Here is a 72,089-nt window from a genome sequence, read left to right as displayed (position 1 = left end):
AGTACCAGAGCCTGACAGACAGGTGGTTGGAGGTGTGAACTCAGGGTTGGATGGTTTGTATTAAAAAGCATTCCCATGAAAGGAAGACTTCTCACCAGGAGGTGAGATGAGGAGGCAGGTGACTCATTGGGTGACTTACCAGATTTTCCAGAATAAAGGGTTCAGCATATGCATCCCGGGCAGATAATAAAACATCAAGTGTTTGGAGCACCTGGGTGGTTCAGTCGGTTGAGCATCCGGCTTCGGCTCCGGTCATGATCTTGCAGCTTGTGAGTTTGAGCCCTGCATTGGGCTCTGTGCCCAGACAGCTCAGAGCCTGGAGTCTGTTTCGGATTCTGTGTCTCCCTCTATCTCTGCTCCTCCCCTGCTTGTGCTCTGTCTGTCTGTCTCTCTCTCTCTCTCTCTCTCTCTCAAAAAATAAAAATAAACATTAAAACAAATTTAAAAAAAATAAAAAAATAAAAATAAAACATCAAGTGTACAGAAGTTAGAAACATGGTTAATAAAGCCTATAATGTAGAAGGCTTTGTGCAATAAGATGGACCACTTACAACCAGATAGTGATAGCATTATAGCCCCATTCAAGCTCTGAAAGACAGTGGTAATGGGAAATGCTTTGCATATCTGTGAACAGTACACTTTGTTGTTTACTTTGCCTGGAAAGAGAGATGGCCAAACGTACAGATGTATGTTGACTTACTGGCTAATACATTTTTCTGAATGGTCAGGTACTTGGCACAGATAATAATTATATAGCTAGATGGCCAAGGCTTGGAAAGAACAGCATTATAAAACGGATGAAAATAAAGTCTGGAAAATATATGTGGATGGACCTCTTGTAAGGGTCAGAAAATATGAGAATGATCATGTCCCACGTGAATGTTCATCAAAGGGGATCAGAGAGTTTTCAATAATCTGCTAGACTAGTTAAGCTGTTCTGTGGATGTTGTTCTTTCTCCAATGGGCTTATGAACAAAAATGCCCTTGTGATAGTGATGGAAGTTATGTATAGGTTAAGCAATATGGGTTTCCTCTCACCAGTCCTGATCTGGCTCTAGTTACTTCTAAATGCCCTCATTAGTTATCAATTACTATAAAATTAAACCACCTCAAAACTTAGTGGATCAAAACAACCATCATTTAAATTTACCTTATAAATCTGTATATATTGGCCAGTATTTCCTCTTCTCTGAGCTGGCTTGTCTAATCTTTACTTGTTTCATTGATGAATGTCCAGTGATTTGATTGGTCAGCTGGTGTTGGAAGATCTCAGATGGTCTCACTCACATGTCTCATAGTTGGTTGGCTATTGGTTGGACTGCCAGGGACAAAGGTTTTATGTCACTCAACATTCTACACGGTAGCCATTGTTTCTTTACAATGAGGTAGACATGTTCCAAAAGTCGAAAGTGAGAATTTCCCAATTTCTTAACATCCCTTCCATCAAAGCAAGTCATAGCTTAGTCCAGATTTAAGAGAAGGAAAAAGAGTCCATTTGAGAGATCCATCTTCCAAAGTCACGTTGCAAAGGAAAATTTACATGGGGCTTAGAAAACCTTCTGGTCATTTTTTTTTTTTTTCGCAGTTATTCACAGTTCTCAAACTTTAGTTTATCTCTGTGCCCCACCTGCAACATAGTTTCAGACATAGAAATGCTCACTGAAGGAAAAAATGAGCCACCTAGTGGCAGGTTGATTACATTGGACGGATTCTACTAAGGACCTAGACAGCAAATTTTTACTTCCCCAAAAGATACTCTGGGTATGGACTTACCTCATCGCCCACAATGTTTTTGTTAAAGCCATATCTTTGAACTTACAGAATGACTTATTTTTCTGGCTGAGAAACATATTTTACAGAAAATTAACAGCATTAATGGGCTGGTGTTCATGGAATTCACTGAAACCTGAACTGTATTGAAGCTTCAGTGGCTTCTTGTCAGCAACCACTTGCATGTTGCATTCAAAAGCAGTCTGTGGATGTTTCATACACTTGCAAATCACAGAGTATTTCTTGTGAGCTTTTGAGAATTACCTATTATAGTGCTTTAGGCTTTTATTCAGACTGGCTCTATGACGATAGAGTGACCCAGTTAAATGAACATGGTAGGTTATAAAATAGATGAGGCCCTCAATAAACCGATGGAAAATGTTGCTATTCACTCCTTTCCCCAGTCGTACTGGTGATCGCTCAGTGGGCATATACACGGTGGCCATGATGACAAAGATGGAAGCTATGCAAGGGCTCAACTATATGATATTTTTGCACTGAGACTGATCTGATTATTGTCACTGCTGAGTGCCAATCTGTGCATGACAGAGGCCAATGACAAAATCTACATGGCATAATTTGCAGAGTGTCAGCCACGCGTCCCGACAGATTGATTGTTTTGGACTCTTCTCACCATGGAAAGAGCAATGATTTGGAATATGTGTCCACAGAAGTACAGAATTTCCTTATTGCCCACAGTGTTTCTGCCAGCACCACCATTTATAAACTTACAGAAAGGTGTATCCAATGCCACAGTATCTCACACAGCATCTCTACCTATAAAGGGGCATGTTTTATGATAAAGGAATTGGAGAAATTGACTCACAACCAAAAACTCACTGGTGCAACCACATGTTTCATTAATCAGAGGCAGCTATTTGAAAAAAAAAAAAAATGTGAGATGTACTGCTGTAGTGTTAGTTAAGAGACCATCTTGGAGGGGAAAAAATCCTCAGGTTTATGATGTACTTCTATGGTGCTATATATGTCTTAAATTAATACGAGTATATACTGTTTTTTCTCCCATGATTAGTAGGCATAGCTCCAGCAATCAAGGGAGGGGAATGTGGCGCTCTCACTATGAAGCCAAATAATATGCTGAAGTAAAATTTCCCCCTGTTCCTATAATACTGGATTCAGTGAGTTCTATTCCCAAGAGAGAAAAGCTTCCACCAAGAAACATAGTCATGGTTCCATTAAATTAGATGCCAAGACTGCCACTGGCCATTTTTGTCTCCTACACTGCTAAATCATCAGGGAGTAAAGTGGGTTACTATAAAAGCTAGGGTGATTGATCAATCACTTTCAGAGAATTCATCGATTCAATCTAGTAGCTGACCAAATTGCCCATCAGCTGTGTTGATTCTACTATTCAGCTCATTTATTCAGTTTTCTCTTTCAACAGACAGACTGCCATCTTGGGCCAATGTAGGCCATAAATTTTTTGCTGCTTTGAACAGATGTTAGTAAGTCCATTCTTGCTTGCTAGATAACATTTCAAACAAAACGATAAGCACAAATCTCCCATTTGTAGTTGGAATGTCATGCATAGGAAGAATGAATTCTAGTTAGAAAAATCAACATATAGTTTTTGACCTGATGGATCTATATAAAATAGAAGATGCAATTTTAAAATATAAGCAGCATGAGCTTCCATTTAAAAAAGACAATATTTCTCATGATCTTTGTATATTTAGCAGCACTCTGGCAATGTAATGTCAAGCATGTTTTTAAATTGCAGACTCTTCTTTCATTGAAATAGTATTTAAATCATTTGAGGAGATGGCTATTTTTCTTTTCATGCCAATGAAGAGTGACAAAAATATATATTTAGAACCCCAAAAGCTTCCATTGCTGATGAAATAAACATGAACATTAACAATATTACTTCTAAAACAGATGAGTACACCTTCCTCCTCCTTTTGTAGCTATGAAATGCAAAATTCTCACAATGTAAATTGAATTGTTATTGTGGTTGGATCTATCAAAGTAGTAGTATATGCAGCCATTTATTCAATATATTTTTTAGTGCCTACTATATAAGAGTCAGGTACTCTTCTAGGTATGTGTGATGAATCATTAAACCAACAATAGCATACAAAGTATTTGTAGCCTAGTGGGGAGATAGCAGACAATAAATATAAAAGAACATGATAAATAAGTAAATTATATAGTATGAAGAATTTTCTCCTTACCCAATAGGTGCAAGAGAATTAGACTGATATCAGATTACTGATTTTTTTTTATTTATTTAAGGTAAAGGTGCCAATCAAAAATATTTTACCTATTATATCTCCAATCCTTCAGGTGTTATGGCCACGGAAAAAGGCTTTGATGGGCAGAACTCAGGGAGTGCTAAGCATGGTGGCCTTCCCAAGGCATCAAAAAGAAGATGGTATTAATCCCCCCCAAAGTAGAAAAATCTATATTGAACATTTCATATATTTAATTGCAGGGCTAAAACTGATACATGGTGGTATCATCTTCCATTCTTTGCCTGTTTTTAATCCCTCTATACTACTTTCAATTTTTCTTCTTAGGTATAATTTCTTGATTTCATCATTGCTATCTTGGAATGATAAATATGACAAAGGTACTTCTCCATTATCAGGAACCAGAAACTCCTGATTATAATTAATTCAACTTTAATTAAAAGCTAAAGGTGCACTCACCAACATAAGTACAAGTGTTATAACATATTTGCTCATTCTGTTAACTTTAAAAGCTAATAACTTAAAGAGAAGTCACATTTACAAGCAGAGAAATTAAAAACAAATTCAGGATGCATCAGTCAGAATAGGATGGATTATGCTATAGTAACCAACCATCTTAAATCTCAGTGGTTGAAACATTTTATTTCTCACTCTTATTACATTTCTAAAGTAGGTTGTCAGGGAAGCTCTGGTCAGGAACTCATGTAGAAGAATACATGTAGTCACTCAATTCCATAGTCAACAGGACAAATGTTAGGGTGGAAATAAGTTGGTGTTGTCAATCCAGATGGGGTTCTCCAATGAAAATCTAAGGAACAGGGTTAAAAGTCCCCTCCCAACATCTGTTATTCTTTTTATTTTTTCAAGCATAGATTATTTTATTTTGCCTCTACTCCTAGACTATAAATTTTTTGAAGACTGTAGAAATTTTAAGTTTTGTTACCTCTTATTTCACAAGTCATTTTATACATAATATGATCAAGAAATGTTTGTTGAAGTGTGGAAGGGAGGAAAAGGTTAAAACAGATTATGGAAGAAAAGAATAGAAAGAAGGCATTAAAATTACTCAATATATAAATGTTTGTCGATGCTTAAGATAGGCTGTTGAGCAACACAAGAAAAAAAAAACTTTGTCTTTATATAGCTCACTCTAACTTATTCTAATATGGATATGGAAAAGAAATGAGGAAACATTTTATAATCTTTCTTGAGATTTTTTGCTATCGCAAACTGTATACTTTTCCTCTCTGATTCTATTAATACTGTTAATAAGGCCATTGTTTTTTGTTGAATTTGAGTTCTTAAATTGTAGTTTTTTTGTTTAAGTTTTTTGGTAGATATTTTTGGTGGCAAGGAACAAGTAAGAATGCACTATTTTTTATTAACCTAATGCCACATAGCAGAAGCTTTGGTGTTAATGATTGGATGTTTTGATCTATTTCTCTCTCTCTCTCTCTCTCTCTCTCTCTCTCTCTCTCCCCCCTTCATTGGGCCTGCTCATCATTTTGTCAGGCGACATCACAGGTCACCAGAAAGCTCTGCTTAGGTCTAATTAGACCAGAGATTACAAGGGATTGCATTATTGTGACATCACTAATGTCCAAATCTTCAAGATATTTTTTTTTCAAATGAATGGGATTAAGACCTGAGCATTTATTAGATAACAGATAATTTGTTCTTTTAAGTTAAAAAGCATAGAGAAAAATATCGATTAATAATACAATTCAATAAAAATTTAAATAGCTCTTAGGAATGAAAATGTAAATGTAGCAAGAATCCTGAGAATGTTTTTTTTTTATTTGAACCTGCATAATAGAAAAGTCAATAAAATATTAGCATAGTTTTAGAGAAAGTAAGTTGCTTTAAATAGCGAACCATCGATGAAAAAGGTTTGAGGGATCTTTCCAAATACACTGATTAGTAAAATTAAAATTGAAATATACTATACCAAATAGATAATAAACTTAAGGGTAAAGTTATTTTTAATTGAAAAACTTAGCCTTAAGAGAAATGTAACACCAAATTAAGGAGAATAAAAACAGCACAAAATCCTTAAGATTTTCAGAAAACTATGAAGAAAGCTTAATATGCTTAAAAATGCAACTAAAGGGAAAAAAAATTAACCATAAAGCTACTAGGCTCATATTTTAAAGATGTGATAAAAACAGCAGAAGTTTAGAATGAGAGATCTAAACATTGATAAATTTCAAAATAGCTTTTTGGTTGGTTTGTTTTTTACTTATGAATGATCATTTAAGCATACAACCATCTGATTTTGCTATGTAAGTTATTTCTGGTGATTCTGAAATGTAATCAATACTTATTAAGATAAATTTGCAATTCTATTGAATTTTATTTTATTTTATTTTTATATGTTTTATGTACATCATACAAAGTGTTCAAATGAAGTAAATGAAGGCAAAAAAGTGATCATAGATCTTTATTAGGTAAAAAAAAAAACTGAGAACAAAAATAACAAAACATAGAGATCATCTTATAAATGCAACCTAGATAATCAATTTTTGAAATATCCTATACCTGAGTTTATATTCTTTATTACAAATAAGTGTCTTTAAATTTGAAACCAGTTCATAGCAGTAGCCAGAGATCAGTTCTTAACATTGTGTGAGATTTTTACCTGAAAAATTCAAGGACAGGAATAAATTTTCACCATGCATGACGATAATGCCCGACAGCACACAGAAGACAAAATAATTTTATTAGTCAACATTTTTAATACTTTTTAATTTGGAAGTTTCTTAGTATTTATGTAGAGAATGTAATTACAAATTACTAAAATGTAATTACAAATTACTGATAATACTACCTTTGATGAAAACTCTTCATAATTTATAAAAGCTGTTCTGTCAAAATGGTAAATATCATATCCTCTAAATAATTACTCTCAGACACTAATATGCATAAAATATGTCATCAATGTTATGAACAGAGGCATTTAACAAATTAAAAACTTGAGAGAGTACAATTTGGTATTTTACTTTTAATTTCTTTATACTTATTTGGTACCTAATCATGCTCTCATTTCTTTTGAAGTTGATAATATGTATCTTATTTCTCTGGATTCCTTACAAAATTTGTACCAGCTTGCATGAGGTGTCAGTCTTAGAAGAAAGACAAAAATTAACTTAAAAAATTCCGGCATAAAAATTTAAAGGGCATGTTCTTTAAGTCTAGGGAGCCCAAATGATAGAATCAAGCAGCTTATATTTTACTTGAAAAATTTCTTATTTGCTTGAAATTTAATACATGTTATTTTACCCAATCTTTCAAAAGTATATCAGAGTCTAGATCCTGATAGGAGAACATGAGGTTTTGACTTGTTAACAAAAATTCAAGGTGCTATGTGTTTCTTTGCTTAAGATCTATAAATATTCATAAGCTATTGGACATAGATCCTTTAAACAAGAATGTTCACATTTGACTAGGCTAGGAGAAGCTTGTTTCTTTGTACTCAAAATATGAATGATCTTTTACACAAAGTATTTTTACATTAATAATATTAGAAAAAAGTGCTGGTCTCCAGGGTAAATTCTATTCTTTTATTTCAGTTAAAATTTTGACTTGAGGAAAGGTTGCTTAACTCAGAGAAAATATTTTATAGTTTTGTGTACTTTAACAAATTATATTTATTCTAACTATACTACAGAGTTGATTTTCTTTTTTCTTTTTCTTTTTCTTCTTATTGGAGGGGAAAGAAATAAGCATTAAGAAGAAAATTCCTGGGGTACCTGGGTGGCTTAGTTGGTTAAGTGTCTGATTCTTGATTTCAGCTCAGGTCATGATCTCACGGTTCGTGAGTTCATGCCCCATGTTGGGCTCTGTGCTGACAGTAGGAAGCCTGCTTGGGATTCTCTCTCTCTGTCCCTCCCCTGCTTGTGATCTCTCTCAAAAATAAAGAAATAAACATTTAGACAGAATAAGAAGAAATTTCCTTCATGAACTACAAAAGTCATACAACTATAAATTTTCGCTCTTCTTTTTTAATAACATTGTTTTGCTATAATATGCATTATTTAAAAATATGAGCAACTAAGATTTAATTTAATTTAAATTGTAGGAATGATTTTAATTCACAGGACAGAACTGGTCTCTCATAACGTTGTGGTGGTAAGTATATCCATGTCGCCATGGTCAGATTCCAGTAAATTTATAAAGAATGCACTAGAATGAAAGTTTTGACACATAAATTATAGGGGGAAAATACAAAATGTGACATAATACAACCTATTTTTATACAGAAATGAAATGTATTACAATGTGTTTTATAATGTCTCACAGTAATATTTTCCTTAATGGAATATACTTATAACCTGCTCACAAAAAGTTTAGACTCAATTATATTACAGTGCACATTCTGGAATTCAGTTACTAGTAGAAATTCTGGAATTCAGATGTTGACAGAAAAGTTGTGTTTCTCATTTAAAAAAAAAAAACCTTACCTGGATATTTACTGTTGCACACAGGTAGTATAACAGCATCATTACTTCCTACTGATCCAATTACCTGTGAGCCTCCATTTCCCAGACACAAATCTGTATGCATCATAAACATTGGACTATTATATGAATGGATAGACACAGATTGATTTCTCAGAATGGATTTGGGTGTAATAAGTAAAGTTAACAAAATTTAAGTTAAACAAGTATTGCTTTTATTTTTTTTTAATTTTTTTTAACGTTTATTTATTTTTGAGACAGAGAGAGACAGAGCATGAACAGGGGAGGGGCAGAGAGAGGGAGACACAGAATCAGAAGCAGGCTCCAGGCTCTGAGCTGTCAGCACAGAGCCCGACATGGGGCTTGAACTCACGGACGGTGAGATCATGACCTGAGCCGAAGTCGGACACTTAACCGACCAAGCCACCCAGGCGCCCCCAAGTATTGCTTTTAAAGAAATGTTGATTGTAGTTACATTTTATTGTTAAGGCACTGTATTTTTGAGACTTATTTTTCTATAGAAATATTGATAATTATATGTTTCCCATATAAACATAGTTATATGTTTATTCTCATTATTCATTCCCATATTCTTTACCAGATTCTCAGTGTTAGGAACTGCCTACGTGGGTATGCAACCTAAAATTAGGGACTTGTTCAAACTAAAAAAGGCATTTCATGTTATCTTTCTCACACGTTGAAAAGACAAAATATAATTGTTACATTTGGCAATACAAGTTCTGCCATCTTGGCAGTATCTGAAGATAGTTTTGGAAACATTCCAACTTCATGTGCAGTGATTGCACAGCAATTTTGATGACCTTCATCAGACTTGATCTGGGATTCCCAGCCTTTTGGTGGTCACTGATGCCATTGACATAAGGACGTAAGGAATCTGGTTAGAAATTCAAGCAAAATATAAATAAATTATATTGAAGCTAGCTGTGAAATATCCTAGTAACTCACATAAATAAATGCAGGATGTTGTTGGAAGTTCTATTTCTCCCCAGGGACTGCTCAATTAGACTTTTTGCTCTTAAATGGTGACCTTAATAATTACTTAATATTTATTTAATAATTACTTAATTACTTAATAATTATTAGTTGCTTAATAATTGCTAGTTGCTATTTCCATGTAATTTACTTCATAAATGACTTATTACGTCGACTCTGTGACAGCTATCATTCACTGGCAGTATGTTATAGTCTAGTTTGTTCATTTTATATCTCTCCGACTAGAATATATACCTCCCCAAGGCAATGATAATCACTGAGGTGATTATCCTTAGTGAATACAACATTGCCTGACATGTAATAGGTTTTCAGTATTGTAAGTCAGATAAATGAGTACATGAATGAATGAAGTAATGTGTAACACAAACCATGTCTCCCTTACTGTGATTTTCACAACCCCACATCTCTATCCTATACATAAAGAGTTAATTTTGGGGGCCCCTGGGCGGCTCAGTTGGTTAAGCATCCAACTTTGGTTCAGGTCATGATCTTGCTGTGTGTGGGTTCAAACCCCACATCAGGCTCTCTGCCGACAGCTCAGGGCCTGCACCTTCCTGCTCATGCTCCGTCTCTCTGTCTCTCCCTCAAAAATAAACATTAAAAAAATAGCTAAATTCGATATTGCATTAATAAGGAATCCATGAGTATATGATGCATTTCTAAAAATATCTCCTGATAATAAAACAGTAGTAGTAGCAGCAGTATTGTGCTAGTATTAATTTTAGAAGTATGACTGAAGGTGCGACAAATAAATGCTGACATTCTTATTATTAGTTAGGGTTTCAGATAAAAAGTTATAGTGAAGTTACTTCCCAGTGGTCCTATGTGTTCCGATGCTACCAAAACCTAATTTACTGAGCATTTTTTTTGTAATGAGAATCTTCCAAACATACAAATTAAAATATAATTTTTAGCAGCCTTACAACTTTACCCAGGAGCCCCTCCCATTCAACAAGATAAGGACACCAAGGGGAATAAGAAATTAGGAGTCACAACAAGCCAGAAGTTCCACGTGTGTAATTTATCATTATTATTTTTTAACCGCTTTATTGAGGTTTAAATATATACTGAAAAATTACACATTTTTAATGTACGATTTTGTGATTTGGGACACCTGTATACACCCATGGTAACATCACCATAATCAAAGTAATAGAAATATTTACCACCTCCAAAGTTTCCTTATGCCTCCCTTTTTTTGTGGTAAGAACACTTAATATGAGATCTACCCTCTTAACAAATGCAGGTTTTTTTCCTATTTTTTATTATTTATTTGTTTGGTATTTATTTATTCATTTTGTATTTTGGATCTTCTGTCCCCCTCTCCCTCTACCCCTTCCCTGCTTGTGCTGTCTCGCAAACACAAATAAATATATATATTTTTTTAATGGTAGAATATCTATACCTGTTTTAACAAATGTTTTTAAGTTCATGATACAGTATTGTTAACTATAGGCACAACGTAATGCAGAAAACGTCTAGAAGTTATTCATCTTGCATAACTAAAATTTCATGGCTTAGAAGACTTGATATTGTTAAAATGTCCATACTACCCAGAGTGATTTATAGTTTCAAGGCAGTCCTTATCAAAATATTAGTGACACTTTTCAAAAAAGTTTCAAAAATCTTAAAATTCATATGGGACCAAGTATTTAAAATTGGTAATAAATACTAAAGATATTTTTAAGAAGTCCCAAAAGAGTCTACATTTAAAACCATGTCAGTGCAGAAAGAGAAGGTGCTAGGGGCACCTGGGTGGCTCAATTGGTTAAGTATCTGACTTCGGCTGAGGTCATGATCTCACGGTTTATGAGTTCATGCCCCGTGTGGGCTCTGCGCTGACAGGTCAGAGCCTGGAGCCTGCTTCGGATTCTGCATTTTCCTCCTTCTCTGTCCCTCTCTCACTTGCACTATGTCTCTCATAAATAAGTAAGTAAGTAAGTAAGTAAATAAATAAATAAATAAATAAATAAATAAATAAATAAAAACTTAAAAAATTTTTTGAAAGATAGAAAAGGTGCTATTTATGACTCTTAGTTTCTAAGCTATGTTTTTTAATGACAGCATTGGAGTAAAAGAAATTTCCTAACTAATTTATTAACTAATTAGGTCCAAACAGTTTTATAAATATTTATGTCCTAGGGGCACCTGGGTGGCTCATCAGACTCTTGATTTCAGCTCAGGTCATGATCTCACTGTTCAAAAGATCGAGCCCAGCCCAGCATTGGGCACTGCACTGACAGCACGGAGCCTGGTTGCAATTCTTTCTCTCCCTCTCTCTCTATCCCCCTCCCCTGCTTGGGTGTGCTCTCTCTCACTTGCACACACTCACTCACTCTCTCTCTCTCTCTCAAAATAAATAAATAAATAAATAAATAAATAAATAAATAAATATTTAAATTTTTATGTCCTAATGATGTGGTATCTGTTTGAACATAGACTTAAAGACGTGAATTGAAATTAAAAGTAATTCTTAAATTACCAAAATTACTTACTACTTGGATGTGTACATTGTTGAATATATCACAAACCTTAGAATCACATGGTACATGATTACCGTCTTTTTTCATTCACAGTGATTTTTGCACAATTATTTTATTTTGTCACAGCAACTGCCAAAAACTCAACTTTGCGTTGGTATTAAATGATTGAAAATCATGGCTTAATCTCATAACGAAATTATAAACTCTCTCAAGCTAGTACTTTGCATTGTGTCTGACAGATATCAAGTATCACTGTATTTATCTCAAATAGTTAAAATATCCCATAGCACCCTTTAATCTTCTGTGGCTTTGCCAGACGCCTAAGCATAGAATTTTTTTTTTTTTAATTAATTTATTTATTTTTTAATATATGAAATTTACTGTCAAATTGGTTTCCATACAACACCCAGTGCTCATCCCAAAAGGTGCCCTCCTCAATACCCATCACCCACCCTGCACTCCCTCCCACCCCCCATCAACCCTCAGTTTGTTCTCAGTTTTTGAACCCACAGTATGGAAAAGTAAACACTGTGTAAGAGTAAGTCATCATATTGGTGAAATTTGAATTCAGGCTTTAAGGAGAATAGTTCAGGGAATCATGGAAAAAGGCATTCTAGGGAAAGAACCTGGTAACATGAGAAAAGACACAGAGCAGATACTGCCAGTAGTTATTAGTGGGTATTCTTATGTGACTGGAGGTCTAGCCCACTCTTCCAGTCTTGACACACATAGTGTTTCTTTCAATCTTTGAATTAATTGCTAACATGAAGAGCTAGTAGATTTCACAGTATAATGGATTTCTGATTTCTCTTGAAAACGAAAATTTGGAAAGCCTTGATTCCCTATTGTACATGACAAATATCTGTGTGCTGAGCAACAGCCCCCTATATTGTCTGTTTCACTCCAACCAGTTACCCGCTTGGTCTCTGTAGGGACTCACTTGCACCATCCTTAGACTGCAGTGTAAGTTATGTGTAGAAGAATAGTAAACAAACGCAGAAAGGAAAATTATGGTCTAATTTGATTTGAAGAGTTTGTTTGTTTGTTTGTTTGTTTGTTTTGCTTCATTGTGTTTTTCTTTTGCAATCCGGCCACAGGACTTATAAGTGTTTTGAAATGACAAGTGGCACAAAGTGATGCTCTGAAATGAAGATAAGGAGTATGTCCTTTAGAGAGAGTAGTGACAGAGCAAGGGAGACATGGAAAGTCATAAGCTTTGGGTTTTGTCCTGCACAAGGGCACTTGGCCGAGAGGATAAGGGGGGCTTTTGCCAAGCTGAGGACTTAGGGAGGGCTGTGACCACACAAGTGGGATTCCTTTTCTAATTCACACAAAGTACTATGTGGACTGAGGCATCTCTAGGTATAGCAGACTAAGTAAGAGGAAAAATAGCTTTGAATTGAATGAGGGTTATAAAGTGAAGTGGATAAGATACATAACATGGTGCTCACCTAACAATACTATGCAAAATATTTGATGTAAGAAGATAGTGGTAGGCGAATTAATTATGAGACAGGTTCCCCCCCCCAAAAAAAAGCTAATATGCCTCTAAGGTAAATACAAAAGGTAGGAGCACAAGACATTGGCAGAAAGTGAGGCAGTAAGTTAGCTACAGGCTTTGAATTTCATCTATCGAACGCTTATTTTGAAGAAAGAGTAAAGAAAATAAAGATTTTTTGACAAGAGTTAGTGTTCATGAGGAAAGAAGTAACACAATTTTATATGGTTGTTATGAGGTAATGGATCATCAACGTATTTTAATTTAACAAAATAAATTTTTCTTAGAATTAATGCATATTATGTAATGCATCACAGAGAAATGAAGAAAAATAATTATTTTTTCTGCTAAATTAAATGTAAACCATTAGATCTTATTTAGATTTCTTTTCACCAAAAACTAGCATTTTTCATTAATCTTAAGGATTTTTGGCATCATAGTATCATTAATTTCTTTTAGTTTACCGACGTACAGCTGACATTTTCATCACAAATTGAAATATTTTACTCTAAAATAAAGACAAATTGTTTGTCAATCATCTTAAATTTCTAAGCTTCATAGCATTCTCTGTAAAGGTATTTTTCAGAACATTCTTTAATTTTTGATTTTAGGTATTTGCTAGTCATGTTTAGTATCTTTGAACATATGAATTAATATGTCTTCCTTATCTATCATATTTATCGTCTCCAAATGTAAGTACCTTTTATTAGATTATTGTTTACTTATATACTTTTTTCTCATAATTAAATTCCTAAGGATTCCATAATCAATTTTTCTTCTCTGCTACTCTTCTAATCAAAAACTGAAAATAAATTTATATGAAAGACAGAATATCCATAACTTGATTCTCCAAGACTATTTAAATACTCTATGTTAAAGTTTTATTGAGAATTACTCAGAAATGTGTCTGGCTCCAATTATGAAATATATAATGATTTAGTTGGCAAAAAAATCACAGAGTTGTTCATTAATTCAGCAGCATACATGCATACGGACAAATTTTGTCAGAAAACATGGTTATTTCCAAAAACCAAATTTTTGAGTATATATTATTATTTTATTAAAAGATCATTCATCATATTTGTTTGATATAATCAAAGCTTTTTAATACATCCTATAAAGCAGGGAAGTTGTCAGAAAACACAAGGAAAAAGCAGTAAAACACTCAACTCTCCCAAATGGATTTTGCAGATAAACTTCTTCATTCTACAATTTATATTATCTCATGGAAAAAATTGTGAAAAGTTAATCATGTATTAAGGCAAAAAAAGTCCTTTGTAAAAGAGGAAATGTGAAGACCTTAATAAACATATTGAAATGAAGCAAGATTTGGATAGCAAAAATATTAATAACCACACAAACAATAAAAATTCATCTGTGTGAAAATTGTAATATGTATTCTTCTAAAGAACTTAAACCAAAGAGTAATCACATCTAAAATGATAAATTCATACTTGCTTAACATTCATAATGTGTGGGATCATCCCTGACTCCCAATATAAATATGCTGATTAATATCACATATTTATGTTCATATATATGTTTTTATATCTAAATATGTATTCAAAGATAAAGTTTAACACAGATGGAATGAATATATATGTTCTCATACATACACAGCAGTGGGAATGTGAAATAGCATAACCAGTTTTGAAAGCAGGTGATTTCCTAAAAATGTCAATATCTGTACACCAAGTCACTCAGACAATCTACTCCGAGGCATTTATCCCACAGAAGTGAAAGTATTTCTATACAAATGCTTATACATGAAAGGTTCCTAGAAGTTTTATTTGTGATAGTCAAAAACTGGAATTAGCTCAATCATCGACAGATGAGTAGATAAACAAAATGTAGTATATTCACGCCATTGATTATTCCTGAGCAACAAAAAGCATTAAACTATTGATGTACACAACAACATGGGTGAATCTTAACATAATTGTAGTTAGGAAAAGAAGTCAGAAGAAAGGCAATGCATTCTATGCTTATTCTATATGGTCACATATACATAGGACATAAAAATTTTTACAGAAAATACAAACTATTAATAAGAGGAAACAGGTAAACTTGGTTTGAAGCTACAGAAGTGATTGGGAAACAAAGGGCACTAGAAAACTTTTGGGGTGATTTGCACTGACTTAGTGCTATTACAGGGGCTTATACATATTTTACTTTTGATTAAATTATGCATTCTAAATACGTGCAGGTATTATATGTCACTTATATATCAATGACAGTTTAAAAAGTAGTATATATTTTTAAGAAAATACACATGTCAACAACAAAATTTTATGTATATATAACACTTTATGGACACCAATACTGAATAACCCATTCTAGTTTGTAATAATGAGTGGTGTTATATGTGCATAATTAAGTATAGAACATAATGCTGAAAGAGATGCCCTTCTGATTTTTGGTTTATTTTTGCTATATACCATGTCTCTCATATTTAAAAGAGAATTAGACATTATTGAAAACATTCAACTTCAGTAATATTTAGCTATTTATTTTAATAGTGTGGCAGTTTTAAAAGAGGCTTCCCATTTTTTTTAATCCTACATTTAAGAGGTGAGGGTCTACATCCCCTACTCTTGGGTCTGAGTGGACTTCTACATATTTCAACCATTAGTGTATGATGAACTGACACTGAGTGACTTCTGAATTTTGGTCATAAAAAGCAATGCAGTTTCTGTCTTATTCACAGAAATACTTGGACCCGAAGCCCTGAGACACTGTGTATGAATTTTGACCAGCTTGAGTCTGCCATGCTGTGAGGGAGCCACGCCATTCACAGGGGCCAGTATAGGTATTTCTGGTGGCAATCTTAACTGTCCGATCATTCAACCCAGGAGCTTGCTCTGCAAGTGAAGGAGCCAACCAATGATTCCAAACCCAGTTCTTAAGTCACTGCCCACCTTCTCGTTTTCTAAGTTGAGTTTCCAGACATCATGGTGCATAGAACAATCATTGCTATGTCTTGTCAGAATTCCTGATCCACAAAATTTGTGAGCGTAACAAAATGTTTTAAGCTGAGTTTTTTGGTAGCTTGCATTCAGTAACAGTAACTGGTTTCTAATGTAATGGCCATTTTAATAGCAGCATTTCAAACGGGTTTTCTTTTCAAGATCTACAGTATTAAAAAAAAAAAAAAAAAAGGTCAGTGGGGCTCCTGGGTGGTTCAGTCAGTTAAGCGTCCGACTTCAGCTCAGGTCATGGTCTCGTGGTTCATGGGTTCGAGCCCCGCTTCAGGCTCTGTGCTGACAGCCCAGAGCCTACAGTTTGCTTCCTGGCTTCTGTCTCCCTCTCTCTCTGACCCTCCCCTGGCTCATACTGTGTCTGTCTCTCTCTCAAAGATAAATAAAACATTTTTTAAATTTTAAAAAATAGTCAACATTTAGATTTAACTATAGGCAGAAACCTTTGGATTCCCAGATGTTTGCAGCTCTCTAAGCATGTGGATAAGCCTGAATTAGAAATGGTAGGAATTATTTTTATAAAGTCTGGCAACAGTTTCACTATATGAGAACAGCTGCTGGCTCTAAAGAGTAAGGGTTGCCATATTTAATAGCAAAACTAATATTGGTTTATTAAAAGTGCATTACTGATTTGTTCATTCTGTCAAATGACAGGTGCAAAACACATATGTCTTTATTTAAAATTCAGAGAAAAAAGATATTGAACATACTGTCTTGAGCTGTTTTAGACAACTGTGCTACACATTCATGCACAACAAATAACAAAATAAAAATAGAAACTTCAAGGATGTATACAGGGCAAGATGCAATCCCACAAAATAGTTTTCTTTTTATCTTCCTGCAGTCAAGAATGTACTTCACGACATTTACTCCCAGAAGCTGAGGCAGAGCATCCTTGGCAGGCTATGTTCCTGGTTCCCATCAGTTATGGTGGCATAATGGTGGCTTCGTTAATGATTGATTATATTGCAAAATTGAATACATTTGGTACAATATGAATCCATTAGGTAGCATCTGCCATGCACTTTCATCAATAATCTTATAGGACATGGGTAGATCAGACGATTCTTGGAACTAATAAAAACATGGCTCATAACTAATTCCTTTAATTCTGCTGGAGATCAAAATATGGAATTGCCTTCAGCTTCTGTTTACACAGCCACGAGAAAACATCTTTCTCTCTTTGTGCTATCATGTTTCATTTCTACTGAGGCTTGATTACTTATTTTGTTCATCAGAATTTTCCCCAAATATTTTTGACTCTTTACCAGAATTAGAATTCAATTTCAGCAGATAAGGCTTGAAAACACTGACAACTATTGAACATAATTTTAAAACCATTTTATTTTTTAAATTTCAAATTTATCTTTATCATTCACGGGAACATTTACATAAGGACATCTCAATGAAACAATTTTGAAGAGGAAGAATTACTGTACTTTATTTATTTTTTAAGAGTTACTGTACTTTTAAATAAAAGCAGTTATAATTTACACTAAAACCTTGTTCATAGTTTCTGTGTCCCAGTTTACATTTCTATATTGCAAACATTGAAAAAATTGAGGTAATGATCAAATGATGGTGACCTTTGCAATTTTCTTTGCTTTACCTTGATTTCAACAAAGATCAATGAGCTAAATCGCATCAAATATGGCACATGGCTCAGCCTTCCAGGAAGAGAATTAGGATTAATATAGGACTATGGGTGTGGGCAGAGATGGCCCCTGCATCACTGCTGATAACTATAACAGTCTCATCAATATCATTAGGTCAACAGCTATTTATCTTACCCAGAGCTCTCTACTGTACTAAGAGACATATAATTTGCAATATTATTAGATGTCCAGAGAGGGAAGTTCATAAAGTCGTTTTTAAAATTTATGAGATTTTGATAGTAGAGTTGTTTTTTGAAGGCTTATCTTTTGAATTAAATGCAAAGAATATAAAAGAAGAGTTTGGCATCATTATGGCCATATTAATTGTATTTTTTTATTTATATTTCTTTTTAGTACAAATCACAAAGGAATTTTCTAAAAGGAGTTTTTTTTTCTTGCTATTACGTTTCAGAAAGCAATACAGACGGAGAAGGCAAATAATACCTTCAAACTGAGGTTTATTTGATGTTTCAATCCCTGAAACACCTTTAGAATTATACCTATAATAGTGGCTTGGTATTTAATGTTATTCTACTTCTCCTTTCTTTTCTCATCTGTTTTTATGTAGTTTGATAGACTAGAATTCAAAGCCAATTGAACTGGGAGATTAAAGCTTCTAGAGATAGAGAAAGAAAGAAAGGCTTTGTTGATAGAAGTTATAGAAAAGAATAGATTGAAAGCAGTCAAACAGGACTAAAGGAAGGAGAAACAACTAATAGTTGAAGGGAAAGATAGCAATCTTGAGAAAATACTGGTACCACTATAAGGACTCAATTTTTTTTTTTTTTTACTGGAAAGTGTTTAAAATGAATTTAATATTGGCATGTTAGGAAGTTTTAGGACAGGAGAAAGAGGGTTTTTAAAAAATTGTTTTTGATAATATAGTGTATTCTCAAATATTCAGAGGGACAGGGCTCTCTCCTCCTTTTTGCTCCTGCTGTTTGCCTTCAGGCTATTTCACTGCTCATTAGCACCTTCACCAGAGAGTGGGCAGGAGGGAAAAAGAGCTGAAACATGAGTCAGTCAATTACAGTTCTCATTAGGGACTCTGGCAAAAAATGTATGGGTGGGCGGAGTCTGAAACTGACAGCTAAAGAGAGATGTGGAATTATCCATGGTATTCTCTTGTCCAAATCATTCTGCTCCCTGAATATCAGAGATAATTGCATGTTGACTGTATTATAATACATTTCCATAGCAATTACTGACATGTTTGCAGAAGGGAAACAAAGCAAAAGGGTGAAGTAATTATCTAGGTCAGTGGTTCTCAAATTTGAGCTTGCATTAGAATTACCTGCAGTGCTTTTTTAAAAAAGGCAGATTGTGGGGCTCTACCCTAGAATTTCTGATTAAATAGATGTGTGGTAGTGCCCCAAAATATGAATTTCCAGCAAGTTCCTAAGTGATGCTTTTATTGCTGGTCCACAGATTATACTTCAAAGATCATTGACCTAGATAATTCAGAAAACATTGCATAGTTGCTAACAAGAAATATAATTGACAGATTTTAATTTTTCTCTTTTATAGGGCTTATGAATCATTATATGATTTTTTATAAGAATTGTGGCAGCCATGCCATCCTTTTTGGCCTTATCCTAATTTGATATACAAAAAAAAAGAAGAAAAAAAGAAGAAAAAAAGGAACACTGAGTTGCTATTCATCTTCTTCAATAACATCTGTAAGTATAATGGCAAAAATGAATGTATTATTCAGATATTTTCTCTCAAGTTCATTTTTATTTCATTGACTTACAGTTTGTCCATCTCAAACTATTAATTTACCAATTAAATGTCTTGAAACTATAGTTTTTCTGTTTTTTTTTAAATTTTTTAATGTTTATTCATTTTTGAGAGATAGAGAGAGACAGAGTATGAGCAGGGAAGGGGCAGAGAGAGGGAGACAGAATCCGAAGCGGGCTCCAGGCTCCAAGCGGTCAGCACAGAGCACGAAGTGGGGCTCGAACTCACGAACTGCGAGATCATGACGGCAGCTAAAGTTGGATGCTCAACCAACTGAGCCACCCAGGCGCCCCTTTCTTTTTCTGTTTTAAACTGTGAAAGCAGCATGTGATCTTTGAAAAAGAAATGTAAGGAAGTCTGAAGTAAAAATGCAGAAATCTTCACTTTCTACTTCCGCTCACCCCATAATCTAAGCGTAGAGACATGTGGATATGTACAGCTACCCATATGGATACACAAAAACTACAAACGTAATAGCATTTATCAATATTTTTAATATATCTTACATGATTATAAGATACGACCATTGTATATATAAAGTTGTAAAGATATATTACGTAAAGATATGTATAAAAGTCATAGAGAAGAACAGTTTGTATATATATAGTTGTACTACTAGATACAATTATTATATATTTCTTCTGTAACTTGTTTTACATTTTTTAAATTGAAAATCTATTGTGGACATAGCAGAAACTGTTCATTACCTCTTCTATTCAGTCTCCCTTTGTTCTATGTTAATAGAACTGTAAGACTTTGGCTTTTCTTTTTTTTTTTTTTTTTTTTTTTTTTTAATTTATTTTTGGGACAGAGAGAGACAGAGCATGAACGGGGGAGGGGCAGAGAGAGAGGGAGACACAGAATCGGAAACAGGCTCCAGGCTCCGAGCCATCAGCCCAGAGCCTGACGCGGGGCTCGAACTCACGGACCGCGAGATCGTGACCTGGCTGAAGTCGGACGCTTAACCGACTGCGCCACCCAGGCGCCCCAAGACTTTGGCTTTTCTTATGGACACCTAGATTAGATTTTATTTGATACATCCTGATTTGCAGTTTGTTGTGATCAAATTGAATGACTAGAAAGTGGCATAAATGTTGTATAAAACTTCCCAGAATATCTTTAAAACATTGGGAAATAAGCTGTATCAGAATCACCTGGGAGCCTTGTTAAAATACTGGGTCCCAACCCTAGTTTCAGACACAATAAATCTGAGATTAGGCCTGAAAATTTGCATTTCAGATAAATATCTAGGTGATGCTGATGCTGCTGGTTCAAAGACCACACTTTGAGAACCAGCACCTTTGTATACTTCTCTTTCCCTTATTCTTCCTGCTGGCTTAATGTGGACAGATTTTCCTGCTTAATCACAAACAGCCATTTTGACATTATGGTAAAAACCACACGCAAGATGGCAGAACAGTAAGATTAAAACTACAAGGACCTCTGATGGTTTATGAGACTTCAGTACCATCTCTGTACTCCCTACCTTTAGGTGAGAGAAGTACATTTCTGCTTTTTTTATTTTTTATGTTATTTGTTTTTAAATTTTGACTTCTTTAGACTATTTTTTTGTGTCCTCTCTCATTTGCAGTCAAATTGACATGGATTTCATAGGCATATTTTCACGTAAAATACATATAAATTCAATGTAACGGTTTTAACTGCTGCATAATATATTCTTTTATAGATAAATGAGTTTTCTTTTGTTACAATTAAATACAGAATGAAGACCAGATTTGAGAATTCCCTGAGCAGACAAAACTATTTAAACCACATAAGCAAAACTAACTCTATCTTATTTCATGAGCATCAGGAAATTTCTTAGGTTATTTCTTGTAAATGCTTCTGACAACCACAAAAGAAACTTGTCATCTTCCTAAAACTGGCATGTGATGACCACTTTTAGCCAATCCTCTGCCATCTAGGAGCCCTCATTGTAATAACTAACAGTTGGAAAGGGTAAACACCTTCCTCATTTTTTACTTTGTGAGCCATCATCTGACTTCATGCCACGGTGCTTCCTATCAGTCTTTGGATTTGAAGGCTTCCAGCTTGTGAACTGTTCTTATAAATACTCTTTCTAATACTTTCTGAATACTCTTTCTAAATACTATTTATTGATTTGGTAGTTTTAATTGTGCTATTTCTGGATGTTTGACAGTTTCTGAAATAAGAAGTGAGAAGCAAAGAAGACCCCTCAATGATGCTGCAGCTGATCAGCAAGCGGATGCTGGACCCACAGACCCATTGGGGTCTTTCTGCTCTCTTGCCCACCCTGGAATTTGGAGGTGAGTCTCTCCTGGAGCCAAGCTCTGCTATCATTGTGTTTTACACTCTCCAACCTGATTGTACATATCTATGTTTTGAGTTTGAAGCTTCTTGTTAAGTTACCCTGTGTTGTTCAAAGTGGAGGGTGCATGTAATGCCTTGTGTTACAAGCAGGGCCCCTCATTGTTAAGAGGCCTTCAAAAATCTACAGAAGTCTATAGGTTGAAAACTCTTTCCCCACCTCTCTCATAAACTTTTGCTTCCTGGGGCACCTGGGTGGCTCAGTTGGTTAAGCATCTGACTTCAGTTCAGGTCATGATCTTATGGTTGGTGAGTTCAAGCCCTGCAGGGTGCTCTGTGCTGACAGCTCGAGCCTGGAGCCTACTTTTGATTCTGTGTCTCCCTCTCTCTCTGCCTCTCCCATGTTTGTGCTCTCTCTCTTTCTCTCTGGAGAGTAAATAAACATTAAAAAACAAACAAACAAAACTACTGCTTCCTATATGTGTACCCTCTATGGAACAGGATCTTATGTCTGCTTGGAAAATGAGCAAATTTTGGATAATTTGGAATTGTCATCGCCACTTTGGGGGACCTTTAACTTAGAGAATATAATCCATTTTAGGGGGCATGATTGAAAGAAGAGGATCCCAAACTCCTCAGAAAAAAAAATGCAGTGCATTCTTTGGTATGTAGAAGCTTCTAAAAGCCAACATAACTCCAAAAACAGCTTCCCAAAAGAATGCTTATAGTATATAAATAATCTTTTGTAATATCCTTTGGCCAACTGAGCAGGTAACTTAGTCCGTCTGCCACAAACACAATTCGGATTGTGCTGTTCTTTTGAATTTTGTATTATTGTACCTGAGACATGGCTAAAGTTTAAAAATGAAAGCTATAAGATTTCTGTGTGTGCATATATATACACACACAGATATATACACATAATATGTATTTATGTATATTTATGTATGCATATATGTATACTATATGTAAGTAATAGTTTCAAAAGCGTTTTCCTATTTAATTGGCTTAAAGAAAAATGAGCACTTAAATAAATTAGGTATTCCTAAAACTCTCAAAATACAGAAACTAATTCAAATGATTTTCAAATTCACATGATCTAGAATTATCTCTGATGTATAAAAGCTACTTTAAATTTGTTGGTTTAATAAAGCAGACGTGTCTTCAGAGTTGTTAATATTAAAAACATTGCAAACATACAACTTTTTCTACCTTGGTTTACTAGTCAAATAAGCTCATGCTATATCTATGTTACCAAATTTGTCAACAACACAAAAATAAAATGATGGTTAGCTGTTTGATATCTAATCTGAACATAATTGGTTAAAATAAGTTATTTAAGCAGATATAAATAAGCTAAACAATAGATATTTGTTGAATGTCTATATAATTTCCAAATAAGATAATACAATGAGGTATTAATTCTTAAACATTCATTTATTTACTATTGGCTTTTTAATTTTTACAGAGAAAAAATATATTGGGGTTTATTAATAAAATATGACTTTTGTCACATTACAATATACTATTTAAAACATCTCTGAAAATTATAAATTTCATAATTATGTATTTAAAGATTGATTAACCTACTACGGAATGCTGTTGTATGATAGTTCACAAATGTCTGCTTCATAGTTTTCACTGGCTTCAGAAAAGAATTTTTGAGCATTATTGAAAAAGTACATTGATATGGGGAATGAGTCTTACTCAGATATAAATCTGGAACTGCTCAGACTTAAATCTAGAAAATCATGGGGCGCCTGGGTGGCGCAGTCGGCTGAGCGTCCGACTTCAGCCAGGTCACGATCTCGCGGTCCGTGAGTTCGAGCCCCGCGTCAGGCTCTGGGCCGATGGCTCTGGGCCGATGGCTCAGAGCCTGGAGCCTGCTTCCGATTCTGTGTCTCCCTCTCTCTCTGCCCCTCCCCCGTTCATGCTCTGTCTCTCTCTGTCCCAAAAGAAATAAAAAACGTTGAAAAAAAAAAAAAAAAAAAAAAGAAAATCATGGTGACTACATAAATGGTATCCTCCAAGGTCGAGATTTAAAATGTTTAACAATGCTTTGACCCTGACACTGAGTTTACAGGTTGATATTATTGGATGGATATTGGTCATTGTGACTCAGTGAATAATAGTCACTGTGGTTATAGAGCCAGTGTGGTTATAGAGTCATTGAAGAAACAAGTTGTTAACCTGACCAACTCTGACTTAAACTAAACCTTTTTCAGTAAGCTTGGCATGACAATATAAGAGCGAAGTTGGGTTGTGTGATCTCTTCTTTTGATGAAATGATCTTAAGTCACAGCAAACATGTATTCTGTCTTATTCACAGCTGTTTTGCAGTGCTAAGCAGAATTTCTAATATATGATAAATGTTCAAAAATTACATATTTAGTCATTATATATGTAATTTTTATAAATCAACTGTTACTTAGGAAATGATATTTTTATGTAAATACTGTTTGTCAGACTAAAATAGAACTTCCATTAAAAATTCTACCTGTAATACTGTTTAATATATCCAATACCTGCCTACAGAAATTCGAATTTTGCTATCCCAAATTCTATTACTTTATTACTCTGATAAATAATTTTTGTCTCTGTTTTGTGCATTTTTAGATCCCCTAGTTTTTCCTTACTTTAGATTGGCTTTTAAAATTAATTGTAATTTATGGGGTATGTGGGTGGCTCAGTCAGGTAAGTGTCTGACTCTTGATTTTGGCTCAGGTCATGATCTCACAGTTCATGAGTTGGAGCCCTACATCTGGTTCTGCACTGACAGTGAGGATCCCACTTGGGATTTCTGTCTCCCTTTCTCTCTCTGCTCTTCCTCCGTCCCACTCATGTTTTCTCTCTCTCTCTCTCTCTCTCTCTCAAAAATAAATAAATAAATAAATTTGATCCTATTTGTATGCCAATATTCTTGAGAGAATTTCTTTTTAATATATATTATAGGTAAAAAAATTAAAAAATGTGAATAGAATGGTCAAAATATAGTAAATAGTCATTGCAATACCCCCCTTGAGAGAGAAGTGGATAATTTAAAAACAATTTATGGACAATTTCCAACTAATAGCCTGAACCATGTGAAATCACTGTTATTCAACTGTTTTTAAATTATATAAATGAAAGTTTCATGTACCTAATCATTTACTTATCTTCCATAGAAATTTATGTCTAAATATTATTTTTATTAGTTTATTCCTTTCACTGATATTTCACATATTTATTTGTCTTTATTACTGTCATAACCTTTTTTAATTTGTTGGGACAGTTACTTTATATATGCTCTGAAAAAAAGGTATATAATGAAATAATTGTCTTAAAGGATTTTTCCTGAGAGGTATACTGAATGATATTAATAATTGTTTGTCCTATTTACTTTTAGGAATCTTAATAAAAAATTAAAAGCATGTAAATAAACTTTTTCAAGACCTGACTATAGTATCTTCAATTAATATTCTTTTTGTTATTCACATATACATTTCTCACCAGTAATTTTTTATTTATTTTTTTAATGTTTATTTACTTTTGAGAGACAGAGTGCAAGTGGGGAAGGGACAGATTCAGAGGGAGACACAGAATCCGAAGCAGGTGCCAGGCTCCTAACTGTCAGCACAGAGCCTGATGATGGGCTCGAACTCACAAACAGTGAGATCATGACCTGAGCCAAAGTTAGATGCATAACTGAGTCACCCAGGCACCCCTAGTCATTTTTAATTTTTTTAACTGTAATTTTATTTTATTGTTTTAGAAAGAGAGAGTGAGAGCATGAGTTGGGGAGAGGGACAGAAAGAGAGAAAGAGAGAGGGAGAAAGAATCTTAAGCAGGGTCCACACTCAGAGGGGAGCACTATGCAGGACTCAATCCCAAGACTCTGAGATCATGACCTGAGCCAAAATCAAGAGTCAGACTTTCAAACAGTTGAGCCAGTCAGCTGCTCCTCACCTGTGATTTTTTTAAAGCTTTGACTAGAACATCTTCAAATACTCTACTTTCAGGTCTCAAAAATTATTATCAACTGAAAATAAACTAAATTTCCAGCTTTATTCTCTATTTGCACAGACCTGCTAGATGCCAGCCACCAGGTTTAATTAGGAATTAAACAAACTTGAATTTACGTCTTTGCCCTATTATTGGCCTATGAATAACACTGTACAATTTATTTAAATCACCAAGTATTAATATCTTCATCTGTAAAATGAGGTCTTAACTCACTGAGTTGTTGTAAAACTTAAGTTATGCATTCCTTCAGCCTGCAACACAATGCCAGGTACATGTTAAGCCTCCTAGAAATACTAACATTTCAAATGTGTACCATTCACCAAATGTGAACCATTGGGTTCGTGGCCAATGTTTATATTGCTATACAGTGTTCTAAACTATCTCAAATCTGTAATGAGCTTCACACAAAATGTAATATTTTAATTGAACAAGTTATAAGACAGCATATGTTCTTTGCAAAAATTCAAATGTTACTGAGTAATTGTTATTTGAAACAATTATTGTTCTTATTTTGTTGTATATCTTGCAGGTATTTTTCTCTACATTACATATTCTGTATAGCTGTAGATATGCAGTGTCTTTCAATGCTATTTGCCTTTTTATTCCCCAAATAGTATAATGTTCAACCTCATGTTCTACAATTTGTTATTTCACTTGGTAAATGTTAAAGATCTATCTATGTCCAGTTATATGAAACTACCTCTTTTCTAACTGAACCATAGACTGAATCATAGTGTATGCCACACTTCCTCAGTTTATGGACATTTAGGTTGATTTCAGGGTGGTCATTATTAGGTAATATAGTGCAATGAGCATCTTTATACACATAGCAGGCAAATATGCAAGGTTTCTCTAGTGTAGATCCCACTAACAAAATTTCTCAGTCATAATATGTTCAGTCTTCTTAATCTTATAGCCATCACAAAATAGATCTCTAAAATACCTATATAAGGGAATCCTGGGTGGCTCAGTTGGTTAAGCATTCAACTCTTGATCTTGGCTGAGGTCATGATCTCATGGTTCGTGAGATTGAGCCCTTCCTGGGGCTCTGTACTGTCAGGACAGAGTTTCTCTGTGTCCCTCTCTCTTTGACCCTCTCCCACACTCTCTCTCTCAACATAAATAAATATTTTTTTTAATTAACTTAAAAAAGTAAAATTAAATATCTGTAAATTAAATAAATAAACCCATTAGCTACATTTAAGATTTCCTCTTTTACCCATATATATGCTAATAGTCAATATTTTTTAACTATGTTTTGACAATTAGATGAGTAAAATTATGCTTTTTCATTGATGTTTTAATTTGATTTTCCAATAACTAATATAAACATCTTTTCATATCCTTAATGCTCATTTCTACTTATGCTTCTCTGAAATGACTATTTAGATTATTTGCTTATTTTTCTTTTGAAAACAATAGTATTATTATCATTATATTCTGGATATTATTTGGCTATTATACCGTTGCAAATATTTCTTCTTGAGGGCCAATAAGTTTTTAAAATTTTTTGTAGTCATTTTTTCCCAAGAGGAAGTTTGTAATTTTGATATATTTTGATTCATTTTATTTTCCTCCATGATTTAGCTTCTTATGTGTTCTTGGAAAAAACCATCCCCTAGCTCAAGGGCATACATTTGTTCTCCTATATTTTCCCTTACATATTTATTTTTATTCCTTATAAAAATATTGATAATCTTTAATACATCAAGAATGAATCGGGGATAGTGTGAGGTAGGGATTTAATGGAATGTTTTTCTAAACATTTTCTAACATCACTTATTGAACACTTTTATCTGATTTGAAATATGACTTCTGTATCATAATCAGTTCTCATACACACATGTGGTCTATAGAGCAGTTTTTCTTTTTAACTTCAAGACCTTGCTTTTTTTTAAGGCCAGCTATCAGTTTTAAGGTTCAGGAAATTATTTATAATATTACATAAAACTTTGTGAGTTAATGCATTTCCTTCTGAGTAACCTTAACTTTAATTACATCCTTAATTAGTCTCTCACTCCTACATACACACACACACACACACACACACACGCACACAAAATGCAACATGCTGAAAGACGTTGCATTTAAAAGAAGGAACATTGGTGAACCTTTCCACCAAAATTGCTACTATAGAATCATGTTGAGCCTACTTAATAGGCAGAAATCAAAAAGCATCGGAGATTACATTGAAAGTTACCGTTTGCTGGGTAGGTAATAAAATGTTGTTTCATCATATGGAAAGAAAGGTCTTTTAATGAGCGCACTTAAACTTTCCTTGGAAGTTTTATAGTTTGCTCTATAGCCATCTGGACTCAAAGTTTTATTTCTTTTGAATTACTTGATCGTCGCTTCTACTTCAAGCACCACAGGGGCAAGTAGGTTTTCTGGTTGAGCTCCTGAGAGCTGAGGAAAATCTGAATTAATCAAAAATTGGCATGTTCTCACTGCTAAATTTTCAAGGGAGTTTCTTCTATATAGAGTGTCTGATAATATTGAAAACAGCATCTGTTACAGTTTTTGCTTTTGTTTGCTGCTTTGTTGTGATTGGATTGTTGGTTCTTTGTCAGTATATTGAAGCTCATTGTTTTCTTAATTGAAAGGCCGACAGCTGGCTCTTTTTGTTACACTCTTTCCCCTACATGCTATTCAGATACACCTTGATTTAAAATGCAAAGGTGCTGTTATAAATACCTAAAAATCATCTCACATATATGTAACAGGAGGTTCTGATGCAAAATAGAACAAAAATAGATGTTAAATTTTGAATAACACCTAAGTATTGAACACAGATGCTGTTGTTTAACATTTCTCAATAGCATCTTTCATAATTAAAATTTGTATACTATATAAAATGCTTTAACTCATATTACTCATTAACCTTATACCTTCTGAGACATATACCTGTTTACCTTCCATGGGAACTGTAAAAGACCCCCTAGAGGACAGATCTTCCAATTCTTTGGTGATACGGAAATGGAGATGTGCCATGTTCTCAATCAAATATTGGAAAGCCACATGCAAACCAGATATAGATGGTGTAGAGAAAGTCTTACAAAAATGTAAACAAGCTCCAGCCAACACATTGCCTGAGTGGACTGAAGTGAATAGACCTTACCTATCCCTGTCTGACAGAGGAAAGAGAGAACCCCTTCTCTGGAATTTCTGTGGTTCTTTTATTCATGATATCCATTATATCTTAAAATAGATAAATAGATAAATAAATTTGTATCTATATCATCTGTATCTATGTTTATATCTATATAACATGCAAAGAGCCAATAAAATATGACCAACAATGAAGAGAAAAAGAAAACAGAAATAGACACATTGTGAAGTTTATATTATTAAACTGCATAATGTGTTTGTTTTTTCCTCTTTTGATTTTTCAGACTTTGGACAGTTATAAATGGGGCACATAATTATAATCCTGTCTATAGAGCATTTATTATGTACTTATTGCCTAAATCCTAATAGCCTCACTTATTAATTTAAGTTTGTAATGACAAACTTATTGTGTTAAATACAGATAATATGGAATATAAATTAGAAAAAAAGTCAAATAGACAAATTAATAGATTACAGATATAAAAAGTTTAGTTCGCCAAATATATAAATGATTTTCGTTTTCAAATACAAAATTTGTGTGAGCCATTTCAGTATAAAAAACCATCCCATTTTATACCTGAGAGCTTCTCTTAGGGAGAGGAAATTTAAGCTATGATTATCATTAATTAAGGGTGGTTCAGTTTAGATGATGGGTTGCTATTTTGACCTCCCCAAATGAAATATGATTGAGTGTAATCAAAAAGATAATAATTTACCAAATTCAGAGAGATCCTTTTTAATATTATATAGGTTAAGATTAATTGGAGCATTCCCCAAACCCCTCAAGTGTCTTACTTTTCACGGCTAAAGTGGGAGAGAAATTATATTCATGCAGCTGTCATCAGTAAAGGTGGTCTCTGTAATTCGTCATTCTTTGTTAATAACGTATTAAATTCAGAATATGAGCATCATTTTTCTAATTTAAAACTTAAGGGAATTTTAGCTTATAGTTTACTTAAGTTATTTTATCTTCTTCTATATCCCATTAGAAATAACAGCTAGGGGCACCTGGGCGACTCAGTCGGTTGAGTGTCTGACTTCGGCTCAGGTAATGATCTCGTAGTTCGTGGGGTGCTGACAGCTCAGAGCCTGGAGCCTGCTTCGGATTCTGTGTCTCCCTCTTTCTGTCCCTCTCCTGCTTGCACTCTGTCTCTCTCTCAAAAATAAACATTAAAAAAATTGCTTTGAAAAAAATAACAGCTAATTGGGGGCGCCTGGATGGCTCAGTCGGTGAAGCGTCTGACCCTTGGTTTGGGCGCAGGTCCTGATCTCACAGGTTGTAGGATCGAGCCCTGTGCAGGGCTCTGCACTGACAGCGAAGAGCAGGCTTGGAATTCTCTCTTTCCCTCTCTTTCTGCCCTGCCCCTGCTTAGATACTCTCTCACTCTCTCAATATAAATAAATAAACATTAAAAAAATAAAACAACTGCTAATCAAAGCAAAGCATGTTGTAGACCCTCAGAAGAGTCAACAGTCACCTTTTATTATGTGTGCGTCTCCATATGCTTGTTTCTTAATCAACAGGTCTGTTCCGAGATAGTGCTAGGTAATAATATCATCGCAGTGCCTTCTACTACCCAGCTGTGGTAAAACCCGGCTTTTCTCTAATGTGGATCGCTATCATTCAGTCACACAATAGAATCATAATTCTCAACAATTTTCATTCAGGCATGGTCTTGGGTTGACTTTAACCAGTGCAATGTGAATACGCATCAATGTACATCTTGGCAGACATTTGAAGAACCAATTTACTTCTCACTATATTCACTTTTCTTCTATGTCTGCCCTCTTAAGCTGGAAGCATACATCGAGATGGGGCCTACATTAGATTATGACTGAATAAAGACAGTGAACAGAGTTCCCATGATAACCCACGAGAGGTGTAGCATGAAGAATAAACTTAATTGTTTTATGCCACGAGGAACTTTGAGATTGATTATTTCCATAGCATAACCTGGCCTCTTCCCGATGACAGGTAAATTGGAACCAAAAGTGGTTTGCAAATAACCTTGAATATGTGGCATGGCCCTGGGAATCAATCAGAGAATGGCAAGGTAAGTGTTAGTGGACTTTGGGAGTTAATGGAATTGGAAGCTGTCAGAGCTGTTCATGTTATGCAATGGCAAAAATGTAGTAAGCCACTTTTCTGTAATGAGCTTAGAGCTTTAGATCAGGGTTGGGAAACAGTGTTTTTTTTTTTTTTTGTTTGTTTGTTTGTTTGTTTGTTTGTCTTGTAAAAGACTAGATAGTAAGTGCTTTAGGTTTTGTGGGCCAAAGGAGTTCTGTTGCAACTACTCAGCTCTGCCATCATTGCAGGAAAGTAGCCACAAACAATATGTAAATAGGTGAGTGTCGCTGTCATTTCCATAAAATATTATTTACCAAAGCAAGTGACCTGCTGGATGCAATAAAAGGTATAGCTGTCACACCCATGTTTAAAAGCTCTGACTGGATTAATGTGATACCCAGAAAATTTTTTTCAGTAAAACAAGTGTCTAAGGGAAAAGAAAATTGAGGCTTTCCCAGGAGACCGCATACGCTCAAGGTATATACAATTTATTTAGTTACATGTCCAGTGAATTGTGGGTGCAATTTTTGGCACATGTAACTGATTGAAGTCAAATAAATAATAAACCTAGCATGTTTCTAAGACTGTTGCACTATTACATGAAGAACACCATATTAGATTAACTGGGGCTCCTGGTGGCTCCGTTGGTTAAGCATCTGACTTCAGCTCAGGCCATGATGTCACAGTTTGTGGAACAGAGCTCCACATTGCGCTCTGTGCTGACAGCTCAGAACCTGGAGCCTGCTTTGCATTCCGAGTCTCCTTCTCTCTCTCTGCCCCTCCCCTAATTGCGCGCGTGCATGCACTTGCGCTCTCTCTCTCTCTCTCTCTCTCTCTCTCTCTCGCTCTCTCTCAAAAATAAATAAACATTAAAAAAATATATAACTGTTCAGTACTTAAAACCCTTCCTTGAGTTTCTTACCTTCTATATGCAGGGCAGATTGAAAAAGATGCTTAGCCCATAAAGGTGGAGCTGAAAAGAGAATTTAAAGGAAAGAACCATTCATGCTGACAGGTTGATTTACAAAATGAACTAGGAAGCTATTCTCTGGGATTAGAATCTGTCTAATCTAAAAACAGTCTCCTTTCTCAGAATATGAGAGTAAAGGCTTCACCCAGTCTTTGTCTTCTGAAATTTAAATATTGCTGTAAAAAGGAACTGATGTATAGTTCCTGTTCTTTCTTCCAAAAAGTGTTTATTATAATTATCCTTTCCCAAAACTCTCACCTTTTACTGGGTTTGTGGAGAGTTTATTACTTATCTTCTTAGTTCATAAATCTCTGGATTTAGACCGGATGTAAGATTTTCTAAAGAGACTGAACATGGAGAATAATGAGTTGTGATGGATTTTGGGGGTTATTTCCCTGAAAGAGGGGTCAGTATATTATGCATGGGTGACTTTTTTTTTGTCATAGAAGGACAGATTATTCTACTCATTAGGATTACTCACAAGTGTGTGGTGGTATCACTTGAGAAACATGGAACATCTCTACCCACTTTAAGGTGTTTCCACTTGATTTTATTTTACCAATAAAATTGTGAGCTGACGTGATATGTATCATACCTATATGAACATTTTGTCATGTGACCAGCCACTTTTTTCTTTTTCTCTCTCCTTCCCCAAATCATATACCATTTATTAAGGTAGAGCTTCTGCCAGTTGACATTCATGAGTAACTACTAAGGCTTGAATCCCCTCACAGTTATCAATGGCCATATGGCATCAGTGAAAGATACATTTTCTTGCTTTATGCTTAGAATATAAGATGAATAAAAACTTGTTAAAATTGTGCACTTTCCAAACTATACTGGCAACTCTACTAGCAATGCTTTCTCTTCAGTTCTCTTCAATTAGCACTTGTCAGCTTTTAAAAATCCATTTAAAGTTCTTAAAAATAAGGAATGTCTTCAAACAAACAAAAGTGTCTGGGTGAAAATCATCCCAGGGGATGGAGCAAGACAGCCAGGAGACAGGGCAGCCAGGAAAGAAGATATCATAGGCTGGTAACGCAGGCTGAAGTAGTGAGGGTGCAGAAAGCTATAGGGAGCCTTCCAGAATTCATAAACAGCAAGGGAGGATAGGGTTTGCTTCAGGAAACAGCAACTGGTTTGGGGCTACTAAACTTTGGAACAGCAATAAGGTAGAGAAGCTGAACCTGATATAACCACTTACAAAGTCACCAGTAGGAACAAACACTCCTGGGGAAAAGCTCCAATACAAAATCCCAGAACCCATACAGAATTACATAAAGCAATAGAATCATGTCCAAAGATGGCCAAGCACTCAAGAATCCTGGCATCCATGAAAGAAGTTCTAAAAAAAAAACAGTAAACAACTGATTCTAACTCCAAGGATTACTTGTGTTTGGAAGGTCAATCACAGAATATAGGGTATCTATGTATGAAATGCTTAGGGAACCAGATTATGCAGTTTCTTAAACATTCAACAGAGAAAATGTGAGAAAGACAGATTTGGAAATAAAACTGAAAAGGAAACCTGCAAAAATGAAAAAAAAAGTTACAATAAGGAATTAATAGATGGTTGAGATGATTATTAAATGACAGAAAAAGTATTTACGATCATCTCACAAAAGGAAAAATAAAAGTTGGCACCTGCTCTTTTTATTTTGAATGCATAGACAAAAATATCTAGAATATTTGGCATACAGAGCAAATTATTTAACCTAATGAAATGGGAAAAAAAATGTTCACAATTAATGTAACTCTAAATGAGTATTGTGAGAGGCAATTCCTTTATAGTCAGGGACATTTCCACTACCTACATTCAACAGTGTAGGAGGTGATATAGCAAATGGTAAGAGAAACATAAAAGCACAAGGATTAGAAAGAGGAAAATTAATCATCATTTGCAGTGAATGTGATTACTTACATGGGGAGGGGGAGAATATACAGACATATTATTAGTATTGACGATAATTGGATAGTAATAGCAAGGTGGCTCAAAATAGGAAAAATCTGGAAAAAAGTCAATGTTTATTAACAGCAATGAGAAATTTAAATAGCAAGACAAATTAAATTCTTAGATATTACTGTAACAAAAGATGTGCACATCTATGACCTTTGCAGTAAATTATAAATCTACTGAACAATTATTAAAGTTCTCAAACAATAAGACATACCCCATGTCAATAGATACAATGAATGAATATCATAAAGTTGTTATTTCTTCTCTACAGACTCAAACTGATCTACAGATTCAGTGAGTATATAGAATAACAGTGAACTATAAATAGCTTAAACCTTTCTGAAAAAGAAGAATGTGGAAGAAGAAAGGCTTTTATGAAATCCTGAGACTTGTTTTAAGTTATAAGAATTCAGACAGTGTAAAAAGTGAACAAGCATAGGCAAATGACATATATAACAGAATAGTGAACCCAGAAATAGATCCACACAAATATGCCACTTTGATTTAGGGCTGAAGTGGAAAAATGAGCAGCAAAAATTTGTTATCCATATGGAAAGAAAGTGAAATTGAATTTCTCCATCACAATGTTTTCATAATTCAAACCCAAATAGCTTAAAACTTGAAATACCATAACAAATCTTTATAGCATTTGAAAGAAAATATAAATGAATGTATTTTTGATATTGGGAAGTGGAAGATTTCTTAAACAGTATGCAGAAGTGTTCATTATTAAAGAAACAAAATTTAAATGTGGCTACATTTAGTTGAAAAACTTCTGTCCATCCAAAAATACTTGAAAGGGGCGCCTGGGTGGCTCAGTCGGTTAAGCGTCCCACTTCGGCTCAGGTCATGATCTCGCGGTCCGTGGGTTCGAGCCCCGCATCGAGCTCTGTGCTGACAGCTCGGAGCCTGGAGCCTGTTTCAGATTCTGTGTCTCCCTCTTTCTCTGACCCTCCCCTGTTCATGCTCTCTCTCTGTCTCAAAAATAAATAAATGTTAAAAAAAATTTTTTTTTAAAACTTGAAAAAGTAACAATCAAGCTATAAACTTTGAAAAATATTTGCAACACACGTAAATTATGAAACATTAGTTTAAAAATATCAAGAATGTAATAAAAATATGTTTTAATAATCTTTTGATGCATAACAAACCACTCCAGAACTTAGTGGATCAAAACAAGAACCATGTGTTTTTCATGGTTCTACTCTTTAGACAGTGTTCCATTGGGATGACATGTCTTCGGGCTACACTGTGTTGACTTGGCAGAAAGACAAAAGCAAAAAAATTACAGACGCCATGACTACATATATGCCACCTGCACTTGTGTGGTTGAATGCTTGGGACTTCCTCGTTTCAACCTCACATCTTACAGATCCTCTCTTCCTGTGGCTTCTCCCTTCAGCTTCATGGTCAGTCTTCTTTAACAGATAGCTCAGGACTCCATGAGAGTGAAAGGGAAATTAATTACTAAGGGTGTTTTAAGGCTAGATCTAGAAGTAATACAGTATCACTTCTGTCTCATTCTACTTACCAAAGCTGTGAAAATTAGTAATGGGAAACCTCACTAAAATGAGGAGGTTTCAGCAAGGGGAGTTTTCACATTATACCACCTGTAGTCAATTGTACACCGAAAAGGAAGAGATGGATTTGATTTTGCATAGAAAACTATTCTATTCCAGTCAGAGAAGGGGAAACTTTCCTTATCCCCACTGGCAACAATTCACCCAATGAAAAGCCACTGTACTTCAAACTCAGTTTATTCTAATGGACTTTCAATTTATCATACCCTTCCCAACTTACCTCTCTTCTCCTTAAAAAAGCATACCTCTCCTTTCCCCCCTAGACTTGCCTACAGTTTTATTGCAGCTTATTTGTTCCACATTGCGATTCTCTTTTATTCCTGAATAAACCCATCCTGTGCTGGAAAACAAACAAACAAACAAACAAACAAACAAACAAACATGGCAGTTATTATTTTTAAGGTTAACAAAGCAAATCACAAATTTGAGGGGAGGAAACAGACTCTAACTCTTGTTGGAAGAAGTGGCAAATGACCTTTAGTGTAAGAGAGACTGTTAGGACCATTTTTTAAACAACCTACCATGTAAATCTGTGGAAAAATGAGCAAACAACCGTAGACATTCCCCAGCAAAAAACAAAACAAAATGAAAAAAACATGACCATAAAAAGAGGTGCTCTGTCTCATGAGCTTGATGATTAGTCAGAGCAAAGTAAGACCACAATGAGATTCCACTTCATGCTCATTTAATTACCCAAAAAACCTGAAAATACCAAATACCAAATATTAGAAAGGTTTTTCCATTACTGAGCTCTCTTAATCTTTGGTAATGAGAGTGTTAATTGATACAATTTCTGGTAAATATTTCAGAATTATCTTGTAAAGTTGAGCACCCACATATTCTAGCCTAACTATTATAGTCTTGTATGAATGATGCAATCTTGCTGCAAAGAACCAGAAGATACATAGGAGAATGTTCATAATGGCTTCATTTGTAATAACAAAACCTCAGAACAGACTCAATGCCCACAAATGGAAAAGTGAATGAATAAAGGAAAGTTTGATATCTTCACACACTATGGAATATTATTTCACAGGGGGAATGACTATTTGATATGATAACATGAATGAATCATGGAAACATCATGCTGAGTGAAAAGAACAAATCCAAGTAGACTGCATAGAATATGATACTTTCTTAATATAGTTTCAGAGGAAACAAAAATAAACAATACATTAATATGAATGTATACATACATACACAAATATTTATCATTCTGTAAAGTGATAAAATTATGTGTAAATATAAAAGTATGTGCAGTTATAGGCAACATATGTGGGCAGAATATGGGAGGATCACACAGGTATGTATGTATCATTCACAAATGTTTCAGGACTTGGGTAATAGATTCATAATTATTTATCATTATTATATTTTAAATTATACAATTCTCTCTAAATTGTACTGTTACTTAGGAAAGTTGGAATGTGAATGTGCATTCCCATGCAACAAGTTTTTATGTAATTATGCATTTCATTTTTTTCTCTTACCCTTTTTCTTCTTCATGTGACTAATTTACTTTTCTCCTTGTATTATCTCTTGCTGTATAAAAAATTACTCCCAAATTCAGCTGCACAAAACAACAAGCATTTATGTTATTGCATTGCTTGTTAGGGTTAGGAATCTGACAGAGCTTTAGTTAGATAATTCTGACTCGGGGTCTTATGAAGTTACACTTTGCTGTAGGCTGATGCTGCCGTCATCTGAAGACTTGACTGGTAAATCTGCTTCCACATTCACTCACATGGCTGTAGGCAGAGGCCTCAGTTCCTTGCTGGATGTTTGTTGTTCAGAAGAGCTCAGTTTTTCACCATGTGGACTTTTCCACAGACATGCTCATGATATGGCATCTGGCTTCTCCTAGAGCACACCTACTCCAAGAGAAAACTCAATCAAGATAATAAAATAATCTCAGGATGTAACATACCGTCTCTTTTGCCATATTCTACTTGTCACACAGGCCAAAACTCATGTAATATGGGAAGGGACTCCAGGGCGTGAATACAATGAGGTAGGCATCATTGGGAGCCATCTTGCAGCCTGGCTATTACACTCAGAAGCTAAAAATAATAATACATTAACAGTACAACTACATAAAGACAAATATGAATTCAATATTTCTCAATTTAAGTTAGCATACTAAAACACATCCATCATCAAATTTATTAACTTTTATAATTCTCATAAATTTCTTTACAATTTCTAAAATAGTTTCTCTACAGTTTTGATTTTCGTCCTAATTAAATCCACATTGCACTAACCAGCTTGTAAGAAAAATTCATTCACTATTTTAATTTATATTTCTTTTTTATAAGGAAAATTAAAACCATATTTGTAATTGCTATTACTTTCAGAGAAAAATATATAATCTTTTACATTTGTTTTGAGTTAGTTTATATAAACTATGTGAGGAAATATCCCCATTCATTTTTCACATCTCTTCTATAGTTAAATCAATTTATGCCTTTACCTGTGAGTATTTAAATAACAATATTGGGGATTTTATTTACTGACTGAAATATTCACTGACAAAAACACATTTTCAAGTTATTCTCAAATTATCTTCTGTGAAAATATGTGGTATATCCCAATTTTACATATATGTTTTTAAATCATTTTTTTCCCTCTAAAGTCTTGTTGGGATATTGGGAATTTATAGTGTTCAGTGTATTGCATCAATGTTTTTGCAACAATGAGAGACAGACTCTGTGTTTCTTGCCATTATTCATCTGAAACACGTACTACCTGGGTGCTTGATCAAAGCACTTATGCATTTGATATTTTATGGACAATTAATGACCATGGTTATGTTTATATAGTTCATCAATGTTTCAAAATTTCATTTTTAAACACAGTAATTGTAATGTATAAATCACAGAATAAATGATAGATAAAGTTACATCTAATATTTTTCAATTTCTGTGTTTTCAAAATATTTGATGTATGTTATTACTGTTGTTTTATGTTATGGATCTTTCTCTATTAAAGAGATTTTGCTAGTATTTTCACATAATTATACTGATATTGGTTCATTTCATATATTTGCCCTCTTTGATGCATTTGTATTTTATAATCTAAATTGTCATTAGGAATTATATTTTATAAGAAATGCTTTCTTGAGGTAGATAGTACTTCTCTAGTACCTTCTAGTCCTTTAAAGATACCCTGCATGTGACCATATTAGCTATTAGTACTAGTTTTGATGGTTTCTATTCTGTCTATAAATACCTACATTGTAGCCAGCATTTTGAAAATTCATATATTAACTGAAGGAATCTTTGTAAAAATGTTATAGAAATAACTCTGATAATTTTGATGTGATATTTTTTCACCAATTTTAGGAGTCATATATACATGGCTATGTATATATGTCATATACATATACATATATATGACATATACATATATATATATATAACATATATATGTTGTGTGTGCCTGGTGGCTTTTCTAATCATTGATATATGGAAAACTTTTTGACAGATTCCTAGTTAATTTAATGTGGTTTCATAGTTTTTTTAAAGTGGAGACTTTGAATCATTTTTCAGTTCTTCATATTTAAATATTTAATCCCATTATTCCATCTTTTTTTTTTGTAGTAAATTTACAGGGAAAATGTAATGCATTGAGTAAAATGCTGAAAGCATTTGGATGGTTAAGCATTTTAATTATGAAGCTTCTCATTTCGTGTCTTTGTTTGTCATAAAAGCAGATAGTTATTGAGGCAGTTATAGCTACCTGAACATAAAGAACCTAGACTATTTCATATGCTCATGCCAACGCCATGCATATATCTAAAATTCAGATGTAGTATTCCATCTGCAATTATGTTTGATTGGTTTTATTTGTCATTTGCAGGCAGTCCCAAATGAATCACTAAAAAATAGTCCATCAATTCCTCAATATAAAATGATCCATTATTATAGAATATGATAAGTCTAAGAACATAGTTTCCCAACAAATGATTACCTTGCAAAGTAAAAGTATCCTATCTCCTCTGAGAGCACAATAATTCAAGGCTAGAAATGTAGTTTTGTTCCATGGCTGACTGGATCGAGCACATTTTAGCATACTGTCTAAACACATGAATAAAAGGACAGAAAAAAATGCAATGAAAATTTATGAAGTACAGTGTGTTCTTATATTGTTAACCTAACTTTCCAATTGTAAAGAAATGTGACTATATTATAAGAATTATTCCTCCCCATAATCTCTACTGTTTAATTGATTGTATAATTGATACTGCTTAAAGAGCATATAGCAGTCAGTAATCTTTTTAATAATGGAATGACACAGAAATGTAATCTAAGGACATAAAAATAATGGATAAATTGACACAGATTTTAATGGGAATTTCTTGTAAAACCCTTTAGTGATTATTCTTTTGGAATTGAGGAGACTTTTTTTTTTTCTTTTAACAAGAGTCATTACTAAAGTAGAATGATGATACAAGATACAAGAAAAGAAACAGAACTTGAATACCGGAATGTATAAAACATCCTAAGAGTTGAAATTATGGAGTCAGTAACATGTGGTTGACTGAAATTTATGCAATCTACAAGCTTTATTATTTCTCAAAGTTCTTTGCAAGAGTATTTTACATAGACAAATACGTTTGGTATGCACTTAAACTCTATTGAAAGTAAGATTATGGACAAATAACTCTTTTAATTTGGAGCTGACACTTACTACCTGTGTAATTTTAGAATAGGTAATTACTTAACCTTTCTGTGCCTCAGTTTACTTACCTGCAGACCAGAATAATTAAAATACCAAACTATAGTGTTATTATTAAAATTACAGTAATAAATGTAAAGTAGCTTAGGAGAGTATAGACTAATAATGTGTACATAATCAATATGAGCTATGAGTATTAGAATTCTAATGTCATACATTCCCTGAAGGTCTGGATATATCAATGTGAGAAACTTTTTTTTTTTTTTTGGCTAGGAGAAAGGTGTTCATCCTAGAAAGTTCTTATTTAGGAAGTATAAAGAATGATATTGTTTTCACATCAATCTTCTTTTTCCAAAGGCATGATACCATCATAACATTCAAGGACAAACACTTTATTAAATGTTTTGCTGGTGGACCTGTTCTTTATTGACTGACATCGTCATCAATCCTTCACCCCAGTGGCTAGAACATACCTTAAGTATCAGTTCATCTCTGCTTACAAGAACAAAAGTCATTCCATTACAATGAGTTTTTAAAATATATACATATAGTGTATTGAAACGAATATTTCACTGAAAATTGATTACGTCATTCTCATGGCATTCCAATAAATCCATCTTACTATCCTGTGTAGTCGAAATATTCAGCATAGCAGTGAGTAAGGGTGCAAGCATGTACGGTGTGCCTTTGGATTCTAGTTGCACTGCTCACCTACTGGGTGAACTTAACAAGTACTTACTCAAAGTTTTAGGTTTCTCATCTGTGAAATGGAAATAAAAATAGTATTGGCTTCAGAGAATACTTCTGAGTACTAAATGAAATAATCCATTTAAAAATGTTTAACACTGTGCCAGGTACAGAGAACAGTTAGCACAGAATGTTGTCTTCATTGATGTTTTGTCATTGGTGGTGGCAGTGATGCTGTTACTAAATTTGGCAATTTTCTTTTGCCCTAATAAAAGTTTTGAGTCTATATTCACATGTATATAAATTTTATATGAATATATATACACATATACACCCATATATATGTATGCTATGTGTGTATATATGTATGTATGTGTGTGTATGTAGACATTATTTCTCTCTTTTCCACTACTTTAAACTACTGTATACATGGTATTTTGTTTCTTTACATCTGGCTGTAGTATAGGCATTTCTACACATATTAACATAATGTAATTAGTCCGTGTTATGAACAGGACAAGGTCTTTAATAGAGGTGATGTGGTGTTATATATACAATTAATTGACAACCTGATTCATTGACAAAAAAAAAAATAAAACAATAAGTGGTAGGTTTCCTCAGAAACTAAAGTTAAAATTAATAAACTCCCTCATGCAAACTTCCTGGCATTATTGCTGAAGAATATGCAATAGACGGTAGGGAAAAAGATTTTCCGTAGATTATGAGAAAAGTAGGAATCTTAAAAAGGCAGTAGAGAGATTAAACAGAAAAGTATATACCTAAGAATAGGAAATCCTTTTATCTCATCTCCATTTTCAGATGATGATTTTACATTACTCTTCAATGAGAAAATTGAAGGAATTGGAAAAAAAATTCAGAAACTCCTACTTCTATGTCTATGCACCTGTCCACATATACTCTGCTTTCTTTCCTGCTGCTACTAAAGAGCTCCACCAGATTCAATATTCGTCAAATCTGCCTTCGTATAAGAGATCCTGGGCATGTACCTGCTCTCTTCCCCCAAAGCAGTCCTTATCAACACCTCCAGTACTTAGTGCTAAATCCAGTGGCAAATTATCAGTCTTCGTGGTATTTGGCCTAAGTAGTACTTGAGCAGGTATTTTACCTCCTGCTCTTTGATAAACTTTATCACTTCCTTTTCAAAACAATAGTTTCTTCCTTTTTCTCCATTCTTGTTCCTACCATTTATAGCTTCTGTGAATTCCACCTCTTTTAATATTGGAATGTTTGGAGTTCAATCTGTGGAACTCGTTTGTTATCTTTGTATAAAATTATTCTTCACACTCCATCCAATCATGTGACTTTAAAAACCACCTACATAGTGAAAATTTCAAATTTATACCTCCATCTCAGATTAGCCTCTGAAAATTCGGATTCCTACATAAAACTAATAACGCAGTATTCCCGCTTAAAACTCTTAACATACGGGTCAAAATTCACGTAAACTCATATTGCTCACAAACTTGCTCCTTATGCATTCATTTGCATCTCATTAATGACACTCCATTCTTTACTTTGTGGGGTACCTTTCTGAACGTTTACTTCATGACCACAGCTAATATTTCAGGAAAATATGTTGACTCTCTATTTTTTCAGAAGCAAAAATCTTGAATCAGACCACTTCTCACCAACTTTAACTGTTTTATTTTTCAAAATATGTCAGTAGTTTTATTCATTTTTTAAGGTTATTTTATTTATTTTGCGAGAGAGAGAGAAAGAGAGAGAGAGAGAAATAGAGCACTTGGGAGGGGCAGAGAGACAGAGAGAGACACACACAGAGAAAATCCCAAGCAGGCTCTGTGCCATCAGAGCAGAGCCCAATGCGGGCTCAGTTTCACAAACCATGAGATCATGACCTGAGCCAAAATCGAGAGTGAGACACTCAAACCAGCTGACCCACTCATATACATTTTAAATCTGTATATACTATATATACTATAATTCCACAAGATATAATTGTTTTGTGCAATTACTGTTCAGGTAATTTTCAGCTGAATTTCAGTGTTCAGTTGTCTTTATCCTTGTAATTTCCTTTGTTCTTTGTTACTGTCTTCCATTCTATGGTTCGCTCTTGGGCCATTTTGATCCTGCCTCTTTGGTATTCTTCTTCTCTGGAACATTAGTCTTTGCAATTCTGCGTCCTTAGCAGCTCTCAGCTGCCTTCACATCAGTCATTTCTCTATTTGTTTCTTTTTTCCTAGTTGTTACTAAACTATGTATGGCTGGTCTGCCTTCCACTATTCCATTCCTCCTTGGAATTTTATGCACATTATTTTTCATGTGTTTTTGATAGCAGTACATCAAGGAAGGTAATATCAATATTTCAGTTTTACAATCAGGAAACTAATATCCTCTGAATCGAATCAAGATTCCTAAGATCTCTTAGTTCATAAGTTATGCAGTCAAAACTCAAATGCAGGCCTGTATTAATCCAATTCTCACACATTTTTTACTTAGTAAAGATATAGTCAAAGACTACATGAAGTTCTTAGTTACTAATACGAATTTAAAGAAAACTTACTGTGTTCCAGGCATCATACTACCTTTTGATGTGATCAGTGGAGATACGGTGTATAGAGGGTGTGAGGATCACTACACTTCCTATAATTTCAAGGAGCAGAGAAAATACACAAATAAAGAATTGTCAAGAGGGGCTCCTGGATGGTTCAGCTGGTTAAGCGTCCGACTTTTCATTTTGGCTCGTCATGATTTCACAGTTCTTGAGATCAAGCCCAGCGTCAGGCTCTGTGCTGTCAGCCTTGGGATTCTCTTTCTCCTTCTCTCTGTCTGCCCCTCCCCACCTCAAAATAAATAATTAAAACATTTTTTAAAGAAAGGAATTATCAAAAAATACATGTGCTCTCTTGTGGGTATTATGGGGACCCACTCAGAATCCCAGACTTTCTATAATATTTATTTTAAGCCGAGAACATTTGAGATTTAATAGATACAGGAAAATAAAGCCTTCTTGAAGCTTTTTCTGTCTCTCTAACATGTGAGGAGTGGGTTTGGGACTTTATATTTCATAGGAGAAATTAAAAGGTGAGAAGGGGTTGCGAAGGTAAGGAATGGACAGCAGATCTTGGAAATAGTATTGCCTTTATCCTGTACCTGGTGGGTAACTGCTGCTTATTTACAATATAGAAAATGTAGGGCTTGCATCATGTTAGAAAGGAAATGGTTAAAGGGAAAACCTGAACTTCTCTGGGGTGGGGGTATAAAGGGACACAGATAGAGATCTTTAACAGTTTAAGCCTTTGAATACTGTGTTTCTGCCTAATGAGGAATGGTTTTCCAAAAAAAAAAAAATGAGGCAGAATATAATTCTCCCTATTACTGCAAATTGACAGCATTATAGGCAAAAGGCAGAAAGTTCTCAAATTAGAGAAAGAACAAAATGTAAACCCAGGTCAGTCATTCCCAGGTTAAAAAGCAGAAGCAATATTCAAAGAGCATATTGGAAGAAACAACTCTCATTAACAACAAAGTGGTCCCACTATATTTAAAGTCAACTTTAAACAACTGCCCACAGATTATGAATACTTTGCAAATAGTACTAAAACCCTGACAAAAATCACAACTACATCATAACACAAATTACTCCATCTTTCTCTCTACCCTCCCTCACTCTCGCTACCTTGTAACTCCCAGAGCAGAAATTATATTATTGTTTATTTCTCTCCTCCTGTGAAACGTTTAAAGTTTTAGTAATTTTTTGTTGAATAATTTACCAACTGGAATACAGAAGAGGAAAGGAAAACAATGGTATAGAAAATTAAATTAAAACTTGGAAGTAGAAGATTCCAAGACTATGCCAGAAAGGAAACTCATTCTGTGTTAAAATTAGCTAAAGAGTTTCTCTAGCTCTTTGTAAAGAGAAACTAGAGATGGATATTTGAACCCAACTGGAAATTCTTTATATATATATAAAATCTCATTGAGTGGATACTAAAATACAGCTAGTTTTCATTCCAGTTTGTTCATTCTGTTATGCTCATTATTTTCTCTCTTTATCTCCAAGTCCCGAGACAAAGACCTCCCAGCATTTTTTACATAGCTCTCTAGGCTGATATTATGCATGCTATTATAATCAAACACTGATGCCAAATGGTAGATTCCACTAGAAAAGAAATACCACCTGCTGAATGGGGTTCTAATAAGACTAATTTCTCTCCGTACATGTTACAAGTTGTTGCTGCAATAGCATTTAAAAATTAATAAAAATAATCACAGATGAAGTATTTAAAATGTTTAGTCTGTCGATTCAATTCCATATTATTTCAAATATCAAAAGAGTTCTTTATTTAAAGTTTTAATTGCTTGTGTCTATTTTAAATTCAGACTGATTTATACAACAGTTGTATTCATTTCTAGTGTTCCTTGGGACGTGGGGATAAAATTATGCCTTCAATTCAATGATAAAATCAAATTCTCATCTGTATCAGTTCAGTTGAGTAGTAACATCCTCATTTAGACCTTCATAACTTTTTAAAATATAATCTCAGAGAAAACATAAAAATTTGCCACAATATGTCAACGAACTCCTGTGGAATCTTTATGCAGTTTGACCAAGTATTTCTATTTAGCTTTATTTGTTTATTTATTACCCATTCTCTCTGTTTGTATAAGTACCCACATGCACATAAGTATAAATATATTTAGCATATAAATATGTTGATTTCTCTGAATCAGTTGAAAGTTGTAAAATTATGTTTCTTAGATCTAAACATTTCATTATACGCTTCCGAAAGGAAAGAGTATACTCTACTACAATTTTCAAAATCAGAATATTTAATATAGATCCAACACTATTATCAAGTCCACAGTTCCTATTCAGATTCCATCATTTGTTCCAATAATGGCCTTTATAACTATTTTTCCTGGTTTGGGATCCAGTCCAGTATCATAATTATATTCCATGTCTTGTGTATTTTGATCCAGATCATTACTTAAACTTTCATTGTCCCCTTGGACTTTGGCATTTAAAAATATTTTTTAATGTTTATTTATTTTCGAAAGAGAGACAGAGTGTGAACAGGGGAGGGGCGAAAAGAGAGGGAGACACAGAATCCCAAGCAGGCTCCAGGCTCTGAGCTGTCAGCACAGAGCCTGACACCGAGCTCGAACTCAAGAACTGTGAGATCATTACCTGAGCTGAAGTCCGATGCTCAACCAACTGAGCCACACAGGTGCCCCTTCTTTTATTTTTAAAATTTTACTTATTTGCCATTTCTCTCTATGTCTCAAAAAATCATTAAAATAAAAGAAAATGTTGAACAGAAATTTCGTATTTTTTAATTTATAGTACATAAAAAGTAAGGTCATGAACAATTAAGATAACCAAAGGTAAGTTTTCTTTCTGTTAGATATAAGTAAGATATAATTTTAATAATCCCAAATTCTGCTGAAAGTAATGTTTTGAAAATATAAGTTAATTTCTTCAATATAAAAGGGCTCAACTCTAATAATTATACACTCTCTTCGTATTAAGCATGTGCTATTTTAGATAAGACTGTTAGACTTTCTAGGCACAACTTAGATTTGGTTCTCCAGGTAAGCAAACCTAGAGGAAGGATCTTCATTTTCCTTTACACGTTTTTCAATTAACACTTACCCTTTGGATCAGCTTACTTCTCCCCAAGGCAACGCCACTGGCGGCTAAATGATGAACTTGTTTTCCCAGACTCCCTCAAAGGCACTGAACTATTTTAATTGTTGATCCATATGGAGAGATGATTGATGTGAAAAAGAAGCCAGAGCTGCTCACTATCACACTTTATAAATTTCCCTTCCATTTATCATTCACTATACAAAAGCCCTCAAGATTAGTTTTGTTTAAAGATTATTTGCATTTAAATTGTGAGGATATAGTAGAGTACTTGTATTTATGACTGAGGTTAAAAGCTAAAGTCATCAGTGGTTTAATCTTTTTTAAAACTGTATTCCCTAGAGCGACCCAAAGCATTGAACATGTTACAATATTGAGAGGAAATTTCTTCAACTGAGGGGATACTGGGGAGTCAACAACATAAAAGAGAAAAAAGTATCTTTATTTTCTGCTAGGTTGGAGCCAAAAATATATTCCAGTAGAATAATAGTCCTTGATGTGAGCTACTCTTTACAAACAAAAATGAAGCTTTTTATTTTTCTGAAATTACAATTGTATAAACCATTTTTTTCTCAAGTATCATGCAGAGTTAATTGACTTCCAGTAACCTAAATTATGTTGTTACCTTACAGTTCAATTTAAAATTGTTAAGCAGAGAAATTTGGAAATGCTAGAATGAAAACATTAGACATAAAATAGACTGTAATGTAACATTATAGCAATTCTAAGTAGATTGTACACACTGAGGGTTATAGCTGTGAGTGTAAAACACAATTATCTATACTCTTCCATTCATTTCAAAGAGTTCATGGGGTCATTCATATCAAATAAACAATCACACTTTACAGTTTTTACCAGTTAAGATACCTTATTGGAATAAATCTTGAAAGCATTTCCCTTAAAAGTTTTAAGCTAACTATTAACTAGCCTGTACAGAGTTCTTCAAAAATGACCATTTCTATGTTAATAGTTTTTTTTTTTTTTTTTAACCTGGTAAGTGAAGAAATCTTGTTTTATATTTTTAAACTATTTAACAAACAAAACTGTTTGGTTAAGGCCTAAATTGGCCTGAAGGATAAGACTGTGTATATCTAAAGTGGATTTGCTGGAGGAGAAGGATGATATTTCCTTTGCCCGGTTCACACTGACTTTTTCATCTTTATGTGAAACTTCTGTATCTAACATCTAATAATTTTCTGTTAGAATCATGTATTTGGTGTATCATGTTTGATAGATTCTACAGAATAATTATGTATTATACTACATTATGTATACTAATTATTAAGGGTGTGCCTGAAAGTTCTATTCTCCTTTATACCTTAAGGGAGAAGACCTATGGAAAGGATCCAAGTGAGTCAAGCAAACTATTGTCTCAGCATCTGTGTATTTGTTAAATATAATCAAAATATTAACAAAATTAACCATTCCTCCACATCACTTTATGTTCATGAACATATATTTATTACAACTCTTATCAAGTACTCATAGCCTGAAGATATATATACATAATCAATCAAAACAAAATGACAAATGATGATATATAAAATTCTCAAACAGATATTTGTAGTTTGTACATCATATATACTCTTATCTTCCCTGAGGATGAGGTATAAAGCAAATTAAGTAATATACATGCAATACATTTTATAAAATACAAAAGGAGGTCAAAATGACACATACAAGTTAATGTTATTCTTCATTGGATTCAGCAAAGCATTCATCACCTCCTTGATGATCCTAGATATAAACAAAGAAGTTTAAAGGACTAAGGTATGCTTAGACCTTTGGACAACCCCTTTCCTTAATTCAAATATATGCATTGTGTATTTAATCCTCTAACATTAATCAAAGAAAAGTTATTTTGGAAAAAAAGAAAGCTTCTAAATACTGGGTAAATTAACCCTTTGTGACTATGTCTTCTCTACTTTCATAGTGTTGAGCCAGAATATATTATTGAAACAAAATTATAATTGTTACCAGAGCTTGACCTTAAAAGCCAAATATTGTAAGAGGAGTGAAATGTTGAATTTCAATATCACAGCAGATGGTGGGGGCGTCTGTTAGTATTGTTCTCTACTGCTGCTTCATCTCAAAAGTAGAAACTCTCATCCTTTTCTCTGTGTTATCCTGGCTTTGGTGAATTTTTCCAGTGGCGGTATTTTCCTTGTTCTTGGTATAACAAGTTATTTCTTTTGCACCCTAGACATTTTGAATATTGTGTTATCAGGCCCTGTATTTCATTGAAATCTTCTGTTTTATCAAGACTCCTCTAACACCATGCCTGTAGGGGGAGAAGCAATGTCTCATTACTACATGTTGGGGTAGAAGTTGAGGTTCCTTATTTTGCTCCTTGACATCCCAGTGGATGCCAGGCAGGGTGAAATTCAGGTTCTCCATTAGACCTCTGCTGACATTATTATTAGAATTTTTATGAGAAACAATAAGGATCTAAATTTGGGGAGTGGCTTTGGGAATGATAATCAAGGGGTGGCTGTAAAAATACTGGGATTCCAGGAACCCTGGAGAGGACAAGGGGAGAGGACTCAAAGATGCCATCCACATTTATGTTTTGTGAGTCAGAGATTAGTGATATTATATCAAAGAACACAGTTTTTGTCATATTTACCACTTAGCAATACTATTATATACAATAATACTTATCTTTAATAATGTATAACTACCTACTGTTAAAGCACATGGAGGTTTTTATTTATTCAAATTATTCGTATGTTTTTCATTTGGTCTGACAAACACAGGTACACCTGCATTGATCTTTTGGATTGCCTGTTCTATACATGTTCCAAAATGGTCTTACAAACCTAGAAAAATGATTTACCTAAAACGGCTTGGAATATATCACATTCAGTTTCAAATACCTTCAGTAACTCATTATCTTATATTTATATGGATTATACATTTTGATATTTAATACAACACATAAAAATAATACAATATAGGATGTGACTAATTTTATTTATTTATTTTTGTCTACAAAAACAATAGACTTTATGGCTAATAGCCTTTATGGAATCTTTATATAGTCAGTCATATTACATCATTATTGGTCAGAACATTTTCTCAGATCAAGATTTTTAATTGGGTTGTATTTATGTCTGAAATCTTTAGTCTGTTATCTATTTTTTTTTTTTAAGTTTACTTTTATTTATTCTGAGGGGGAGATAAAGAGCAAGCAGGGTAGGGGCAGAGAGAGAGGGAGATAGAATCCTAAGCAGGCTCTGTAATGCCATCACAGAGCCCGGTGTAGGCTCAAACTCACCAACTGCGAGATCATGACCTGAACAGAAGTCAAGAGTAGGATGCTTAACTGACTGAGCCATCCAGGTGCCCCCATATCTATTCTTTTTGATATTCTACTTGTTGAAACTGATTTGGGAGAGTAAATAATTCAATTTCTCACATGCCCCATTCATCAAAATAAATTTCAGATTTAATAATTAATTAAAATTAATTATTGTGTTTAATTAAAATATAGTAAAAAGTATCCTGAGACATAAAATTTAAATGTAGAGAGGTAAATTTGAATATACAAAATCTAAAATATAAGATACATCTATAAAATAATAAGCACTTTCGTTTCAAATATAGCAACAAGAGCTAACATTTAAAAAAAACAATTGCCAATAAATAAAAAATAACTTAATTAAAATTGGGAAGGAAATATAAATAGAGAATTTCTAAGAATTTAACTTAGAGCTAATACACTTATTGAAACAAAAATCTTTCAAAGTGTGTTGAATTCCTTTATTTGGAATTGTCTTTAGATCCATCGAAACAATTTTACAAATATCATAATGGTAGTATACAGTTATCCTTTGGTACTGGGCTTGGTTTTCTGAAACCACACAAGATAGGCCTGGAAATAAGTGGATAAAGGAAGCCGTTAAGGAATTAAGGAATTAAAGGTTATTGAGAAATAGAGAAGAATATCATCTATTTTCAGGAACGATGTGTAGTCGGTGAGATATTCATATGCTGTTAAGTTAGTAGAGAGGGAAAACCTTTGTCAAGTACATTTAGCTCATCCTGAATTGCTTCCTGGCCTTTTGGCTAAGATCAAGTGTAACTCATCCTGTGGATGGAGTGCAGGAGAAGTAATTATCCAAAAGCAGCAAAATTTGAGCTGAATCTGGAACAATTAGTTTGAAGTAGTTGACTAGACAAAAGTTGAAGTAAGGTTCTTGGCAGAAGAAGTAACATGGAAAAACATGGAAGGCTTCAAAGTTGATGCACTTTCGAAGGAACTGTACGTAGCTAATTCTGGCTGAAAAGGTAGTAAAACCTTGTGAGTATAATTTGTGAAGTATAATTTGTTCTGAAAACATGCTGGTAGTCCAAAGCACTTGTATATAAAAGCAAATTTCAAGAACCATTGGCTCAGTTGTGGTCATGTGACATTCAGTGTCATGTTGCAAGATATTGCTCGTTTATCAAGTTAAAATTTAGAAATGCTTGCTCAGGGGCACCTGGGTGGCTCAGTCGGTTAAGCATCCAACTTCGGCTCAGGTTGTGATCTCACGGTCCATGAGTTCAAGCCCTGCATCAGGCTCTGTGCTGAGAGCTCAGAGCCTGGAGCCTGTTTCAGATTCTGTCTCTCCCTCTCTCTGCCCCTTCCCAGCTCGTGCCCTGTCTCTCTTTGTCTCTCAAAAATGAATAACCGTTAAAAAAATTAAAAAAAAAAAAGAAATGTTTGCTCATCTTCTGGAACACTTACTCAAACAAATCCATGGCTTTGGAAACATTTTTGGAAGGAAAGCATATATGTTGTTAAAGTTAATCCATTAGGAAGCTGATACAGTAAGCTGAGAGAGAAACATTTAACATTTTTCCCACCTCAAAAATTTGTGTCACATACATACTATTTTGTATTTTCTTTTGTTTTTTTTTTCAATGTTTATTTATTTTTGAGAGACAAAGTGTGAACAGGGGAGGGTCAGAGAGAGAGGGTGACACGGAATCTGAAGTGGGTTCTAGGCTCTGAGTTGTCAGCCCAGAGACCTACATGGGGCTCGGACTCTTGAACTGTGACATCATGACCTGAGCCAAAGTCAGACGCTTAACCAACTGAGCCACCCGGGCGCTCCTGTATTTTCTTTTAATCACATTTAACCCTGTATTTGATTGACAGTTTCTGAAATAGTCAAGGGTAAAGGAAAAATATAAACTATCCCAACTTCACATTTTTTTCCCTCAGAAACACCCAAGTAAAATTATCTTGACATCCTTCTGGATATTTTTCTTTTTAGATTTCCAGCTGTAGCTGATTCTAGGCTTCACTTTTTTCCTCCTAAGTTTACTTAACCAGAATCACAACTCCGTTGGTTCCTAAAACACTGAGGCAGATACTGAAATATTATAAAATACTGAAAAATATAGTTATATATATTTTAAAATGTGGTTGTCAGAAATGGACTTTCAGAAGAAAACTGGAAGAGACACTCATCACCATGTGCGTTGCTTGGATTCTCACCAGATGCAGAACTCTGATACAGATGGACAAGGTGGGCAGGGCAATGAAGTCCTCTACCTTTCTCAGGCTCTGGCACCTGGTTGGGACAATCAATACACAAATCATGTACAATATTTTCTGAAGCAATCTTACCCAACTTAGGCTTATAACCTTGACCTGTGTATTCAACTTTCTTTTCAATTTTCTGAAAATGTTTTCTTTTGGTGATAATTTAGGATCATCCATTTTAGTAGATATCATTCATTTAGTATACTAAGTGGAAGGGAATAGGATTCAATTTTTTCTCAATATTTGTCTAATATTAGAATAATTCCCCTTTGTATTGGATTTGTTGTCTTAAAGACTTTTTTAATCATAAAATTTTGATGCAACTAATGGTGTGTAAATTAGAAAACAAAATGTTACAAAAATTTCTTTCTTAACTCATTCTTAAGACTGCCTAAATTATGAAGTATTCATAATTCTTATGCCCCAATCAAAAGTAAGTGCTCTGCCTCAATTTACCCTCACCCCTCCAGCAGCTCTTATCTGGAATATTGTATTTACCATTTCTTGAATTTATTTATGATTTTATCACTAACCCCCTATGTTATAAAGTTTTGCTCGTTTTTAAACTTTACCTGCTCAGATTCACATATCTAAGATTAAAAATGTTAGATATTGGAAGGAGTGTCTGGGTGGATCACTAGATTAAGCATCAGGCTCTTGATTTCAGCCCAGGTCAAGATCTCACAGTTCATGAGTTCAAGCCCTGAATTGGGCTCTGTGCTGACAGTGCAGAGCCTGCTTGGGATTCTGTATCCCTCTCTCTCTCTCTGGTATACACTGGTAGGTGATTTATTTTCTATGTTGAATGTTAATATATGAAATATACCACTGTTTAGTTTACATTCTCCATGAGCATTTGGGGTACTTTTATTTTTTTATATCATAAATTATATTACCATAAATGTTTGTTAAAATATCTGCTAACATACATGTCTACATAGTATAGAACCATTTATAGAAATTTCAAGCCAAATAACATTAGATATCTTTACTATACAAAGCCAACCTAATTTCTTTTTTTAAACTTATTTTTATTTATTTTGACAGAGAGAGAGAGAGAGAGAGAGAGAGAGAGAGCGCAGGGAGGAAGGAGCAGGACAGAGAGAGAGGGATACAGAATCCCAAGCAGGCTCTACTCTGTCAGCACAGAGCCCAATGCAGGGCTTGAACTCATGAACTGTGAGATCTTGACCTGGGCTGAAATCAAGAGTCTGATGCTTAATCTAGTGATCCACCCAGATGCCCCTTCCAACCTAATTTCTAAAATATTTTGCCAGTATATACTCTGACTTTGTAGTTTTCAATTTATGCTTTTGAATCTGATGTGTGCAAAATGTATCACTTATTGGTTTGGGTACATTTCCCTGATTAACTGCTTCTTCTGTATTAGATACTATTTTTAAAACCCAGTTTAATATTCTTCATTAACCATGTAACTAAACCTTGGTTATCCTGTTCATCATCATTGAACTTTTCTAGCTGGTGAAAGCAAACTGTAGGTAACTTACCTGGGTAATTCACAGCCTGGTTGTTTGTCCCCTACCTTACACTTGCTCCTGGTTTCAGTTAATAATGGCTTTTCTTTCTGTTTGTGGGTCAGGGAGGCTTAAAGCATCATTTCCCTTTATCTTCCCCGCTGAATAGTTTCCTGCCATGCTTTACCCCTGTGTCTGTAATACAAAAAACATCCATCCTACCTAAATTACCATTCAAGTGTAATACCTTTTTTATTTAACCCTGAGTGCATGACTGCTCCCTTTAATCCTACTCAATCTACCCTGAACAGGGAAATATCTAAAGGAGAATTTATGGTCCCAAGCTTCAAATGCTATTTCTCAGTGTACTTGGAAATGGTTTCAAAATTGATGTTCACTGAAGTTTTAGATCAAAAATTGAGCATAGATAAAACCAAGGTCATGACTAGTCAGCTCACAATTATTTTTGTAAAAGCTTACCTAGGGAGAGTAACCCTGCTGTGCTTTGTATCTCAAATGTTGAATTAGCATGAGAAATCGAATTAAAGTATTATGGAATATGGACCCATGATCTGGCCAAAAACGTATTCAGGCATGACCTCACAAATTAAGCCACTAAAGTGATATGACAGACAGGTCAGACAGGTTTAAAGAGTGTCTAGAACTCAGTAACTGGGTTCAGGTGAACATGTACGAGCAAAGGGACGAGTACAGCAATAATTTTTGTATTTTAAAATCAAAAGTCAAAACTGTTTTCATGGGTTCTCTAGAAAGTTCTCAGCAATTATGCTCCCTGATACTAGAATATTTTCCTCTTGTATAGACAGTTGATAAGCATTCAGTACTCATTTCCCTCCCAAGTCCACACTTTCCAATGCTTGCAAGGCAGATGTGGTAATGTACTCACTTACATACCTTCTGTGGTTGGAAAGGTGGTGCTAAGCTCTAACCCCTTGTCTAATATGTAAAGAACCAACAAATGATCCCTAGACCTTACCTTTTTTTCTATATGGTATATTTCTTGTGTTTTAATGAACTTATATTAATGCCTACATAAACATATATACAAAGCCCAAATTTATCTTAAAATTTTAATGACAATCGTATGTCCCAAGATGTCAAATAAATATAATTTGTGGTTATAGAAAAGGGAAATGAGGACACTAGTATCAATTACTTTCTAATGTTTGAATTATTTCATATTCTAACATCCTCATTGCAGAGAAAAAAAACATTTATTTTTTTAATAGCACATTGTATCAGTTTTCTTTATTCTTCACCATATTTTTTTGCTCAGAGACTGACAGCTTCCTAAGATGTGTGTTCCTTGACTCATTGTGAAAACTTATCAAGCACATATTTGTCTGACCCGTGAACTGTAAAAAATCATTTCTGACTTTTTTAACCCAGGTTTGAGATATGGATCAAGCAGGGACAAGATATAGGCAAGCCCATAAATATAGCAGTGCAAAGTGCGAAGAGCCGAATGAAACTGAGAAAATGATCAAATCAAAGCCAGTTCTCATTGTGTTCTATATCAAATGTACTCACATTAAATTGAGGGAAAATATGAATGTCAAATACTAACAAGGCAAGCCTAAGTTTGATGTTATTGAAGTGAGCTAATTACCATTACAGAATGTGCTTACCATGTTCTGGAGGTTGAAAAAATAATGTAATTTTGTAGTTTTTGCTATAAACCCACACTTTCCCCACTCCGTAGAAGTAAATGAAACATTGAAAAGGCTGGATTCTAGCCCTCACATTAAGTCAGTCTATAAATGAGATGACAAGCCTAGAGTCACTTTGAAAAGTATAAAAATGACTATGAAATATTTACAGGTTTTAGGTGGTTTCATAAATTGCAAAATAAATGTATTAACCAATATAGCAAAGCTTTGATTAGTTAACTATGGCTTTTCCTAAAAGTGAACCCAATCAAGGCCTGGTTGTCTCCAGCTTGTGTATAAACAAAGACCACCCCCCCACACACCCCCATTGGCTGTGGGACACCTTCCAGACTCTGCAACATTTCTACCAGTATCCTTGATGGGGTGACCCTCAGGCTCATCACCCACCACCTTGCAACTGCTTTAGACTTTCCCTCATAACCTTTGAGCTATTCACTCAAAGATGCTAGAAGACGTTGGAAGATCTCGGTGCCTTTGGCAAATAAGTCTAGTCATAACAAGAGTGTGTATGTCCCTTTTATGCTCAGCTCACACACTACCTTTCTGATGAAACTTTCCTGACCATGCAGATAGCACTTATTTTTTCCTCATGTGAGCCTTTACTTCTCTTTGTACATATTATTACATTAAATATATGATGTTTTAGCTTTGATTTGGTACTGTGTCTGCATCTTTTCATTAGGCAAAAAACACTTAAGGGCAGAGTACATTTCAGAAGATTTTCCTATTCCCATTCCCCATGGTATCCTAGCCACAATCATATTTTATGGACTGGACTATCTGTCATCATGAATAGTACTCTCTTTTCTTTCATAAAATAGTATTATGGCTAATCTTAAATATAGTAAACAATAGAGAAAGTTACTATGCAATTAAAACTTACTGGCAAATAAATAAAAATGTCCTGTTGGAATTAAATAAAAATTTAGAGTGCCTGATACCTCCAAAAATATCGCTAAAAAATATGTTATTTTCACATCTACTTTGACCTCGAGGAGCTTAAAATCTAGCCAATTAGATACTTATGAGATTCTCTATAAATCAAAACAGAATAATCCATCATGTATGAGCTCTTTGAAAGTTAACAATGATGATGGGGCGCCTGGGTGGCGCAGTCGGTTAAGCGTCCGACTTCAGCCAGGTCACGATCTCGCGGTCCGTGAGTTCGAGCCCCGCGTCAGGCTCTGGGCTGATGGCTCGGAGCCTGGAGCCTGTTTCCGATTCTGTGTCTCCCTCTCTCTCTGCCCCTCCCCCGTTCATGCTCTGTCTCTCTCTGTCCCAAAAATAAATAAAAAATGTTGAAAAAAAAAAATTAAAAAAAAAAAGAAAGTTAACAATGATGAGAATATTATCAATTTAGAGACTTCAGATTAAAATTATTATCCTGAGTGACATTCAAGATGAGATTTAAAAACCAAACTGATTTGGGTGCATAGAGTACATTTCATGATTGCTGGGATATACTGAGAATATAGCTTGTATCAATGCCTATAAGATTTCAAAAGTCAAAGTAGCATTTTGTACATAAGTTATTAAATAATGTCAAGCTAGTGAAATTTTAGGACTAGAAGAATCGGATCATCAGGAATACACATTTTGGAAAAATTAAAATAAGTTGCTGCATACAGAGGATTGTGAAAACATGAGTAAAATGCCAAAGGGCGAGGTAAGGACAAATAAACAATGACAACAATACTGAACGATGACTTGAAACAAAGTAGTGGCAGTGCATTGGGAGATGAAAAAGATAAGAGAGCTAACATGGATGGATGTAGACTTAAATGATTTATCAGCCAACTCATTCATAGAGAGCAAGGGAGGAATTAAAGATGAATCCAAAAAATTGAGCCTGGATAACTGGAAGGATTGTGGGCAAAAAGCAGACTAAGAAATTAGTGAGAAAGATGTTTTTGAAAGAGAATGATGAGGATATAGTAAGCAGTTACATAACGATTATAGCATCACACATACTACAGTATAAATCACAAGAGTAGTACTTTCTCTTTGCATTACTTAATCTTTTCTGCAATACTGAAAAACAAAACGATGTTACTCATTTGTAGCTCACAGATCTATGTAACTCATTCAAAATTACACTGCCATTAGGCAGGCAACATTCAAATCCACCAAACTTTAAACTTTCGAAAGGACTCCCCGACTCCTCCCCCGAAATGATCTGCCATTTAGTTTACATGTTTAACTGGTGGCGTATGGACAGTAGTGTTGGGCAGCTGCCATTTAGAATAGGCCAATAATTAAAATATTAATTCTTCTAAAACCGTAAACTTATTTTTATGTTAGATAATAAACAAATCCATTAGTATAGCATTTTCAGTAAGAGGAGCAAGTGAAACAAACAAAATAGGTATTTTTCTCTGTTCTCTTATACTTTACTTGATGGGTAGCATAGAGCCACTTTCATGAAAAATAAAAGCATTAAAACTAAAAAAATTTAGTCATCCCAGTCACTACTATCTTTTGTGTATAGAATAGCAATGAATCTAACAGACTTTTTGCAGTAAATTTACTGAGTTGATGATTATCCTGTAACTGAAAAGGATGCTCAAGTGATTACTTTTGTTAAAGTTTATCCCTGCCTTGATATTGTTTCATGTAAGTCAAGTAAGTAATAAGTAAAAATAGAAAATTGGTCTGCACTTATTTATTGTTTATTTTCTATTTAAAAATGCAATTCAATGATGAAATACTGGGTATATTCGAGAAGAAATAAAATTTTCTTTTGGAAAAAAAAATCATTGTGTCATAGTGAGAGAGTTCCTAAAAGTAATTCTTTTCATGGGAAAAAAAACATGTTTCTAGATTTAAAACCTAAATAATCATTCTTTCACTTAAGACATTGCTTCTAATAAATGGTTATTTCACCTATGTTTTTAAGTGACTTACTAAAAACAAATTTACAGGGTAAAAGAAACTTAACTGAATGACAATAAAGAGTTAATTTCCAATTACCATAGTTTCTTATTGGTTTTTCCTGATGATATTTATATTAAACATATATATATATATATATATATATATATATATATATATATATGCCATTGATTTATACTATATGAAGTTAGTATAAATGTTTTAAAATAAATATTTGCTAGTTTAGAACACTTGGTTTTGTATTGTTAAGTTATACATACAAAATGATATTTATTATATCAAACATGTATTTATGGCCTCTTGGCCTGTTATTATGTGCAATGGGACTACTTTGACACAATTTATTGTTAGAAATTTTTCAACTTCACTTGTGTCAGGACCTGCTGAATTCTGCGGTCTGTAAATACCTCTTTACACTCCTTTATTTAGCAATCAACATTAAGCACATATTTCTTGAGTTCTTATTCTAAGCCAAACACTATCTGAGAGAGAGAGAGATACAGCAGTGAATAAAACAGTAAAAATCACTGCCTTTACCATGCTTGATATCACTTGCCCTAGAATAATGCCTGTGTTAATTTACACCCTCAGGAGCTTCATGGGTGAAGTCTGAAACTGGCTGCGATACACAGAAGGCAAAGAGAGACTGAAGAAAGAGACAGAGCACTCCAAATCGGTAAGTGGCTTGATAAGCAAGTGAACTTACAGGCAAAGGCTTGTCTTGGGCAGGCACAAGGTGTTGTCTGCACCCACCCAGCAGAATCTCAAAGTTTACATAGAGGCCTTAACTGAGTTTAGTCACCTCCATAGGAGGCCTTAACCATACAAAGTCTAGACTGTCTCAGCACCACATCGTTCTCTCAAGGCTGTATCCTTGGGGCAGCTTCTGGGAATGAAGTCAAGTAGAACACACATTCTAAGGACAGGGGAGCGTGTGAGGAGCTGCCTGGGTCCAGCTTATTTGTCAAACCAGAGGTCTTATCTTCTGGTTGACTTCCTCCATAACTGGCATCAGCCAGAGAAACAAGGAATTCTAACTTGGGCCCTCTCTCTGACCTTTAGTATTAATTCACCCCTTAATTCTTGTCTGAGACCAAACTTGTACATACCTACATTAGCTGAGCTTTTGCCTTAAACCTGAGAGCAAATCGCTTACAGGTGGCCAATTTCTCATAACTAGCTCACACTGATGGCTTCGGCTTCTGAATCCTGGTTGGGACAAAATACCTAGCAATTCAGATCCTCCAGTACTAATGTTCTTTTCCATCATCTTCTTAGGAATAGGAATCCCATCCGTAATCACACAGTGGAGAATAGGCTTAAACCCCTTACAGACAGACCCTGCTAACATGTGTTTACTTGCCTTGATAGAGGCAGATTTCCCCTGCTACTGAAATCATCTCTGGCAACCCTCCACTATAGGAACACCCGTTCCTTCATGATGTAACTGCTTTGTACTTCTGCCAAGACCAATGATTGCCTGCTAGCCTTCATGTCTTACCACCCCTGGCCATGCTTCAACTTAATAGTCAATATAGTTCCAGAGTACTATCTTTTTCATTCAACCCCTCATAGAATGAACTAAGTTACCTGTGCCCGTGTCAAAATCTATAACAGCTTAGAATGAATGGTGGAAGATATCAACCAAGACATTGAGTAGGCAAGGGAAAAGCTGGAATAACAAATATGAAAATCTAAGCCCAACTTTCTAATTTGTTGACAGGTTTCCAAAGCAAATGAGTTTAGAAACTAGACCAAAAATTTGCAATCAGTTCAATAGGAGTAGAATAGAGGAGATGTAATTACATTAATCAAGTTTCACAATGAGTTTCAATAATTAAGGCATTTTTCTCTAAGCAGATCTGAAAGATTATGACAGGGTCAGTCAGACAAGCCATCATGAAAAGGAACCTAGGAGCAAGACACAACCACTGTTGAACTGGTAACTTACCAGCATCTATCAGGCCGGCTTCTTATGCGTGATGGACAAGCACTAGCAGATACAGGACCAATGATACGAGACACCAAGTTTGGAGGGATAAAGGGGTACTCAGATACATAATTACAAGCATAATAGCATTGTAGTTTGGAAAGACAAATAGCATGTGATTTCACTCACACGAGGAATTTCAGAAAGAAAACAAATGAACAAAGGAGATGAACCAAAAAATAGACTGTTAATTATAGAGAACAAAGTCCTCTGGTTACCAGAGAGGAGGTGGTTGGGGGGATGGATGAAACAGGTGAAGGGGATTAAGAGTGCACCTGTCTTCATGAGCGCCGAGTAATGTGTGGAACTATTGAATCACTATATTGTATACCTGAAACTAACACAACATTCTATGTTAACTACACTGGAATCAAAATTAAAAAAAAATTATTTCTATCTTCAGATAGAAATTATATCTTCAGATAGAAATCTCCCTCTTTAAAGAAGGGAGATATGAAGGTCTTCCTTTCTTTTTCTTTTCTTCTCTCCATCTTACTTCTTCCCTCTTATTCTTCCAGCCTCTTCCCCTTCATTCTTTCTTTTTTGATTTCAGAGATATTTAAGAGAATTTATCATACTCCTCAATGCATCCACATCATCACCAATGGTTTTTCAAGGTCTTTGCTTCATATAAATTATTATTATTATTATTATTATTATTATTATTATTATTACCTTACTTATAATACTTACCCAGCTCCTCTAATCGTCTCAGTATATATATGCATATATATATATATATATATATATATATATATATGTGTGTGTATGTATGTATATATATGTGTGTGTATGTCTGTTCATATATGCACATATGTGTATATGTATATATATGTGTGTATATTTATATATACACACACATACATGTATCTTAATAAACTAATAAATGTTTTGTTTTTGTAGCCATACGAAAACCTGTGTATTTATATAAAAATGACATTGTGTTATGAGAATAACATTCTTTCTTAACACTTAAAGACAAAATTTTGAGTGTGAGAGTGATCTGGCTCCGACATCTGTCAGCCCATTGATTGCCCGGATTGATGCGGTTGATCTGGCTGCCTAGGAAGGTATCCCCTTCCTCCCTCACCGTTTCATGTGTGTCTCTGAAAGTTACATGCTCAGTAGAAGAGGACGATCTTCCCAGACAGAGGAGTACTGGTCTTCAGCCAGGAGTGAATGTGTAAGCTGGGATTCTGTGCTAGCAGCTCAATACAAGCTCTCAAGGTCCATTTGTTAGAGGACATAGGGTAGTCACACTTCCAGAGTCTAGACATATCCAAGTGAGGTGCTGTATATGGCAATATGCCTTTCTTAAAAAAATTAGTTGTATATGAGTACATATTTTACTGTTTCGAGATGTTCTATAACATTGTACTGCAGGCTTCCTCCACATTTTGCCACCTGTTTCCTACAGATAGACATCTAAGTCGCCTTCATAGGTAAGTGCTAACAATAATGTTCCTGCAAAGATCATTTTGTGTACATGTTCCTCATGGAACTGTACAAGCATTTCTGGGCCTCATTCAGGATTTGTATTGTAGGTCACAAGTTATACTCGTAATTAATTTCACCATTTCCAGCTATCTTCACAGTGGCCTTACCAATTACACTACTTCCAATACTGTATATGTGTTTTCATTTCCCTCCATCTACATCAAAGAATTTATACAATCCAATTTGTTTTTCTAGTCATATCAGTACAAAATGGTATATCATTTTTAAATTTCAGTGTATGACTACTGGTAAAATTGTCAGTCATTCATGTGTCCCATATATAAGCTGCCTATTTATATACTTTGTTCCTGTTTCTCCTATTGGATTTTGTGTCTTTCATTTTATTTCTGTGAGGGAACTTTTTTCTTATGGATTATTTAAACTTCGTTACTTTACTATTTCAAATATATTCCCACAGCGTATCACCTACTAACCTCTTGATATAAGTTCTGTGTTAATTAAAATTGTTAATTTTAATACAATAAAAAAGGTATTTTATCCCATTTGGGGGGGTTGGTTTCAGAAAACTTGTCATGGATAACTTTTTCATCTTAATGGTTTTTACTTAGTGTATATCTGGGTTCACTTTATATATATTGTGAGTCAATTATTCTTTATTTTTCTCCATTTAATGCACCTGTTCATGAACAACATCCACTAAACAATTAATCTTTCCCCCACTAATATTTGGTTTCATCTATAAAATATCAGTATGGGTCTGTTTCTGAGCACTGTATTTTATTCCATTTCTCTGGGGACAGAATAACACAAAGTTAATTGTTATGGTCTAGTTGCATTTTTAAAAATCTGTCCTAATAAGCCCTTCTTTAAATAAAACGTACTTAGGTATTTCACCTTTAATCTTTCATGAAATCTTTATTTTTTGAATGACCTTGCTGAAATTTGCATTGACATTGCAGTGATTTTATAAATCATTTGGATAAAAAGACAATTTTACGGGGACGAATTTTGTCTCTGCATTTATTGTACTTTAGATTTTTATTCTTTTGCATTCGGGGTAGGTTATTTCCTAGAAACATGGTTTTTTGTTGCTGTAGGTCTTATTATGTTTTTTAGTTGACAAACACCATTCTAGAAAGACATTGCTAATTGCGTAAGTTGATAGTGTACTTCATCACCTTCCTAACCTTTCGTTACTGCTGCTGCTACTACAGCAGCCCCAAATTCCTGCACCCAATTGGCCCTCTGGAGTAGTGGAACTAAATTTTAATGAAGGCCATGAAAAAGAATTGGTAGCTTATCTGAACAGCACAAATTCAGCGAATGCAAGCTTCTACCTGTGTCTTTCAACCCCTTTACAAATTTTCGCTGTCATATATGTTTAATGCATCCCTAACTCCCTGTGCTTCAAGATGGGCTTCTTAGAATGTGGCAAAAGTGAAATTAAAACCTCATCGTGTCACTACACCAGGGCTGGCATTTCCTCCAGCTCAGTGTCCTCTTACTCATCATTTAACCTCTACTCTGTGTAGCATTTATCCAATGGACAACTCTTCACCCCAGTCCATAATTAATTGACTTGTTAGCCTTGATAAAATGACAGTCTTTAATTAACCATGATTTACAATGTACTTTTTAAAAATGCTGATGAAAAACAAACATTTTTGAATGCACACTATGGTCACACATTTTGCTGAGTACATTGAATGCAGTAGTTTCAGTTCACCTTATAAAAAGCTTAAATATTGTTGCAGACTCCTGCTTAAAAATCAAATAGACTGATTTTTGAGCTCTTAATAGACTTTAAGTGGCAACCTTCCATTTTCTTAGCAATCAGTAATTTGTATCCATCACCAAATTAAATTTATTTATTCTCTCTTACTAGCTTGCTTTACTGTAATGGAAATACTTTTTTTCTTAGTAAGTCTTCTTTTAGTATCAATGGTCAGTAGTTTCTTTATATCATAATAAATACATCGATATTTTCAAATTACGCAGCCTTTAGAAATGCACTAGATTGTTGAGATATGCATAGGCCATGTCAACTGATTGAACTCATTAAGAGGAAAGAAATCTGAAGCATTGAATAGTCTTTAGAACAGAATATGATCATTATATTAAATTTCAAGATATGAGTTTACTTATTATTTAATTTTATCTGCACTATTAAATCTTGTTTGAACATGAAAAAAATGAATCAGTTATTTAAATTGGAAAGAGAAAGTGCACAAATATTCCTGAGGAAGCTTATGCTTGCAGTCCTAAGCTTTCTGTTGGCAAAGGGCCCAAAGCTACAGCTATAGGAAAAAAAAAACCACAATGGTAAAAAAAAACAAAAAACAAAAAACAAAAACACCATTAGGGCACCTGGGTTGCTCACTCTGTTAAGTGTCTGACTTCGGCTTACATCATGATCTCACATTTTGTGAGTTCGAGCCCCGTGTTGGGCTCTGGGCTGGCAGCTCAGAGACCGGAGTCTGCTTTAGAATCTGTGTCTCCCTCTCTCTCTGCCCCTCCCCACTCATGTTCTCTCTGTCTCAAAAATAAATGAACATTAAAAATAAGTAAATAAATAAATAAATCACCAGAAATACCAACTAAATTAAAGAAAAATATGAATTATTGTATGATTATTTAGATTATTGATTCACTGTAAAACTGTAGTCTTAAAATAATTCAGATTGCAACCAAATGGAAAGGTTTCAAAGGAGTCTAAATAATAAACTTGGACAGTATAACCAAAAAAGTTAATTTTCATTTGTGTTTTCATTCACAACTTTTCTACTAGCTTCTCCACCATATTCATTTTTAATGAAGAGATCAATTATTTTTAATGAAGAGATTGGTTATTTATTTCAGTCTTTGTATATATTCAGTCTCTATCAAAACTTTTGATTAGATTCTTCACTTGATCTTAGCCAAAAGGCCAAGAAGCGATAAAACTTTTGATTAGATTCTTGACATTTGAGAGTCTTGTGAGCATAGAGAGGGATACTTACTATTACTTATACATTCTATATTTCTTTATAAGTATTATAAATATGTTAACAAGTGTTTTGCATATTCAAACTTTAGTTATGCAACAATGGATAAAAATCAGTAAAACTAAAACTGAAAAAAATAATAGTTGCTGACTAAAAATAATTAAAAGCCATCTGGAGCTTTAATATATAATTACAAAGTTAACATAGCTTTAAAAAAAATTTTTTTAATGTTTATTTATTTTTGAAGGAGAGAGAAACAAAGTGTGAGTGGGGGAGGGACAGAGAGAGAGGGAGACACAGAATCCGAAGCAGGCTCCATGCTCCAAGCTGTCAGCACAGAGCCCGACGCGTGGCTCGAACTCACAGACTGTGAGATCATGACCTGAGTTGAAGTCAGACGCTCAACCGACTGAGCCACCCGGAGAATCCCTACATGGCTTTTTAGAAGAATAGTTCACACATATTAAATAGCAGATAAAGGATAAAAAATATCATAGTATTCATTATAACACATTTGTGTGAAAATAATATCAAAGATCTAACTTCTTCACTATCTCCATATGTTCTAATAGGCTCTCAGAATTCAGTATATTAACACATATTTATTTCTCTATTTTCTGGATGATATTAGCATTATCAGTCCCGAGAAAATAAAACAAAACAAAACAAACAAAACGAAACAAAGTGAAATAAAACAAACCCAACTACTCCCACTTCATCCCATGTTTTAAGTTATGGGTTACTAACTGATTCCTGGGGAAGATGTGACACTTGCTAGCAAACATAAGCCTATCCTAGTCAGCAGACCAGCTTGCTAGAGTTAAATGCTCTGGGGGCCCTGGGTGGCTCAGTCAGTTAAGCAGCTGACTTTGGCTCAGGTCATGATCTCACAGTTCATGAATTTGTAAACCAGGCATCAGGCTCCCGGCTGTTAGCACAGAGCCCACTCTGTCCTTCCCCTGCTCGCTCTCTCAGAAATGAAAAAAACATTAAATATATGTATTTTTATACCAATGGGTTTTTTTTTTTTTCAAGCTCATAGCTTCTACAAAAGTGTAATTCTCTGGAAACTTGTTCTTTTTTATTGTCTCCTTTTAGCTTTGCTTTCCAGACATCACCTGGTCAATTGGCCTGTCACTTTTTTCATATTGACCCGGTAGTTAGTACTATTGATAAACTGTAGTGATTTAGGTAAAGCACATTCTAATTGACAGCATAATTATGAAATTTTATTTCCTAGGTCACAATACATTATGTCGACAGAGCCAGCTTCCCCATTTAGAACATTCTGCTAATCCATAATTTCTGGAAAACACGGTTTGACCCCCTTCCCTTTGTTTTTATTTTTGTTACAGGGTTTAAAGCTCACAGATTAAAAAAAAAAAAAAAAGTCCGCAAATTATTTACTACCTTTGTCTTTAACAGATGGGCCCGAATTCTCCTCCTCTTAAGTGTAGCAAAACTTACAGGCTTGTTCCTAACAACTTGAATAAAGTGAAAGTGGTGGTGTGTGCCTTTGGAGGCGGGGTTATAACTAGGCCCTGCAGCTACCATGCTGATTGCTTTATCTCTTGCTCTCTTTGGAGGAAGCTCACTTTGGGGAAAACCAAGAATCAGAAGCAACTGAGAAGGTCTCCAGTCTAACAGCCCTTGGGAATGGAGGCCTGCCAACACCCATGTGGATTAGCTCAGAAGCAGATCTTCAGTGAGACAAACCTTGAGGCGACTACAAACTAGGGATGAACAGAACTACCCTCAGAAGCCACACCTAGATTCTGGCTCCTTTGAAACTGAACTAATAAATGTCATTGTTAAGCTGTTGAATTTGGGGGTAATTTTCACATGGCAAGAGATAACAGTTACAATGACATTGGTATTGATGAATACGTAAGACTGTTATGACCATGGATATACCTGCTAGTTCTTCCTGTTTGGGTGCTATTTCCCACCTTTGCTAGAGTTCACCTTGAAAAGAAAATATAAAACATATTGTATATCATGTATTTTATCTAGTGTGTGATATTACATACTTTTATATATTATACAATTTTAGTGTATATGATATGTTTTATAAATATGAATTATGTTTTGCCCTTTCCATGTATTTGCATTATGAGGTAGTCGTGCCTTTTGATGGATTCAACATATTATTATTATTTTTTTTTTCTCATGCCCAAATTACTACAATTTTGCCAAAAGAAAGCTGAATTATTTTTGGTCTTTTAGCAATAACCCAAATGTTGATAATTTTATTCTTCTGACTTGAAATCACGAAAAACTTCTAGCAACAGGTGTTTCAAACACATCCTATCTTTTTATTATTATTATTATTATTATTATTATTATTCTTTTTGAAGAGGGGGGCTGTGTATATGAAAAGGTATATATGCTTCAAAGCTGTATTGCTTTGATTCCTCTCAGGCCATAGTCCAGACACCTGCCTGTCTCTTTCCTTCTCCTCAGTCCAAGCTGCAAAATTTGGCCTCCACTGAAAGACTGTCATGGCTTTCCTATCTTTAAAGACCCCTCTCATCAGCAATTTCAATTCTCTTTTCTTACGGTGCTTACGTAACCATATGTGAGATTAATTATATAAATTACTTGTACCTTTTTGTATCTTGGAGTTTGAAAATACATCTTTTAAAAATTTTGATCTTTGAAAAAATGTATTATATTTTTTCCCAATAGGTAAACAATTTAAACTAGGAAGCAAATGTTTTTTACTCTCTCTCTAAAGTTGTCTAACAACAAAGCGGATGATTATTTCATCCCTGAGACTAGTTGCAATTCTAGCTATTATTATTTAACATTAAGAAAATTCCCTAAATCATTTCCTAATTTCCTGGCCTAAGCTGAAAATAACAATAGCTAAGCTTTATTGAGGACAAACGATGTGCCCTGTACAGCACCGTATGCCTTTTGTGTAGTCTTATTTAATCCTCAAGATTACCCTATGAGGCTGCCACCAGGCTTAGCCTCATTTTAGACTGAAGGGAGTAAATCAGAGGGAGATGGAGTTTCTGGCCCAAGGTCACAGAGTCAGGGCACAGTCAGACTTTGAAGTTAAACAGTTGGAATTCTTAAATTCATGACCTTGACTACAATGCTATACTAGTTGTCTACCACAAGATTTCTGGAAAAATCTATTTCATGAATGTAACATAAAATTTGTGACACACTTTGACAGGCACATTTTTAATTTATTATTCCTGTAGAAATCTAATTCATCTAGAAATAAAGCACTTACAGAAATTTCAAGTAAAGAGAAAGTTTTTGTAATTCAACTATGCAGAAAAAAATCTTCGAACTTGGACTATACTTATACTATACTAAATGCTTATGAGGGAAAAATTAATATGCTTCTTAGTAGTAGGATGATGCTAGGAAAAGAGGTCCCAATTGACTGGCTGCGTCAACATGAAGACAACATGGTTGGGGGATTTTTATTCTTATTTTTATCCGTAGCTTCTTAAAATTAAACTTATCTATGTATTTGCCTTGTTTATTATTCACATTTTGTATAAAGTAACAGCTGTATAAAGTGTGTGTGTGTAAATATGTGTAACGTGTTTCAAAAAGTATCAATATTGCAGCCTAGAAAATACGAATTAGTTTAACCAAAAGATCACTGTGATTTGAGTATAAGTTTCTAAGAACAATCTTAATTCAAATTTTGGAATGATCTCTTGGCTGATACTTGTTTAGCCCACATGAAAGAATACATTAAACTTGAAAGCACAAGATATTTTGTTTGTCCTCACATAATATTACTCTAAATTTTAAGAGGTTTATAAATTATGTTGCCCTTTCAATATTATTATTTTCAAAATACATTAGACTGTCAGTTCTACAAAGTTGGGTTACAAGTGTTAGAAGTAATTTTTTTTTATTTAATTAACTTCTCTGTTTTTCTTATCTTTCTGTCTTTTTACTCTTTTTCCTGAACTAAAAAGAGCCTTCATCAGGAGTTTGATAGGAAGAATATAGGGCTTAATACATTTCAATTTTATCTTTGAAATGCAAAACATAAAGGTAAAAATGAATAATTCAGTGAATTATCTACTTGTCTTGAAGATATCTAGTTATTTACATTCACTTGGCCTTAGTTTAGTCATCCACTAGAATCTTCCAGAAAAGGGACTTGGAAACAGAAAAGATAATTTCTTTCTTCTCTCTCTGTCTTTCTTTTTCTCTTCCCTCCCTCCATTCTCTTTCTCTAGTCCTTACTATCATTTCCCTGTCCTCTCTATAGTTTGGTAAAGATATTGCTTTCCACTTATGTAAGGAGTTAATCATCTCTTTTTGATGATTTTAATCAAAAGAGACTTGCTTGGGACGCCTGGGTGGCTCATTTCATAGAGCCGACTTTGGCTCAGGTCATGATCTCACAGTTTGTGAGTTTGAGCCCCACATCGGGGTCTGTGCTGATGGCTCAGATCCTGGAGCCTGCTTTGGATTCTGTTTCTCCCTCTCTCCCTGCCCCTTCCCTGCTAGTTCTCTGTCTCTCTCTCTCAAAAATAAATAAACATTAAAAGAGAAAGAGAGAGACATGCTTAACAGAAGAAAATAAAAGAGCTGGTGGACAAAGTCCCATGGCATTTGCATATTTTAAAAATTATAATTTTTTTAAATATTGTATTAGATTTTCAAAACCTACAATACTTCTGTATCCAAAGGCAAGTCATAGAATCCAAAGACAAAGGCATCTGGATACTGTTTTTTAAATTGTCTTATTCATGACCATCCTGTTACGGTTTAATAAACTGAAGCAAATTTTGCATCAATCCCACATGCACATTAGAAATGACTAATGAGGACATTTTTTGTTTGTTTGTTTGAATTTATAGAAACCACACTTAAGGCAAAAAGACATCATCTCCAGTCTCAAGAGCAGCAAAAGAAAATCTTTAAAAACATTTCCTTGTGAACCTGCTGCATCTACTTTCTCCACCAGTCTTGGCTCATCTGTCGTGGGATGATTTCATTCTACCTGGAGGAGGTGTTCTGATTAGCCATCCATGGTTTGAGAAAGCTCCATCCTCCTGCTGGATATGAAGGTTCTCCTCTTATGCACATCCACCTTCACACTGAAAATTCCTTGTAAGGTATCCATTTTACCTTTTTCATATTATACATGAATCCTACTATAATTTTCTTTTGAGTTTCTTTTTTTGATGTAAACCAAGATTTACTAACGTGCAAAATGTATATCAGCCAACTCTTCTATATAAAGATGTGTGTTATTTCGTGTATTGTACCCATATCTATGACAACATAGTCATAGAAATTCATATTATAACAAAGACAATTATCTCTGGAATCTGGCCCCCTTCTGTTCATTTCTATTGTAAGCTCTTAGTTCAAATTTTTTTCTTGTCTAAATAATCATAAAAAATGATTTTAACTATTTTCCGTATTGTGTATATTTCCTTACTGTAATGCCTAGGGAACTTCTTGAAAGTCTGCTCAAATAATGGCAAGTTTCCACCATACTTTAGAGGGAGACAAAACCCTTTGGCCTAATAGGTGTATGATATTTGTCTACATTTGATATAACAAGGTTCTCTACATTTATGAAGCAACCTAAATTGCTGAATAACCTGGGGTTATGCTACTAATTGCTTCCACCATCATGCCTTTCTTCATGCTTTTCTCCAAAGAAATCATTGATGTCACATTTAGTCATTTCCTTACCTCCACATTTTCAAATGCTGTATATTCTAAAAAGGTAATGACAACCCCCCATGAAGTTTCCCTAAGTAACTAGAATTGCTCTCTTCATCAGTGCTCTGATAGTACTTAATTTATAGCTTTCTAAAGCCCCTCATCACTTTTTACTGTCTTTGAGTTATTTGTGTTCATGTTTTACTTCTCCCAATAGACACATATTTGAGAACCAGAATAATTTATTTATGATTGAATCACCCACAGAGCACAGTGCCACATCTTATACAGAGTGAGATCTTTGTAACCTTTTTTTTTTCTTTGACGGGAGGTGGCATTAATGGATTATGCTTAATATATCCAGACTAAAGTAAGATAATTAAAGTAGAGAAGTAAAGAAGAAGAAAAGTAGTTCAAGAAAAAACTGTTCAACATTTCAAAAATAGCTTAAAGGCCATATAAGATAACAACTGATGAACATTTCATTTAGCAATTTTTAGTTCATTTATTGATATATCTAGAAGTCTAAATACAGTGGACAGGACATCAGAAGGGCTGACATTATACTGAACACTTATTATGTACCAGGTCCTTTCAAGAACTTTAATTAGATTAATTCTCACTAGAAACATGTGACCTTGGCATTATTTCCCCCCCCCCTCCTTTTTTTTTTTTGATAAGTATACTGAGGCATGGTGAATTAGAATAATTTATTTAAGGTTACATAGCCATTATGAGAAGGAACCAAATCCAGGTATTTTTTTTCAGGCTCTAGAACATACCCTTATAGGTAATGCAGCCAATGTCTGCCTGAGTATAAAAATATGTTTTCCCACAACAACTTTTCATGATAAAGGTAATAATTAGGTTGACTTGGATAAATTATAACAATAACTATTCATAGGAGCATAAAAACAATTTTAAGAAAAGTGGCAGGAAAGATATGAAAAGTAAAAATTCACAAATGAAGCAATAACATTGACACTCAAGTATATTTGTTGACAAATTAAAGAGGATAATTAAAAAAAGATATGAGGGGCGCCTGGGTGGCGCAGTCAGTTAAGCGTCCGACTTCAGCCAGGTCGCGATCTCGCGGTCCGTGAGTTCGAGCCCCGCGTCAGGCTCTGGGCCGATGGCTCGGAGCCTGGAGCCTGTTTCCGATTCCGTGTCTCCCTCTCTCTCTGCCCCTCCCCCGTTCATGCTCTGTCTCTCTCTGTCCCAAAAATAAATAAAAAACGTTGAAAAAAAATTTTTAATAAAAAAAGATATGAAATAATTATTGAAGAATCCGTTTGCTTATGCAGTTTTCTAAAGACAAACAAAGACTAAGTGGGCTCTTCTCAGGTGGCCTCAAAAGTCTTCAACCCGTGGAAAGCTGAATGAGCTTGCTTTCTTGATGAAACTGGAATCAGAGTCTCCAAATAATCAGACACAGATCCATTTCACCAGATTGAAGTTTTTTATAAAGAAAATTGTATTTTTGTGCACCTTGCCCCACCACTGACACACACAAAACAAAAAAGCTCTGTCTTAGTCCACTCAGACTGTCATAACTGTAACAGAAGTACCATAGACTGGGTGGCTTGAAAAATTCATTTCTCATAATTCTAAAGGCTGCAAAGTC

The 72,089-nt window shown here is 34.4% G+C and overlaps 1 long non-coding RNA gene across 1 annotated transcript; it reads left to right on the top strand.

The window, feature by feature from the left end:
- Window positions 1–21,962: 21,962 nt before the first annotated feature.
- LOC131496038 (uncharacterized) lies at window positions 21,963–70,728 on the top strand. Its single transcript, XR_009254279.1, has 3 exons — window positions 21,963–22,096; window positions 58,961–59,045; window positions 69,649–70,728. It is a non-coding gene; the product is annotated as an uncharacterized LOC131496038 (long non-coding RNA).
- The last annotated feature ends 1,361 nt before the right edge of the window (window positions 70,729–72,089 follow it).

The sequence above is a fragment of the Neofelis nebulosa genome, chromosome 15 (assembly GCF_028018385.1).
Source record: "Neofelis nebulosa isolate mNeoNeb1 chromosome 15, mNeoNeb1.pri, whole genome shotgun sequence".
NCBI classification, from domain to species: domain Eukaryota; kingdom Metazoa; phylum Chordata; class Mammalia; order Carnivora; family Felidae; genus Neofelis; species Neofelis nebulosa.
This window is presented reverse-complemented; position numbering and strand designations above follow the sequence as displayed.